General features: G+C 47.3%; 2 protein-coding genes and 1 pseudogene across 2 annotated transcripts; 2 read left to right on the forward strand and 1 right to left on the reverse strand.

Moving 5' to 3' along the window:
* Positions 1-11346: 11346 nt before the first annotated feature.
* On the reverse strand, positions 11347-33084 carry LOC135561393 (E3 ubiquitin/ISG15 ligase TRIM25-like; annotated as a pseudogene).
* A 2214-nt stretch (positions 33085-35298) lies between these two features.
* Positions 35299-36261, forward strand: LOC135561309 (proline-rich protein HaeIII subfamily 1-like). The gene is made up of 2 exons (XM_065002751.1): positions 35299-35352; positions 35653-36261. Exons 1-2 carry the CDS (start codon positions 35299-35301, stop codon positions 36259-36261), a joined length of 663 nt encoding a protein of 220 aa, XP_064858823.1.
* An 8825-nt stretch (positions 36262-45086) lies between these two features.
* LOC115125183 (E3 ubiquitin/ISG15 ligase TRIM25-like) lies at positions 45087-48233 on the forward strand. Its single transcript, XM_065002887.1, has 2 exons — positions 45087-45751; positions 47134-48233. Exons 1-2 carry the CDS (start codon positions 45170-45172, stop codon positions 47374-47376), a joined length of 825 nt encoding a protein of 274 aa, XP_064858959.1. The 5' UTR covers positions 45087-45169; the 3' UTR covers positions 47377-48233.
* The last annotated feature ends 23856 nt before the right edge of the window (positions 48234-72089 follow it).

Raw genomic sequence — 72089 nt, forward strand, 5'->3', positions numbered from 1 at the left:
AGGCGGTGGCCCGTTCTTGTAGGTTCATGCTCTACAACATCCGCAGAGTACGACCCTGCCTCACACAGGAAGCAGCGCAGGTCCTAATCCAGGCACTTGTCATCTCCCGTCTGGATTACTGCAACTCGCTGTTGGCTGGGCTCCCTGCCTGTGCCATTAAACCCCTACAACTCATCCAGAACACCGCAGCCCGTCTGGTGTTCAACCTTCCCAAGTTCTCTCACGTCACCCCGCTCCTCCGCTCTCTCCACTGGCTTCCAGTTGAAGCTCGCATCCGCTACAAGACCATGGTGCTTGCCTACGGAGCTGTGAGGGGAACGGCACCTCAGTACCTCCAGGCTCTGTTCAGGCCCTACACCCAAACAAGGGCACTGCGTTCATCCACCTCTGGCCTGCTCGCCTCCCTACCACTGAGGAAGTACAGTTCCCGCGCAGCCCAGTCAAAACTGTTCGCTGCTCTGGCCCCCCAATGGTGGAACAAACTCCCTCACGACGCCAGGACAGCGGAGTCAATCACCACCTTCCGGAGACACCTGAAACCCCACCTCTTTCAGGAATACCTAGGATAGGATAAAGTAATCCTTCTCACCCCCTTAAAAGATTTAGATGCACTATTGTAAAGTGGCTGTTCCACTGGATGTCTTAAGGTGAATGCACCAATTTGTAAGTCGCTCTGGATAAGAGCGTCTGCTAAATGACTTAAATGTAAAATGTAAATGTAAACACTATAAACACACATTCAGTTCACCAATTACATATTACATTAAAAACACAAACATCTTGACTAAAAACAGCTGGCCTGAAAACAATAACACTCTTCTATGATATATACATCGATCAAGTGTTTAAACTCCACCAACGAAACTCAATCATCACATTTTAAAATGTTCAGGAGAGAATTCCACCAGGACCTGTTCTACTTCTTGGTTCTGTTAGAAGCAAATCAGAATGGGACCGTAATTTATATTTATTTACTGACCTGACAAAAAAATAACTATGGCATTTTACCCAAAATAAATCAGTGTTTAATCCTACAATATGGCCTTATATATCAGTGTTTAAACCTACAATATGGCCTTATAAATCAGTATATACCAGTGTTTAAACCTACGCAAGGTAGATGACGACCAGAACAAAACAAGCCTGATGCCAGTAATGTACATCATACCAGCTCCTTCCTGGCCTCCAGAGAAAATCAAGCCTTATGCCGATAATAAAAACATATTTTCAGCTTGAGCTTCCTGATCAAGTTCTCCACATGAACAGTGAAGCTCAGCTTGTTACCAACCCACTCACCCAAATAGTTGTACACTTTGACTTGCTATATAGTATGTCCAGCCATTGTAGCAATGACATGATTAGTAACATGCCTGGCATCTGAAATTCAGAACCAGCTTCAAATCATTCAGATTCAGTTTTATGATGTTAAATGCTCTTTGGGCATTTTCAAAAGCTAAAGATAAACTACTACCACTTGAATACAGAACAGTATCATCTGTATAAAAATGAACATCCGCTGTTTCACTAAGATCCCCAGTGTTGTTGATATACTGTACAGTGCTGTGTCCAGACCTAAAGCCTGACTGCATTATAGAAGTTGTTTTCTTGTAGGCCTTTAGCTACCTACTAACTAAGGACTCCAGGACCTTCTAACTAAGGACTCCAGGACTCCAGGACCTACTAACTAAGGACTCCAGGACCTTTGACAGAACAGACGGTTTTGATTTGGGACGATAGTTGTCAAGTAGCGAAGGATCTCCACCTTTCAGGAGAGGCAGTACAAAAGCAGATTTCCTTATCGTCTATAGGATACCCAACATTTACACAACTGCTACCGGGATGAATTGATTTGGATCATCCAACATTAGATGAGGAAACCAGGGTGCAAACAGATCCCGGTTCTTCTTTACGCAGCCCGTCACCATCACGCTATTTCTGATGTAAGTCCCAAAATAAAATGTAGAATAATATTTAGACAACTAAAACAAAAAGTGTGTACACTATTTAAAAAAGATACCCTTGTATTTACAGAGGAACCCCAACAAGAATACCTGAAGCATTATGGACTCTACCTCTGAACGAGGGGAATGAAACAGACGATATTCTACCGTTCTGTACGAACGTCTTTACCAGAACTCCAAACAACACAAGCAGCTTTAACACACAGACACACCCCCCTGGAACCTCCAGCCAATCAAACATAATCTAGCCCCTAAGACGCATCGCACTACTTTGGCACAAGTGCATCGCAGAATCAGCGAGGCCCAAGAGGGGCGCCTGGTATGAAAATGATTCAAGAACATGGATACGGTATGACCCCATTATACATTTGTTGATAGAATATGTTAAAACAATGTCAACTAATGTTTAATTTCAGACTCCAACAATATCTATACAAACAGAATCTCCAAAGCCAGAGGAGAAAGGGGCGCGGTATCCAGGACTCCTCAGAACAGCGTAAAAAACACAGCTCATTTAACTATATATTGTTTATATGATTTTTATACAATATATATTTTATTTTTAATACCCTATTTTGTATATATTTTTCTTTCAGAGTCCTCCCAGGCGTATACCAACACAGAAGGCCCAATACGTGGAGAGGACGTGGTCGAGGAGGAATTCGGCGCCCAGGACATACATAGTAAAATATGAGTAAATATTGAAGTCTGATTTCAAGGCTTTAGTAGATAACAATTCTGAGGTAGACAATTTGTTGATGTATGAGGTGGCCAAACAGCTTGAAACAGCCAATTCTGAGGTAGAAACAACAGATCCTAAAGTAGATCAAGAGGTTTCTCACAGCCTTTTACATGGCTCTAAAATCCAGAGAGGTTCGGCTTCACCAACGAATGGTTGGTTTTCTAATGTGTCAATAGTCTAGATCCTTCTGGCATAGAACAACGCCCCGCTTGTTAAACAACAATCTGATTCAAAAACACAAAAACAAGCTCTAAAAAACTGTATGTAACATGGATCCTTCCAGAATACCAAAATAACACATATCCTTAATTAACCAAATGAATGAGTCAGGGCCGACATCTCCACCTATAATTCAGACACTTGAAAACCTGTTATCACAGATACCGGCAGAACTCATATCCTTAATTAACCAAATGAATGAGTCAGGGCCGACATCTCCACCTATAATTCAGACACTTGAAAACCTGTTATCACAGATACCGGCAGAACTCATATCCTTAATTAACCAAATGAATGAGAGCACAACATCTTTAACACCCTCCCTGCCACACACACACCTCTTTAAACTCCCATGTCCGAGGAGTCTGAGAAACCACACAATGTTTTTGAGGAATTGGAAAATGGTGTAATAAATCAGTGTCGATGGTTGTGATAGAAGTGTTTGTGTTGTTTACAGAAATAAATACAGCAATACAGAGAGTCGGCTGTTTTTTAATTTCACAGGGATGAATCAGAACCTTGATGATGCTGTTTTTTAATTTCACAGGGATGAATCAGAACCTTGATTATGCTGTTTTTTAATTTCACAGGGATGAATCAGAACCTTGATTATGCTGTTTTTTATGTTATGATATTGGATACTCTGAGCGAACTTTTAGAAAGGGCTACAGATTTTGCAGAACCTCGTGATGTCTTACAACATGGAATTTGTGGAGATAGTATGCAAAACACTGTATCTCTTGTTTTACCCAACGGTGAAGCAGATCTTGAACAATTTATAGCCCTGCTGGAACGACTTGTTCAATCTAATTTATCCGTCACAGCTGATAGGACCCTAGAGCTCGTTGCACAAATTGTACGGCAACCCCTAGGGCGTCAGAGAAGGAAACTTGATAGTCTCATTCAATCAGAAATCATAAACAATAAAAGGGCACATCTCATAAATGTTCACAATCCTGGTAATCAGTTATGCTTTGCAATAGGCCTATCACATTTACTCAACCCTGGATGTACTGATCTAGAGGCTTTACAAAAGGCTAGGGAGCTCCAGAATGCAGTTGGTCTAGGTATACAGGAGGCTGTGGCTTTCTCTGACATTGTCACATTTGAAAACTTTCTGAACATCAAGATTGTTGTTTTGTACCACAGTAGAGCTAATTCAGCTCTCTTGAAATTACAACCTTAAAACAGACAGCCCTAAACCTCACGTGTGTGGAATCATACAATGCCCAATCTGTAAAGGACCTAAGAAAAGCAGAGACGCTGAAGTGGTTCAAGAAGTGCCACACGAGTGTTATATTCAGCCCTTGGCTGAAGATGAACATTCAGAGAAATATGTGTTTTATCATTTTGAAACGAATCAGCAATCAGGTGTTAATTTGCCTATTTTTGTATCTCCCGTGACTTTCAAGGATGAAAAGTGGTCAGCAGAAGGACCCAATTGTGCATTACTCTAAAACACTTTAGAAAACCCCAGTACAGAAACTTCACGTTTATCACAATTCTAGAGCCTATGATTCCTATGTTCTTCTGAACCCCTTGATACAACAAGGCGTGGCACCCAGGGTCATAGTTCAAGGTAGTAAAATCTAGTGTTTTTTAGACCCCGCCCTCAACCAGAGATACATTGACAGTTTAAGCTTCTTACCCATGAGATTGGCTCAAATGCTCAAATCATGAAAACCTATCGTACACACTATCTGCCTACATCCTCTATAGCAATCCCCTCACCTGACAACTACCGACGCCAATTCAAGAAACAGGTCTAGCAGGTCCATTCGATGGTTGGAGTACTTGACCCAGGATAAAAATAAAAAAAATTCAACATGCTTTGAATAGTGGGGAGAAGGCTGTTGGGCCGTATCACGTAGATGGATACACAGAGATTGACGGTGTTGAGACAGTGTTTGAGTACAACGGTTGTTTCTTCCACGGTTGTAAATGATGCTTTGTGCCCCAGGCCATGTGTGTCATAACCCAGAAGACTTTTGTGGAAATGTACCAGGAGTTCCAAGACAAATTTGAATCTTTACAGGTTACTTATGGTTTGAAAGGGAATGTGATGTGGAGCATGAGTGGACCGAACTCAAAAAGTCTGATCCTCATGTTCAAGCTTTCCTTTCCAGCTTTGACACACCAGAACCCGTGGAACCCCGACAGGCCTTGTATTGAGGCCGTACCAATGCTTTGACATTGAGGTATGTAGAGCAACCCGAAGAGACAATAGGATATGTAGAATTTACATCCCTTTATCCTCATGTAATGAGTTCCTTTTGCTATCCTGAAATTATTCACCGTGACTTTGACTTAGCACAAAATTATTTTGGTCTGATAAAAGCAACTGTTTACCCTCCCCGGGGTTTGTTTCTGCCCGTGTTGCCTTACAAGGGAGCTCAAGGAAAACTTTTCTTTGCCCTTTGTCATACCTGCAGTGAAAACAACAACCAGCCCTGCGATCATTCAGATCAGGAAAGAGCCCTGACAGGGGTTTGGGTCACAGTTGAATTCTCTGAGGTTCTAGAGAGGGGTATCGTGTGGCCAAAATCTTTGAAGTGGGGAACTTTTCCAGGAAATCAGACACTCTTTTAAAATAGTACATCAATAACTTTTTGAGATGCAAGCAAATGGCTTCAGGCTATCCAGCATCGGTCACAGATCAGGAGAGCAAAGACAAATGGCTTCAGGCTATCCTGCATCGGTCACATGTCAGGAGAGCAAAGACAAATGGCTTCAGGCTATCCTGCATCGGTCACAGATCAGGAGAGCAAAGACAAATGGCTTCAGGCTATCCTGCATCGGTCACAGATCAGGAGAGCAAAGACAAATGGCTTCAGGCTATCCTGCATCGGTCACAGATCAGGAGAGCAAAGACAAATACATTCAGGACTATCACGACAGAGAAGGTATACATCTTGACCCTGACAGAATAGAGGTCAACAAAACCAAAAGAAATCTGTAGAAATTGTATTTAAACTCGCTTTGGGGCAAACTTTCCCAGAGAAGCAATATGCTAACAGTGTCGATCAATAAAGATGCAAAGAATTTATAGGATATTTTGAACAGACACGGATTGAACCCCTATGAAAAGGTCCAAAAATACACAAACCTCTTGCAAAGATATTTGGCCTTGGTAAAACAAGGTGAGAGAGAGACCAACCATTAACCTCTTGGATCCGGAAGAATTGTTATCAACTACACTAATTAGCATAGCGCAACGGTCAAAAAATATTACTAGAAAATATTCATATTCATGAAATCAGAAGTGAAATATAGCGAAACACAGCTTAGCCTTTTGTTAATCACCCTGTCATCTCAGATTTTGAAATTATGCTTTACAGCCAAAGCAAGACAAGCGTTTGTGTAAATTTATCGATAGCCTAGCATAGCATTATGCTAACAGCAGGAAGCTTGGTCACGAAAATCAGAAAAGCAATCAAAGGTATCGTTTACCTTTGATGATCTTCGGATGTTTTCACTCACGAGACTCCCAGTTAGACAGCAAATGTTCCTTTTGTTCCTAAAGATTATTTTTATACCCAAAATACCTCCGTTTGTTGGTCACATTATGTTGAGAAATCCACCGGAAATAGCGGTCACGACAACGCCAAAAAAAATCAAAATTATATCCACAATATCGGCAGAAACATGGCAAACGTTTTTTATAATCAATCCTCAAGGTGTTTTTCAAATACGTAATATAAACTACGTCTAAAGGCTGTAGACACCTTATGGAATATGTAGAAAAAGGAATCTGGTTGATATCCCTTTCAATGGCCAATAGGGATACATAGGAGCACAACGGTTTCAAAATAAGAGGCACATCCTGATTGGATTTTCCTCAGGGTTTCGCCTGCAATATCAGTTCTGTTATACTCACAGACAATATTTTGACAGTTTTGGAAACTTTAGAGTGTTTCCTATCCTAAGCAGTCAATTATATGCATTCTAGCATCTGGTCCTGAGACATAGGCCGTTTACTTTGGGAACGTTATTTTTCCAAAAATAAAAATAGTGCCCCCTAGTTTCAAGAGGTTAAACGCTTTCCCTACAGGACCCTTTAAAATATGACGCGAGAGAACCAAGCCCCTGTAATGCCTGGACCGGCGGTCTTACCGGTTGAAGATCAAATGCATGTTGAAGATAATGTTATGCACGACATGTTGACACATGTTCCGGCACGTAACAGGAAAAATGTTAGATCCACATGAACAAGATAAAAGACTCAAAGGGGGCCGCTACTTGGAATGACAAAGGAGAGTTTATCTTTCAGGGGGATGTTCTCATATGATGGACTTGCTTAAAAGTACCACAGCATCCCACAAGGTTACTGATGACAGAAGACCTCCAGGGTGGCTTCAGTTTCTTAAGGGCCTGGCAATCCTTAACATTCTCCTCTCGGGTCTACCCAACTATAAGCTTCGTCAACATATTAACTGCCTTGTTCAGGGGAACAGAGGGTTAACTGCCTTGTTCAGGGGCAGAACAACAGATTTCTACCTTGTCGGCTCGGGATTCGATCAAACAACATTCTGGTTACTGGCCCAAAGCTCTAACCACTACGCTACCTGCCGCACGGCCCAACGCTCTAACCACTACGCTACCTGCCGCACGGCCCAATGCTCTAACCACTACGCTACCTGCCGCACGGCCCAACGCTCTAACCACTACGCTACCTGCCGCACGGCCCAACGCTCTAACCACTACGCTACCTGCCTCACGGCCCAACGCTCTAACCACTACGCTACCTGCCGCACGGCCCAACGCTCTAACCACTACGCTACCTGCCGCACGGCCCAACGCTCTAACCACTACGCTACCTGCCGCTCGGCCCAACGCTCTAACCACTACGCTACCTGCAGCACGGCCCAACGCTCTAACCACTACGCTACCTGCCTCACGGCCCAACGCTCTAACCACTACGCTACCTGCCGCACGGCCCAACGCTCTAACCACTACGCTACCTGCCGCACGGCCCAACGCTCTAACCACTACGCTACCTGCCGCACGGCCCAACGCTCTAACCACTACGCTACCTGCCGCACGGCCCAACGTTCTAACCACTACGCTACCTGCCGCACGGCCCAACGCTCTAACCACTACGCTACCTGCCGCACGGCCCAACGCTCTAACCACTACGCTACCTGCCACACGGCCCAACACTCTAATCACTACGCTACCTGCCACACGGCCCAACGCTCTAACCACTACGCTACCTGCCTCACGGCCCAACACTCTAACCACTACGCTACCTGCCGCACGGCCCAACGCTCTAACCACTACGCTACCTGCCGCACGGCCCAACGCTCTAACCACTATCGCTACCTGCCGCACGGCCCAACGCTCTAACCACTACGCTACCTGCCGCACGGCCCAACGCTCTAACCACTACGCTACCTGCCGCACGGCCCAACGCTCTAACCACTACGCTACCTGCCCACGGCCCAACGCTCTAACCACTACGCTACCAGCTGCACGGCCCAACGCTCTAACCACTATCGCTACCTGCCGCACGGCCCAACGCTCTAACCACTACGCTACCTGCCGCACGGCCCAACGCTCTAACCACTACGCTACCTGCCGCACGGCCCAACGCTCTAACCACTACGCTACCTGCCACACGGCCCAACGCTCTAACCACTATCGCTACCTGCAGCACGGCCCAACGCTCTAACCACTACGCTACCTGCCGCACGGCCCAACGCTCTAACCACTACGCTACCTGCCCACGGCCCAACGCTCTAACCACTACGCTACCAGCCGCACGGCCCAACGCTCTAACCACTATGCTACCTGCCACACGGCCCAACGCTCTAACCACTACGCTACCTGCCACACGGCCCAACGCTCTAACCACTACGCTACCTGCCGCACGGCCCAACGCTCTAACCACTACGCTACCAGCTGCACGGCCCAACGCTCTAACCACTACGCTACCTGCCGCACGGCCCAACGCTCTAACCACTACGCTACCTGCCGCACGGCCCAACGCTCTAACCACTACGCTACCTGCCCACGGCCCAACGCTCTAACCACTACGCTACCAGCCGCACGGCCCAACGCTCTAACCACTATCGCTACCTGCCGCACGGCCCAACGCTCTAACCACTACGCTACCTGCCGCACGGCCCAACGCTCTAACCACTACGCTACCTGCCGCACGGCCCAACGCTCTAACCACTACGCTACCTGCCCACGGCCCAACGCTCTAACCACTACGCTACCAGCCGCACGGCCCAACGCTCTAACCACTACGCTACCTGCCTCACGTCCCAACACTCTAACCACTACGCTACCTGCCGCACGGCCCAACGCTCTAACCACTACGCTACCTGCCACACGGCCCAACGCTCTAACCACTATCGCTACCTGCAGCACGGCCCAACGCTCTAACCACTACGCTACCTGCCGCACGGCCCAACGCTCTAACCACTACGCTACCTGCCCACGGCCCAACGCTCTAACCACTACGCTACCAGCCGCACGGCCCAACGCTCTAACCACTATGCTACCTGCCACACGGCCCAACGCTCTAACCACTACGCTACCTGCCACACGGCCCAACGCTCTAACCACTACGCTACCTGCCGCACGGCCCAACGCTCTAACCACTACGCTACCAGCTGCACGGCCCAACGCTCTAACCACTACGCTACCTGCCGCACGGCCCAACGCTCTAACCACTACGCTACCTGCCCACGGCCCAACGCTCTAACCACTACGCTACCAGCCGCACGGCCCAACGCTCTAACCACTACGCTACCTGCCGCACGGCCCAACGCTCTAACCACTATCGCTACCTGCCACCCCAATAATAATAAAATACTTGGCTGTTTCATCTGGTCGTTGTTTCTCAGAGGCACCAGGTAAATGTGTTTCATAGACACCTGGTGCCTCTTCAAAAGGCAGGAGATTGATGGTAGACTGATGGACGCCACGTTGGCAAAGGTGTCTTCGTTCTCCTCAATGGCTTTATTACAGACAGCCAGTATATCATTCCTGTCCCTCACCATTTCCTCCACTGTCCTCTCCTGCTGGTCAGTATATCATTCCTGTCCCTCACCATTTCCTCCACTGTCCTCTCCTGCTGGTCAGTATATCATTCCTGTCCCTCACCATTTCCTCCACTGTCCTCTCCTGCTGGTCAGTATATCATTCCTGTCCCTCACCATTTCCTCCACTGTCCACTCCTGCTGGTCAGTATATCATTCCTGTCCCTCACCATTTCCTCCAATGTCCTCTCCTGCTGCTCAGTATATCATTCCTGTCCCTCACCATTTCCTCACAAATGTAAAAGCATTGGATTGGTGTTGACGTGGAGTTTACATATATATATAGCTCACTCCATGGGGGAGTACAACCATTACCTCTCTCCTCTTTCACATCCCTCTATCATCACTCCATGGGGGAGTACAACCATTACCTCTCTCCTCTTTCACATCCCTCTATCATCACTCCAAGGGGGAGTACAACCATTAACTCTCTACTCTTTCACATCCCTCTATCATCACTCCATGGGGGAGTACAACCATTACCTCTCTCCTCTTTCACATCCCTCTATCATCACTCCATGGGGGAGTCCCAATAAACTCTCCTTCCTCCTGAAGTGGAACATTCCTTCTCTACTCCTCACAAATGTAAAAGCATTGGATTGGTGTTGACATGGGGTAGAGGGAGTTTACATAAACCAGTCATTTCCTTTAAATCCACGATGGGAAGTGGACAAGTTCACACTTAGAAAGGAGAGATGGAAGTGGGAGAGAACCAGATAAAGTTGTGGAGATAAAGGAATATGTGAGTATAAACCCTCCAGGTACAGATACTGTATGTAGAACCATAGTAAAGACCAGTATGGACTATCAATACAGGTACTGTATGTAGAACCATAGTAAAGCCCAGTATGGACTATCAATACAGATACTGTATGTAGAACCATTGTAAAGACCAGTATGGACTATCAATACAGGTACTGTATGTAGAACCATAGTAAAGACCAGTATGGACTATCAATACAAAGTGACCATTTAGAATGAGGCCCAGTTCAATGAGAGGAAGTCTTAACAGAACTGGGGGATGACAGACAGGAAGTGGGGGGTGGAGATCTAATATATTTTTGTGCCAAACACAAAGCATGATATTGTAATAAGTCTACACCCTATTCCCTACGTAAAACACTACTTTAGACCTGGTCAGAAGCACCGTAGTGTACTACGTAGGGAATAGGGAACCATTTGGAACAGAGACAGTAATTCCCCTGAACATCTTCCTCATCTGGTTTCTTCAACAGCCCTTCACTCCTCCCCTCTTCCTCCCCTCCTCCCTTTTCATTCTATTCTATCAGCCACACCACTAGCTCACCTCCACACAATACATTTACAAGTTAAAGACACACCTTGGAATAAATAACAAAGGAAAACTATTACTAGATGAAGTTGAGTGTTTTTTATTATTTCCCATCACCATAAATCATATTTAATCACTGAACAGTAGCAGACCTAACTTCATCTGTTCCTGACTCTGGATAGTGGATTAAAAAGACCATCAATCTCCAATGATATTAAAGTACTATTCTGAACATTCCTGATATACTGAGTGGCAAGTCAAGATATCTGTTGGTTTTATTGTTTGGTCAACAGCACCACCTGCTGGACAGGTTTAATGTTGCTGGACTGAGCAGTATGGGAGGATGAAAGATGGCACATTTAGGGCCGGTTTCCTGGACATCTACATTGAACATACTGTTTAGTCCAGGACTAGGATTAATCTGTCTCTGGGAAACCAGACCATATAGTTTAGTAGAAAGTAAGTGATACCAGCTTGTAGTGGGCTGACTAGTCCAGAATTGTCCTTTAGTTCCTGGACCATTTTCCATGCAGCTCCAGGTGACAGAGAACACATCAATTAGGACCGAGCCAACAAGCTGATCAATGACACTGAGGAGAATTACATAGAGACAGAGAACCAACTGAGAAAACATATCAATGGTTCTAATTGACAACCAATATACATCATGATTCATGGAAATGTACAAGTTTAAAACATTGTATTGCATTTTAATTAATAACAAATCAGTTTACAGTTTAACCAGCTCAGCAGTACCAGAGAGACAAAACCCAGGATAGAGGGGCTGAGTGAATGTGGTCTGGACTATGTGGAGGAGGGTCATTGTGTCAGAGACACTGTAGAAGGACAGAGTACCTGCCTTGTGATCCAGGTACACTCCTACTCTGGAGGACTGAGGGCCTGATACTTTAGTCACAACATTATTGTGTCTGAAACAATAACCACCTCTATAGCAATGTAAACTCCAGGACTTGTTATTGAGTCCAAATCCACTATCTGTCCCTGTTCTGCTGATGTCTTTATATGAGACTGCTGTAATAACAACCCCACTCCACTCCACCTCCCAGTAACAGCGTCCAGACAGACCTTCTCTACACAGAACCTGGTACCAGTTGGTGAATCTGTCTGGATGGTCAGGATATGGTTGGACTTGGCCTGTACGTTTCACCTTTCTGTTCCCTTCAGATAGAGAGAGGTGTGTGTAGGTCACCTTTCTGTTCCCTTCAGACAGAGAGAGGTGTGTGTCTGCTGTGTTTGGGTCCAGTGTGAGCTGACAGGAATCTGGGAGAAGAGCAGAGACCAATGAGGGGAGTGGGAACAATAAGTTAAGTCAGATACTGTATCTACCCTGTCTTTGATTAGAGCACAGCAGAGATCAAATCAGAGAAATATGAGGAGTCAGATAGATACCCAGTCTTTGATTAGATCTACTATTGCTATATATTTCTAGAGGGATTGTTAGGAGTGTCAGTAAAAAGAGACTGTTAGTTACTTCACAATAAAGAGACTCACATTGTAACAACTGTTCTCTGGTCTTGGGCTCTGGAGGCAGTACAACATCCACTATATTCACTACAGACACACAAACACATTGACAGAGAGAGGGAATGTTATCATCAGACCATATTCCACATGTATATGACTAGTAGGGAACTTTCAATGGTCTAAAGTTGATGTTCTTATTGTTTTCAACACACCTGTAGTGGAGATCTTGGTCCATTCTCCTTTAAGGAAGTCTTCTAGTTTCTCTCTCAGTTCAGACACAGACTTACTCACATCTCCAAAGTACTGAAGAGGACGGACAACGATGCTGGGTAAGTCTGAAGATACACTGATACTGGAGAGAGACTGATAACTCTGGAGAGAGAGAGAGAGAGACTGATACTCTGGAGAGAGAGAGAGAGAGAGATAGAGAGAGAGACTGATAACTATGGAGAGAGAGAGTGTGAGAGAGAGAGACACTGATAACTCTGGAGAGAGAGAGAGAGAGAGAGAGAGACTGATAACTCTGGAGAGAGAGAGAGAGACTGCTAACTCTGTAGAGAGAGAGAGAGAGAGAGAGACTGATAACTCTGGAGAGAGAGAGAGAGAGAGACTGATAACTCTGGAGAGAGAGAGAGAGAGAGAGAGAGACTGATAACTCTGGAGAGAGAGAGAGAGAGAGAGAGAGAGACTGATACCGGGAGAGAGAGAGAGAGAGAGAGAGAGATAGAGGGACGGACAGAGAGAGGGGACGGACAGAGAGAGAGAGAGAGAGACGAGAGAGAGAGATAACTCTGGAGGACGGACAGAGAGAGGGACGGACAGAGAGAGAGAGAGAGAGAGAGGGAGGACAGAGAGAGACTGATAACTCTGGAGTGAGATGGAGAGAGAGACAGAGAGAGAGAGGGACGGACAGAGAGAGAGAGGGGGACGGACAGAGAGAGACAGAGAGAGGGGACGGACAGAGAGAGACGGACAGAGAGAGAGAGAGAGAGAGGGACGGAGAGAGAGGACAGAGAGAGAGGACAGGGACGGACAGAGAGAGAGGGGGACAGAGAGAGAGAGGACAGAGAGGGACGGACAGAGAGAGAGGGACGGACAGAGATAGAGGGACGGACAGAGAGAGGGGGACGGACAGAGAGAGAGAGAGGGACGGACAGAGAGAGGGGAACAGAAAGAGAGAGGGGAACGGAGAGAGAGAGAGAGGGACGGACAGAGAGAGAGGAGCGGACAGAGAGAGAGGGACGGACAGAGAGAGAGGGACAGACAGAGAGAGAGAGAGGGACGGACAGAGAGAGAGAGAGAGAGGGACAGACAGAGAGAGAGAGAGAGAGAGAGAGAGAGAGAGAGAGAGACTGATAACTCTGGAGAGAGAGAGAGAGAGAGAGAGAGGGACGGACAGAGAGAGAGAGAGGGACGGACAGAGAGAGAGATAGAGGGACGGACAGAGAGAGACGGACAGAGAGAGAGAGAGAGGGACGGAGAGAGAGGGACAGAGAGAGAGAGGGACGGACAGAGAGAGAGAGAGGGACGGACAGAGAGAGAGGGGAACGGACAGAGAGAGGGGAACGGACAGAGAGAGGGGAACGGACAGAGAGAGGGGAACGGACAGAGAGAGAGGGACGGACAGAGAGAGAGAGGGACGGACAGAGAGAGAGGGACGGACAGAGAGAGGGGGACGGACAGAGAGAGAGGGGCGGACAGAGAGAGAGGGACGGACAGAGAGAGGGACGGACAGAGAGAGAGGACGGACAGAGAGGGACGGAGGAGAACGGACAGAGAGAGAGGGGGACGGACAGAGAGAGAGGGACAGGAGAGGGGACGGACAGAGAGAGAGAGAGAGAGGGGAGAGGGGGACGGACAGAGAGAGATGGACGGACAGAGAGAGAGAGAGAGAGAGAGAGGGACGGACAGAGAGAGAGGGACGGACAGAGAGAGAGGGACGGACAGAGAGAGAGGGTTGGACAGAGAGAGAGGGACGGACAGAGAGAGAGGGACGGACAGAGAGAGGGACGGACAGAGAGAGAGGGACGGACAGAGAGAGGGGAACGGACAGAGAGAGAGAGGGACGGACAGAGAGAGAGGGACGGACAGAGAGAGAGAGAGAGAGAGGGACGGACAGAGAGAGAGGGACGGACAGAGAGAGAGAGAGAGAGAGGGACGGACAGAGAGAGAGGGACGGACAGAGAGAGAGAGAGACAGAGAGGGACGGACAGAGAGAGAGGGACGGACAGAGAGAGAGGGTTGGACAGAGAGGGACGGACAGAGAGAGAGGGACGGACAGAGAAAGAGGGACGGACAGAGAGAGGGGAACGGACAGAGAGAGGGGAACGGACAGAGAGAGGGGAACAGAAAGAGAGAGGGGAACGGAGAGAGAGAGAGAGGGGACGGACAGAGAGAGAGAGGGACGGACAGAGAGAGGAGGGACGGACAGAGAGAGAGGAGACAGACACAGAGAGAGAGAGAGAGGGACGGACAGAGAGAGAGAGAGAGAGGGACAGACAGAGAGAGAGAGAGAGAGAGAGAGAGAGAGAGAGAGAGAGAGAGAGAGAGAGAGGGACGGACATAGAGACGGACAGAGAGAGAGAGACAGAGAGAGAGAGAGACAGAGAGAGAGACAGAGAGAGAGAGACAGAGAGAGAGAGACAGAGAGAGAGACAGAGAGAGAGAGGGACAGACAGACAGACAGAGACGGACGGACAGAGAGAGAGGGACGGACAGAGAGATAGGGACGGACAGAGAGAGAGAGAAGGACGGACAGAGAGAGAGAGACAGAGAGAGAGGGACGGACAGAGAGAGAGAGAGGGACGGACAGAGAGAGCGAGAGGGACGGACAGAGAGACATATCCCAGTTAATTTCATATCACATGTAACAAGACAGTTTAGTTACCTGGAGGAAATGGATGTGATCCTCTGTGTGTGAGAGCTGCTCCAGCTCAGTGCTTCTCTTCCTCTGCTCAGCTATCTCCTGCTTCAGTTGCTCCAGGAGTCCTTCAGCTTGACTCACTTGAGCCTTCTCTTGGGCTCTGATCAGCTCCTTCACCTCAGAGCTCCTTCTCTCAATGGAGCGGATCAGCTCAGTAAAAATCTGATCACTGTCCTCCACTGCTGACTGTGCAGAGCGCTGGAGAGAGAGAGAGAGAGAGAGAGAGAGAGAGAGAGAGAGAAAGAGAGAGAGAGAGAGAGAGAGAGACAGAGAGAGAGACAGAAAAAGACAGTAGGTTCAGTAGCCTCTCTGCACCTCATTGAGTCAGAACCCTGCTCTCCAGGTCCACCAGGCCTTGTCCTCCCTCCTGGACAGACAGGTACAGAACACTTCTTGGTCCTGCTCTACTCTCCTCCCTCCTGGACAGACAGGTACAGAACACCTCTTGGTCCTGCTCTACTCTCCTCCCTCCTGGACAGACAGGTACAGAACACCTCTTGGTCCTTCTCTACTCTCCTCCCTCCTGGACAGACAGGTACAGAACACCTCTTGGTCCTTCTCTACTCTCCTCCCTCCTGGACAGACAGGTACAGAACACTTCTTGGTCCTGCTCTACTCTCCTCCCTCCTGGACAGACAGGTACAGAACACCTCTTGGTCCTGCTCTACTCTCATCCCTCCTGGACAGACAGGTACAGAACACCTCTTGGTCCTGCTCTACTCTCCTCCCTCCTGAACAGACAGGTACCGAACACCTCTTGGTCCTGCTCTACTCTCCTCCCTCCTGGACAGACAATCAAAGAGGTCACAGGTCAAATAAAATAAAATCAATTGTATTTATATAGCTCTTCGTACATCAGCTGATATCTCAAAGTGCTGTACAGAAACCCAGCCTAAAACCCCAAACAGCAAGCAATGCAGGTGTAGAAGCACGGTGGCTAGGAAAAACTCCCTAGAAAGGCCAAAACCTAGGAAGAAACCTAGAGAGGAACCAGACTATGTGGGGTGGCCAGTCCTCTTCTATATATATATATATATATATATATATATATATATATCTATATCATATCATCATTCAGAACTTTAAGCATATCTTTGGGAGGACGTCCAGCCTGTTTGACAAAGACAAACAAAGATTTTTTCCAATTTTTGCTGACAAAATAATCAAATGTAATGTTTTTTACCAAAATCTTGACATGGAAAGCAGAAAGCTGTGATCAATTAAATACAATGTTAACTAGATATTATCTGTGTCATTTATAGCCTGGCACAGATAGTAAAACTACATTAAATACAACGTTAACTAGATATTATCTCTGTCATTTATAGCCTGGCACAGATAGTAAAACTACATTAAATACAACGTTAACTAGATATTATCTGTGTCATTTATAGCCTGGCACAGATAGTAAAACTACATTAAATACAACGTTAACTAGATATTATCTGTGTCATTTATAGCCTGGCACAAATAGTAAAACTACATTAAATACAACGTTAACTAGATATTATCTGTGTCATTTATAGCCTGGCACAGATAGTAAAATTACTGTAGCGACCCGCACAGAGAGCTGTGTGTTATGTGTTCGGCTAGTAGGTGGTTGTGTTGTACTTACCAGTAAAACTAGATAGTGTTATATAAATAATCTAAAGCTCTGGTTAAACCGGATGCCCTCAGTCAAGTCTAGAGCCTGTGTGCAATAACATAATTATCCTCGCACAAAACAGTTCAAGGGAAGGACACACAGCTGCCATCACGCAAATATTACTCCCCTGTAAAACTACAAAGAGCATCCTGCAACACTAACGAGCTTAGAAGTGCCAAGTTATCTCGCTGACATTGAACCCTGCATGCACTCCTGCAAAGACAGGAAACAGCTGAGCCTAAAGCAGACATTACCAATATACACGTTTCCTGGACACACATACATTTCATGAAGCACTGTACACACACACTCTACCCCCCCCCCCCCTACTGGTCGGGTGCCAAGAGCAAAGGACTTTGCTGTGCACCAATGGGGCCCGCTCTGGCTAGAGCAAGGCCCGCCTCCAACTCTTCAGGACCAGTCAGAAGACCAACACGACGAGACTCCACCTACATTATTCTGTGTATACATTCTGCTGTAAACTCTGGCTGAGCAGCCTAATTATTCTGACTCCTCACAGGAGTCACATTCCTTAGGTCCATGCACGATAAACGGCAGGACAAGATATCTTTGACCAATAAACGGCCTTTTTGATACACCTGATTCCACTCTGTCCAGCGTCGTTGATTTACATTCCCTCTCCAGTATGTAACACTAACAAAATGGTAGCAAGAGGATGGTTATTCCTGGATTCGATCTATGATAAATTAGTGTGAGAGGACGAAACAGATCAGCGGCTCAAAATCAGACGGAAGAGTGACCCACAGCTATTCGTCTTGCCTCAGGAAATCTGATCGGAGCGCTCTACTTGAAAGGTGAGCAGAGCCTGTTAAATCGAAATCTGCATATTGTATTATAGTCTAAACCAAATTTTGATCAGAAAGTACTGAGCGTGAGTATGAATCGTTGCCAATTTATTTTTTACATACATTTTTTACAGGCATTGATTAAGGATATCTTGTTTTGTATAAAGACAAAAGAAAAAGGAAAAAAAAATGATTACATTTTTTAATTTTTTATTAATTGGCCTATACTGAGTTATTTTAATAGGAATGAGTGAATTGTGATTGACCAATGTGTTAAATTCCTTCGGGACGCTGTTTGTTCTGAAATCTGCATAGAAAACTGTCCTAATTATATATATATTGGGTTGTGTATAGAGGTGAGGAAAAGCAGAGGCTGTGTTTTAACATGTAATGGACACAATTATGGATGTTGGAATTTCAATGTGAATTTCGTATGAATGAATGTAGTATTGAGAAAACATATGAACCAGAGTTGACGTTCCATGATTTTGAGACCGGGGAAATTAAATTGAGAGAAACGTTTGTCGCGGAGTAAACCGCTAGGTTGGGATACGTAACTGGGCTATTATGCACACGTGCTGATAGACAAAGCTACCTTAGTAGTCGAATGGCCGTGCAACTTTGATTGACAGCCGCCGGGCTAAAACACTGATTTTCGCTTTTTTCATTCCTGTTGATATTGCCTAAAGTTTCAAATTATTCTGACAATTGCTATAGAATCGCTCATATTTACTGATATAAGTTCTTAAAGGAAGTTACTTAATTATTTACAGAAAGTATTTAAATAATTTGCAGAACAATTTTTTGGGGGTTCTTCTATTTTTCGATATTTCCTAAGGAGATAGATTTATTCTGACAAATGTTATAGAACCGCTTGAATTTGCTAACATATTGTCCCAAGAGGGGATTGCTCAATCATTTCTAGAAAATACCTAAAATAAATCGCTGAACATTTTCAAATTACTAGCGGAGAAACACACGTAGCTGTCACCACACAATGATAAATCTTTTGTGTGCGGAGGTGGGTGCGCATGCGAGGAGTCTGAGCTAACACCACAATACGGGCTGGGTATACAAAGATAGAAATAAACACATATTACACAGGACGTAGTACAGGAATGATTGAAACCTAAAGGACACATTTCAGACATTACCAGATGAGCTAGAACAGGAATTAGGAAGCCATATAAGACCTTTTTCAGATAATCACTGCCTCAGTTATATCTTGCCTAACCGCGTTAATAATTATCTTAGCAGTTCACGTAATTATTTTGTGATAACATGCCTGGCTCAAATACACCCAAACTTAAGTTCAATGAATACTTACAACAGCGCATGACTAATAGAGCGGGAGGGAAAGACCAGTATAAAAAAATTAAAATAGTGTGGGAGGGGGTAAGACTGAAATGGATACAGACGGGTTACCTTAGAGGGGGACCTCCAGTAGACGAGGAACTCCAATCTATGCAAAGAGGGCTGGAAGAAGCCGTAAAGGGAGCAAAAGCAAGTGAGACAGAGGGGAACAAGACTCATTTGTTCAAGAACCACGGCACTAAAGAGAGAGAGCGAGCCGAAGCGGAGTTAAAAATAGGGACGTGGGCAATAGAAGAAAGTAGAAGAGTGCTGCCAAAAAACAAACTGGACATGTTGTGTGTGGCCTTAGCAGAGAAAAAAACTCCACTCGAGAGTTTACCCACAGTACCCCAAGTGGCCAACGCCAGCACGGCGTCTGCTCCTCCCTCACTATACCCAGAAATACCATTAGAGGTGGCCCAACCTCCACCATACTCAATGGGGCATAACCAACGTGGGCATTCTCACAACCCGTTCAAAGGTAACCCTTTCCTCACCGGGACCCAGCCCGCGATACAGGCCCCAGTGCTAAGCGTACAGGCGGGCCAGCTGAATGGGGCTATGAGCTTCGGAATAACAGGAGGGCAGATAGAGTGTGAGCCACTCCCCACCACCAGCAACTCCACATACAGGTCACACCCCCCAGAAGCGAGAGCACCAATGCAAGGAAGGAGCTTTCCCTGGAAACTCCGCCGCCCCCCTCCTGATAGATCTCGGAGGTGCTGTGGGCTCCTTCACAAGCCCAGGAAATAGAGCTGCAGATGAGCGTTTCCCCCTGGAGGCACAACGACCAAACCCCAACTACTTCCATCTAAAGGGTTCCCCACGAAGCCTCCAAGTCGAGGAAGGGTCCTATATCAGCCACGTGAGCCAGGCGACGGAAGATGATGAGGAAAAGCAACAGAAAGACACCCACCAGTTTAGAAATAGACTGTGAAATACAACACTTAAGGAGAGAATTAAGTGAATCAATAGCCCAAGCCAAGGGCCAGAGGAATAATGAAGGCAGAGGGATGAGTGAGTACCACATCGAAGGCATGATGAAGGGAAAGGTGACTGACGTAACCAACACCCAGGGGGCGACCGCAACCCGGAAGTCTGCCAGGGTGGCTGGACTAAGATCTCAAGGAGTGACCACGAGAGAGGACTGGGACCTGGAACCGGGTGGAGCCAGCATGTATCCTCTATTCCCAGCAGATGATCCACGCTACGTAGAGTACCAACCCTGCAAAATGACTGACTTGACCACACTGATGGAACAGATGCCCAGCCTACATGGAGGGGCCTCCGCATGGCTACACCAGCTGCAGACTCTGACCTCCGGTCTGGATCTCTGCCTAGGAGACATGAAAGCACTACTATCCAGAGCCACCAACCATGGCACCATGAACGGCATCATGACAGCAGCCGATCTCGGAGCCCAGCCAGCCACCCTGCCCCTAGATCGATTCAGGACCGTATTATGGGATGAACTGCGCAGAGCTTATCCTACTAAAAGGAACCATGCCACCCTGTCCTCCTTCATTATCAACCCAGGTGAGCATCCAGCAGAATATCTGGATAGAGCTAAATCCACCTGGAGATCAGTCCATGATGAACCATTTGACCATACAGTCACCACCCTCAACATGTGGAAAGAGATGGTGGTCACTGGCTGCCCAGGGGATGTAAAGATCAAACTGAGAGGAACGGTGGGACTGATCGCACTTACTTTGACCCAATTTAATGTTCATGTGCACCACCATGTGGGCCAACACAATAAAGACAGAGGGGGATCCGAGAACCAAGTCCAGTCCCTCCAGGTACAACTCCTGAAACTCCAATTGAAGGAAGCACAAAAAGGAGAAAAACCTAAGAAACAGATGGTGGTGGAAGAAACCCAGGAGTCAGCCACCAAAACAGACATCCCTCAAATAGTGGCCCAGACTGTGTCTCAGATGATTCAACAGCAGGCCGGTCCTCAACCAGCCAACCCGGGGCCTACTCCAGTGGGGCAACCTGGAGTTCCTCAGCCTTGGTATCCTCCGCAACCACAACTTGCATACCAGCCGCAATGGATACCAGGCCATCCCAGGGGAGGGGTTTGTTTCAACTGTAGAACTCCAGGGCACTACTCACGAGAGTGCCCATACCCACTCACACCACAACAACATCAGTGGAACTCTACGAGAGGTCCATATGGGAGGGGAAGGGGTGGAAATAGACCTCAACAGTACGAACATCAGCAACCAGGACCCATACCCATGCATCAGCAACCCGCATACAACCAACCGCAGTTCCAGGGAATGACTGGGGACACCATGCCCTGGCCATAAAAATGCCCACCACCCACGGCAGGAGAAGAGAGACAACACTTTCAACAGCACACTGAACCAACAATGATGTGCGAAGTTGAGGGTGTCCCCCATCAGTTCCTGGTAGACACAGGATGCACCTATTCTACTATCAAGTTCCCTCACATACTACTGAAAGTGGAGTGGAAGTATCCACCAACCCTCCCTCTTCAACACCTGATCGCCCAGCAAGAATTATGATGATGCCACTCCAGCCGACGCCCACGCTGTCTGAAACCCAAGAAGTATACTGGCTAAAATGCCTACCCACAGGGCCTACCACCCCTCACATCCAGTTGAACCTGTTAGAGCTACTAGTTCCCCTTTGGGAACTCCCCCCACCCCCCCTGAGCTGTAATGTGGCGCAGGGAACGCAATAAATAATCCTAAAAATATTTAACCTCCACAGAATCGCAAGAAAAATGGCTCAAATGAAAGATAAAGAAGTTATTTATCTACCCAGCAAGTCTTAATTGGTAGATAAATAACTTCTTTATCTTTCATTTGAGCCATTTTTCAAGCGATTCTGTGGGGGTTAAATATTTTTAGGATTATTTCTTGCGTTCCCTGCGCCACATTACAGCTCAGGGGGGGTGGGGCTTGATCCCAAAGGGGATCATGTGGCCCTGAAAGGTTAACATGTTATAAAGGTCTACAGCAATCGTGAGGGCGAACAGACACACACACGTTGTTCAATCCATCCTGAGGGAAAGAGAGAGAAATATCCCAGCGCGCATTGGGGAAACTTTTTTTTTGCGTCACCGAGACGTTTGGGCACGCTGAACGTCTCGTGAGCGCGCGATTCTCACAGTTACACGCCTCATCGAAAGCAGGCTTCACGCTGAAGACGTAGAAACTGTTTCCATGGTTATAACTGCTTGGGAAGTGTGTATACGATGACGTCGAAGTGGTGGCAACTTTTTTCATTACAAGAGAGACTTTGGGAGAATGCATGCCCTGAGCCTTCTGCTTTACATAGAGACAAAATTTAAACGGTTTTAGAAGCTTTAGAGTGTTTCCTATTCGATAATAATTTTTATATGCATATATTAGCAACTTTTGACAAAAATGTATCATGTTTTATATGGGTACCGAATTCCTCCAGAAGGGGCAGTATTCAGGGGTAGCCTTAACAGGTTTTAAGTTCAACCAACTGACAGCTCAAATCTACACTCTGCACCCATACAAGACTCCCCAAGCTGAGATCCATTGCACACTCAATGCAACAGAAACTGATGACTGCCCCTAAACTGAAGACTGGGACGAAGACATGATGCACCTGACCCCACCTATCAGGTGTTGTACCATTGTGTGTGGCCCTGAGGGGGTGGCAGCACCGGTCATCCTACGATCAAGGAACCTCCATGCACAACCTAAAGAAACCATATCAAAACACCAATGGGCTCATACCCATTACATAATGCATGTTTTCAGGATATTAGTATAGATTACACCGACATGGGCCCCGACAATGTATTCTAAAGATAAACGCTATCTCCTAGTTATGGTAGATAGGTTCTCCAAATGGGTAGAAGCAATACCAACAGCGAAGGAGGATGCTAGGTCAGTCGTTAAGTGGCTACAAACCAAACTAATACCCAGGTATGGCATCCCAAGACAAATCATATTTGACAAATGGCTCACAAGATTTGGCATAACACACAGATTTGGTTCTGTGTACTACTCCCAGTCCCAAAATCTGGTGGAACGTTAAACCAAAAGCTGAAAGCTAAGATAGCTAAAGTATGTGCAGGTACGAAGTTGACATGGGTTGAAGTCCTGCCTCTGGTGTTGATGGCAATGAGAGCATCACCAGGAGCAGGCACCCATCTCTCTCCTCATGAGATAATGACTGGTAGAGTCATGCCTGGTCCACCAAGGGAGGGAGGTCATATGCCCGCCCTTGATGTACAAAAAAATTGTAATGTCTAATTATGTGAAAAAACTGACGGTTCTCTCTGCAGCACTCTCTACCCAGGTTCACAAGGTCCAGGAGGAGGAGTCTGCCGGGGGACACGCCACCACTGAAGGTAAAGGTTGGTGACTGGGTGAGGGTTAAAGTCCACAAGAGAAAGTGGCTGGAACCCAGGTGGACTGGACCGTACGAAGTGAAGGAGGTTACTTCACACTCAGTCCAGGTCAAAGGTAAATCAGGCGCACCTTGGCACCACCTTACACATTGCACTCCAGCCCCAACTCCTTCCAGAACACTGACAGAGGTCAGAGCTGATTTGAACAGCCTAAATTTGATTCCAAATGAAGATATTCCTGACTCAGGTAATGGGGCATCAAACCCCTCTATCCCTGATAAAGGAACCTCGCCCAGTTAGAGGGACATTTCTCCCTCCCTGGGTGAGGCTAGGAATATCTGAACCACTGTTTGTGATATTCCTACTGATATTTGGGGTGTCCCTGGGCACTTTCACATGGTTAATAGAACAACAAACACATACTAAAGCATCAACCCCTCTCACCCCAACCCCTATCCCTGATACATTCCTAGCACCACTCCCTTCAATCTCACACACACAAAACGCAGCACTACACCTACAGACCCACCATGCACACCAGACAAGGTTAGAAGCACCACCTTATGTATACCGACGAATGCAACCGCCACCATTATGCTATAGTTTTCACGTCTTAAAAGACGTGAAGAGGGGGACTCAAAAATTTGGTTCCTACCAAATTGTTTGGTTGCTTCATATTTTATTTATATTGTTCACGTCTAATAAGATGTGAAGAGGGGGATTTGTTATATAAATAATCTAATATAAAGCGTTACTAGCAGACCAAAGCTCTGGTTAAACCGGATGCCCTCAGATAACTCTGGGCCCAGTGTCTTCAGCCTTCAGCCAAGTCTAGAGCCTGTGTGCAATAACATGATTATCCGAAGGACACACAGCTGCTATCACGCAAATATTACTCCCCTGTAAAACTACAAAGAACATCCTGCAACACTAACGGGCTTAGAAGTGCCAAGCTATCTCGCTGACATTGAACCCTGCATGCACTCCTGCAAAGACAGGAAACACCTGAGCCTAAAGCAGACATTACCAATATCCACGTTTCCTGGACACACATACATTTCATGAAGCACTGTACACACACACTCTACCCCCCCTACTGGTCGGGTGCCAAGAGCAAAGGACTTTGCTGTGCACCAATGGGGCCCGCTCTGGCTAGAGCAAGGCCCGCCTCCAACTCTTCAGGACCAGTCAGAAGACCAACACGACGAGACTCCACCTAAATTATTCTGTGTATACATTCTGCTGTAAACTCTGGCTGAGCAGCCTAATTATTCTGACTCCTCACAGCAGTCACATTCCTTAGGTCCATGCACGATAAACGGCAGGACAAGATATCTTTGACCAATAAACGGCCTTTTTGATACACCTGATTCCACTCTGTCCAGCGTCGTTGATTTGCATTCCCTCTCCAGTATGTAACACTAACAATAGTAAAACTACATTAAATACAACGTTAACTAGATATTATCTGTGTCATTTATAGCCTGGCACAGATAGTAAAACTACTGTAGCGACCCGCACAGACAGCTGTGTGTTATGTGTTCGGCTAGTAGGTGGTTGTGTTGTACTTACCAGTTCCCAGTGTTCGCGGGGTCCGACATGGCAATCAACCTGCTATCTGCCAATCACAGGAATGCCTGGGATGTTCTTATGCCGGGCATCCTGGTGGTTGGCGGAGTGGCGTGGAGGGGGCGGGGCATTGGAAGTTAAGGTTCAGCCTTTGTTCCCTCTCTTACGTCTGGGCTTCACAAGAGAAGGTCCCGATTGGCTTGTGGGGTATCTTTCATTTATTTGGCGTGAGCTAAGGCCAAACAGTAGCCTGTGTAAAGTTGCTAATAAACCGTCAATTCGTAACTCAATTCTCTGTCTGGACAATTGTTCCTTTATGATCTAGTCAGGTCATTACACTACATTAAATACAACGTTAACTAGATATCATCGCCACATAACTTATGTTGGATTTAAAAGACACCGTTACCGTTAGTAACGTCTGTTACACTGTAACTTACAGGCAGCCTCACATAAAAACCTATTGGTTAACAAAGCTTTGATTATGACCAAAGTCTATAGTAGTGAAAACTCTCTCTCTCTATTCTAACTTACCACACATTCACATCACTGCCTCGACATGAATGTGTCCTGTCAGAGCCGTTTCCTATCCGTTAACTGTTAACAGTCTCGAGCCACAGCTTAACCAATGAGCTACAAGGAGGACTGACAGTCACGAGCGGTGCAGCAGCCTCTGCAGCAGCAGCCTCCCCCGGGTCCTAGTTAGTGCCCGCCCGGTAAGACGGTTAAGATGCGATGGAACGGAGAGAAAATAAATCACAGAGAAAATATATTGACTGATGTATTGAATTGTTTAGGGAAGCTTTAGCTTTGGCTTTAATACATTCTGAAAATGCTTGAAAACCAAAAGAGAAAAGAATAGTAGCCCTCCTCAGGAACAACAAAACCCACACAGACCAACTTCTTCTTCTATGATATAATGGAGGTCCTCAAACCAACGTTAAATGTGCATGGCGCCACCTACTGTTCTGGAGTGTGTTCAATCACGGTTTACACCACTCTAAATCCTCCTACCTAACTCAGTACTTCTGAGAAAATAAAAGAGTCCTACTAACTTCTAATAGACCCTCCCCCAAACCCCAAATCCCTTCCAAGTGTAATGTTTACTGTTAATTTCTGATTGTTTAATTCACTTTTGTTTATTGTCTATTTCACTTGTTTTGGCAATGTTAACATATTTCCATGCCAATAAAGCCCTATGAATTTAATTCAATTGAGAGAAATACAGTTCCATTTTAATGTATAGGGGACATGAGTCGTCATGGTTACTCATGGTTATGTGATGAGGCAGGCCAGTTGGTTACATGAACCAGTCTATTCTCTGAAAGGGGTCCAGACAGCCTGTTCCCAACAGTGGGGTCAGTGGGATTGGATTGGGACCCCTCTCTCTCTCTCTCTCTCTGACTGGAGGAGAGAAGTGAAATGGTGTGTCTACTCTGGTCAACAATACTCACCTTGAGAGACTCCACAGCCTGTTGGAGCTCCTTCAGCCTCTTCTCTCTCTCCTGGAATCTCTGCTGGACCTTCTGCTGACTCATCCCCAGCTGCCTCTGTGGAGAATCACTCTTCAATGAGCTATCAAGCTTTATTAGTCCAGTAGATCAATAGTATAGTAATGTGACATAGGACCCATAGAGAGGAAGGTCTACAATCCTGAGGAAGTCCCTTTACAATATTATATTATGTTGCTATGTGAATGATTATAGTTTTTATGGTAGGCCTACATGTATCAAGGGGTTGAGACTGAACGTTGGACTAATAAAAGGCCATTCAGAATGATAACAGTGTTTGACTTTAGAAAATGGTGATACATTTGATAATAATCCAAGATGGCGTAGTCGTATCGTCTCTCTGTAAATATCGTCTCTTTTTCATATTGTTTTAGATATTTTTCTTCGCATATCTTTAAAAACATTTTGCTAAATCTAAGCTTCCAAATACTCTCCTGCAACCCGCCTCACCCAATGTAGCTACTTTTCCTAAAGTATTTATATTTACTTCGGAACCGGAACCCCTCAACTGAAGCTAACCACCAGCTATGCTAGCGGTCTTCAGCTAACCGGTCATCAGCTAACCTTTAGCTCGGAAAGCTCTCGCCAGTTCGAACAACGCGACGCTAACCAGAGCATAACGGACCTATTTATTTTTTTATCCCCGGATTCCCACCGTACACGGAACATTTTTCAGCTGGATCTTCACAACTAGCTATCGAGCTAAACCGCAACCCTGGTTGATTACTCCTGGCTAGCGTTTCCACCCACGTAGCTTGAAGCTAACCCGGCCAGACCTCCTGTGCTCCTAGCATACTCCTGGGCTACAATACCCGGACTCACGACCGGTCTATCGATGTCACTGCATTAAGAGGAATAAACAGACTCACCCCACCGCGACGTCCTCCAAAGGCTAACTCTCTAGCCCTCGCTATCTCCTTGCTTGCTAATTCGGCATGCTAACTGCTAGCTTGTTTAACCCAGGTCCGCTAACTACTACCTTTTTTCCCCCGGCCTGCTAATCTGTTAGCTTGTTAGCACAGGCCTCCTAACCGTCTGCATCGCCGCGTCCCAAACACGCAGTGGCCCATATGTACTTTCTATCTCTTCCCGATTTTTAAAAATTTGTTTATACCTTCCGGAAACCTGCCTCACCCAATGTGATACGGAATCGCTATTATTTTTAATTTTTAGAAGACACTCAAGAACCTCCAGAAGCTAACCAGCTAACTAGCTACAAGCTATTTAGTCATTGTTAGTTTCTTAACCTGGATAACACTCGCCAGTCCAGCCCCCCTGCCCCATCCACCGCTGCCCCTGGACTCTGATCACTTGGCTACATAGCTGATGCACGCTGGACTGTCCATTAATCACGGTACTCCATTCTGCTTGTTTGTTTTATCTGTCGGCCCCGTTGCCTAGTCAATGCCATTTTACCTGCTGTTGTTATGCTAGCTGATTAGCTGTTGTCTCACCCACTGTTTTAGCTAGCTTTCCGAATTCTACACCTGTGATTACTGTATGCCTCGCTGTATGTCTCTCTCAAATGTCAATATGCCTTGTATACTGTTGCTCAGGTTAGTTATCATTGTTTTAGTTCACAATGGAGCCCCTAGTCCCACTCCTCATACCCCTGATACCTCCTTTGTCCCACCTCCCACATATGCGGTGACCTCACCCATTACAACCAGCATGTCCAGAGATAAAACCTCTCTCATCATCACCCAGTGCCTGGGCTTACCTCCGCCATACACGCACCCCACCATACCCCTGTCTGCGCATTATGCCCTGAATATATTCTACCATGCCCAGAAACCTGCTCCTCTTATTCTCTGTCCCCAACGCTCTAGGCGACCAGTTTTGATAGCCTTTAGCCGCACCCTCATACTACTCCTTCTCTGTTCCGCGGGTGATGTGGAGGTAAACCCAGGCCCTGCATGTCCCCAGGCACCCTCATTTGTTGACTTCTGTGATCGAAAAAGCCTTGGTTTCATGCATGTCAACATCAGAAGCCTCCTCCCTAAGTTTGTTTTACTCACTGCTTTAGCACACTCTGCTAACCCTGATGTCCTTGCCGTGTCTGAATCCTGGCTCAGGAAGGCCACCAAAAATTCAGAGATTTCTATACCCAACTATAACATCTTCCGTCAAGATAGAACTGCCAAAGGGGGAGGAGTTGCAGTCTACTGCAGAGATAGCCTGCAAAGTAATGTCATACTTTCCAGGTCAAACAGTTCGAAGTACTAATTCTGAAAATTACTCTCTCCAGAAATAAGTCTCTCACTGTTGCCGCCTGCTACCGACCCCCCTCAGCTCCCAGCTGTGCCCTGGACACCATTTGTGAACTGATTGCCCCCCATCTAGCTTCAGAGTTTGTTCTGTTAGGTGACCTAAACTGGGATATGCTTAACACCCCGGCAGTCCTACAATCTAAGCTAGATGCCCTCAATCTCACACAAATCATCAAGGAAGCCACCAGGTACAACCCTAACTCTGTAAGCAAGGGCACCCTCATAGACGTCATCCTGACCAACTGGCCCTCCAAATACACCTCCGCTGTCTTCAACCAGGATCTCAGCGACCACTGCCTCATTCCCTGTATCCGCTACGGTGCCGCAGTCAAACGACCACCCCTCATCACTGTCAAACTCTCCCTAAAACACTTCTGTGAACAGGCCTTTCTAATCGACCTGGCCCGGGTATCCTGGAAGGACATTGACCTCATCCCGTCAGTTGAGGATGCCTGGTCATTCTTTAAGAGTAACTTCCTCACCATTTTAGATAAGCATGCTCCGTTCAAAAAATGCAGAACTAAGAACAGATACAGCCCTTGGTTCACTCCAGACCTGACTGCCCTCGACCAGCACAAATACATCCTGTGGCGGACTGCAATAGCATCGAACAGTCCCCGCGATATGCAACTGTTCAGGGAAGTCAGGAACCAATACACACAGTCAGTCAGGAAAGCTAAGGCCAGCTTCTTCAGGCAGAAGTTTGCATCCTGTAGCTCCAACTCCAAAAAGTTCTGGGACACTGTGAAGTCCATGGAGAACAAGAGCACCTCCTCCCAGCTGCCCACTGCACTGAGGCTAGGGAACACGGTCACCACTGACAAATCCATGATTATCGAAAACTTCAACAAGCATTTCTCAACGGCTGGCCATGCCTTCCGCCTGGCTACTCCTACCTCGGCCAACAGCTCCGGCCCCCCCCGCAGCTCCTCGCCCAAGCCTCTCCAGGTTCTCCTTTACCCAAATCCAGATAGCAAATGTTCTGAAAGAGCTGCAAAACCTGAACCCGTATAAATCAGCCTGGCTTGACAATCTGGTCCCTCTATTTCTGAAACTATCCGCCGCCATTGTCGCAACCCCTATTACCAGCCTGTTCAACCTCTCTTTCATATCGTCTGAGATCCCCAAGGATTGGAAAGCTGCCGCAGTCATCCCCCTCTTCAAAGGGGGAGACACCCTGGACCCAAACTGTTACAGACCTATATCCATTCTGCCCTGCCTATCTAAGGTCTTCGAAAGCCAAGTCAACAAACAGGTTACTGACCATCTCGAATCCCACCGTACCTTCTCCGCTATGCAATCTGGTTTCCGAGCCGGTCACGGGTGCACCTCAGCCACACTCAAGGTACTAAACGATATCATAACCGCCATCGATAAAAGACAGTACTGTGCAGCCGTCTTCATCGACCTTGCCAAGGCTTTCGACTCTGTCAATCACCATATTCTTATCGGCAGACTCAGTAGCCTCGGTTTTTCGGATGACTGCCTTGCCTGGTTCACCAATTACTTTGCAGACAGAGTTCAGTGTGTCAAATCGGAGGGCATGCTGTCCGGTCCTCTGGCAGTCTCTATGGGGGTGCCACAGGGTTCAATTCTCGGGCCGACTCTTTTCTCTGTATATATCAATGATGTTGCTCTTGCTGCGGGCGATTCCCTGATCCACCTCTACGCAGATGACACCATTCTATATACTTTCGGCCCGTCATTGGACACTGTGCTATCTAACCTCCAAACGAGCTTCAATGCCATACAACACTCCTTCCATGGCCTCCAACTGCTCTTAAACGCTAGTAAAACCAAATGCATGCTTTTCAACCGATCGCTGCCTGCACCCGCATGCCCGACTAGCATCACCACACTGGATGGTTCCGACCTTGAATATGGGGACACCTATAAGTACCTAGGTGTCTGGCTAGACTGCAAACTCTCCTTCCAGACCCATATCAAACATCTCCAATCGAAAATCAAATCAAGAGTCGGCTTTCTATTCCGCAACAAAGCCTCCGTCACTCACGCTGCCAAGCTTACCCTAGTAAAACTGACTATCCTACCGATCCTCGACTTCGGCGATGTCATCTACAAAATTGCTTCCAACACTCTACTCAGCAAACTGGATGCAGTTTATCACAGTGCCATCCGTTTTGTCACTAAAGCACCTTATACTACCCACCACTGCGAGTATGCTCTAGTCGGCTGGCCCTCGCTACATATTCGTCGCCAGACCCACTGGCTCCAGGTCATCTACAAGGCCATGCTAGGTAAAGCTCCGCCTTATTTCAGTTCACTGGTCACGATGGCAACACCCATCCGTAGCACGCGCTCCAGCAGGTGTATCTCACTGATCATCCCTAAAGCCAACACCTCATTCGGCCGCCTTACTCTGCTGCCTGTGACTGGAACGACTTGCAAAAATCGCTGAAGTTGGAGACTTTTATCTCCCTCACCAACTTCAAACAGCTGCTATCTGAGCAGCTAACCGATCGCTGCAGCTGTACATAATCTATTGGTAAACAGCCCACCCATTTTCACCTACCTCATCCCCACAGTTTTTATTTATTTACTTTTCTGCTCTTTTGCACACAAATATCTCTACCTGTACATGACCATCTGATCATTTATCACTCCAGTGTTAATCTGCAATATTGTAATTATTCGCCTACCTCCTCATGCCTTTTGCACACATTGTATATAGACTCCCCCTTTTTTTCTACTGTGTTATTGACTTGTTAATTGTTTACTCCATGTGTAACTCTGTGTTGTCTGTTCACACTGCTATGCTTTATCTTGGCCAGGTCGCAGTTGCAAATGAGAACTTGTTCTCAACTAGCCTACCTGGTCAAATAAAGGTGAAATAAATAAATAAAATAAAATAAAATTTGTAACAAACTCAATATACTCAAGGTTTGTGTTCATATGTGTGGATCCATTTAATTTCATATTGTATATAATATAATGATCTCATATTCAAACAGTCTTAGTTCCTACTGTATATTTAATTCCTTGTTTATCAGACAGTCACCAACATGTTGTTCTGGTCTTACCTGTTTCTCAGTCCTCTCTGCTGCAGCTGACACTGTATCATGGCCTTTATGTTCTTCCATCACACACTGATAACATATACACTGCTGATCGGTACGACAGTAAACCTCCAGCAGTTTGTCATGATGAGAGCAGATCTTCTCCTGTAGTTGTGCCGTGGCTTTGACCAGCTTGTGCTTCTTCAAAGCAAGAGATTCATAGTGAGGTTGGAGGTGAGTCTCACAGTAAGAGGCCAGACATACCAGACAGGACATGAGGGCTTTCTGCTTTCTGGTCCCAGTGCAGACATCACACGCCACATCTCCAGGTCCAGCATAGCACAGAGCAGGAGGGGGAGCAGCCTGGAGTCCTGTCTTCCTCAGTTTCTCCACCAGCTCAGCCAACATGTTATTTTTCCTCAGATTAGGCCTTGGAGTGAAGGTCTCTGCACTGAGGACAGCTATAGACCCCTTTCAGGACATCCTGATCCCAGCAACCCTCAATACAGCTCCTACAGTAACTGTGTCCACAGGCAGTAGTGACCGGCTCCTTCAGTAGATCCAGACAGACAGAACAACAGAACTGGTCCTGGTCCAGCAGAACTCCCTGTTGAGCCATTTGGACGGTTGTTCACACGCACACAGACAGACGACACAGAGGCTCAGATCAGTTTCGTTTCCACAGAAGAGAGTTTGTGGGAGGTATGGACTTTCTGGTTCTGCCAGATATGTGAGTTTAGAGGGAAGGAAGGAGGGAGGGAGAGAGAACTGCAGGCAACGTTGAGAAGGAGACAAATATACAGTTTCTATGAAGTACATATCTATAATTATTTTAATGATCTTTATAATGCCTTATAACTCACTTATGTGTTATAACACTGATTATAAGTGTCTATAATGATTAATACGTGGTTGTAATGAGGAGGGAACTTGATATTGATACAATGTACTATAGGTGAAATGAATACTGTATGTATTGACTGATCATTGAGAATGAGGTACTACTTTACATTACAGTGTGGTTATTACTGACAGGTCTAGGGTCAGGGTTAGAGGTACTACATTCAGCAGTAACCCTAGTCATATCTAGGACTAAAAAGAGAAGACGTTTTAAAGTCAGAGTTCTTTGTATCTCTTCTTAGTCATACAGATCCCCCACATCTTATAGGTGGACGGGGTTATGAACATATACAATACATTATTTCTGAAACCAGATGAAATGAAACTGTCTTTCAGCAAGAAATGCTTCTCTAATAATCCTAACCATGGCTGGGTGTCTTCAGAGACTGAGAGGTAGAGAGACACACTGTCAAGGTGACAGGTATCCTAGTGGTTTAGAGACTGAGAGGTATAGAGACACACTGTCAAGGTGGCAGGTATCCTAGTGGTTTAGAGACTGAGATGTATAGAGACACACTGTCAAGGTGACAGGTATCCTAGTGGTTTAGAGACTGAGATGTATAGAGACACACTGTCAAGGTGGCAGGTATCCTAGTGGTTTAGAGACTGAGATGTATAGAGACACACTGTCAAGGTGGCAGGTATCCTAGTGGTTTAGAGACTGAGATGTATAGAGACAAGTCAAAACATCTGTCTCTTTCATGTCCAAACTCTTATTCTATTCTAGTCATTATATGATATTGTATTATATAATATTATGATATATTACATCCATAGAATCCACTCAGTGTAATGATGATTGTGTGTTGTGTACATTGATTGAATGGTTAGGACTCTCTCTCTGTATTCACAGTTTAAATCCCTAGAGACCAGGAGACCTAAAGGAAGCATTCAACACTGCATCCCTTCATCCAGTCATAGTAAACTGTCTGTCTGTCTGTCTGTCTGTCTGTCTGTCTGTCTGTCTGTCTGTCTGTCTGTCTGTCTGTCTGTCTGTCTGTCTGTCTGTCTGTCTGTCTTGTCTGTCTGTCTGTCTGTCTGTCTGTCTGTCTGTCTGTCTGTCTGTCTGTCTGTCTGTCTGTCTGTCTGTCTGTCTGTCTGTCTACTGTGACAGATGTAAATACAACCAACTTCTCTGAGCTTCTCTCTCACGTCACCCCGCTCCTCCGCTCTCTCCACTGGCTTCCAGTTGAAGCTCGCATCCGCTACAAGACCATGGTGCTTGCCTACGGAGCTGTGAGGGGAACGGCACCTCAGTACCTCCAGGCTCTGATCAGGCCCTACACCCAAACAAGGGCACTGCGTTCATCCACCTCTGGCCTGCTCGCCTCCCTACCACTGAGGAAGTACAGTTCCCGCTCAGCCCAGTCAAAACTGTTCGCTGCTCTGGCCCCCCAATGGTGGAACAAACTCCCTCACGACGCCAGGACAGCGGAGTCAATCACCACCTTCCGGAGACACCTGAAACCCCACCTCTTTAAGGAATACCTAGGATAGGATAAAGTAATCCTTCCCCCCCCCCCCCCTTAAAAGACCTAGATGCACTATTGTAAAGTGGCTGTTCCACTGGATGTCATAAGGTGAAAGCACCAATTTGTAAGTCGCTCTGGATAAGAGCGTCTGCTAAATGACTTAAATGTAAATGTAAATGTTGTTGCTGTCTGTGCTGCACAGCTAATTTCAGTTCTCTCCAGAGATGGTAGATCAGGTTCAACTCTGGCTGGGCCAGTCAAAGACATTCAGAGACTTGTCCCAAAGCCACTCCTGAGTTGTCTTGGCTGTGTGCTTAGGGCTGTTGTACTGTTGGAAGGTGAACCTTCACCCCAGTCTGAGATCCTGAGCGCTCTGAAGCAGGTTTTGGATCTATCTGTACTTTGCTCTGTTCATCTTGCCCTCAATCCTGACTAGTCTCCCAGTCCGTGCCGCTGAAGAACATCCCCACAGCATGATGCTGCCACCCCATTGCTTCACCGTAGGGATGGTGCCAGGTTTTATCCAGATGTGATGCTTGGCATTCAGGCCATAGAGTTCAATCTTGGTTTCATCAGACCAGAGAATCTTATTTCTCATGGTCTGAGAGTTCGTTAGATGCCTTTTGGCAAACTCCAAGCGGGCTGTCATGTGCCTTTTACTGAGGAGTGGCTTCCGTCTGGCCACGCAAACATATAGGCCTGATTGTGGGAGTTCTGCAGAGATGGTTGTCCTTCTGGAAGGTTCTCCCATCTCCACAGAGGAACTCTGGAGCTCTGTTAGAGTGGCCATCAGGTTATTGGTCACCTACCTGACAAAGGCTCTTCTCTCCCGAATGCTCAGTTTTTCGGGTGGCCAGCTTGAAGGAAGAGTCTTGGTGATTCCAAATTTCTTCATTTAAGAATGATGGAGGCCACTGTGTTCTTGGGGACCTTCAATTCTGCAGAAATGTTTTGGTACCTTTCCCCAGATCTGTGCCTTAACACAATCCTGTCTCGGAGCTCTGCGGACAATTCCTTTTCCCTCATGGCTTGGTTTTTGCTCTGACATGCACTGTCAACTGCTGGACCTTATATAGACAGGTGTGTGGTCAGAGAAGCCACAACCTTCTGGCCTGCAGTCCTGTGAGCTGTCAGAGAAGCCACAACCTTCTGGCCTGCAGCCCTGTGTGCTGTCAGAGAACCCTCAACCTTCTGGCCTGCAGCCCTGTGTGCTGTCAGAGAAGCCTCAACCTTCTGGCCAGCAGTCCTGTGTGCTGTCAGAGAACCCACAACCTTCTGGCCTGCAGCCCTGTGTGCTGTCAGAGAAGCCTCAACCTTCTGGCCAGCAGTCCTGTGTGCTGTCAGAGAACCCACAACCTTCTGGCCTGCAGCCCTGTGTGCTGTCAGAGAACCCTCAAACTTCTGGCCTGCAGCCCTGTGTGCTGTCAGAGAAGCCTCAACCTTCTGGCCAGCAGTCCTGTGTGCTGTCAGAGAACCCACAACCTTCTGGCCTGCAGCCCAGTGTGCTGTCAGAGAACCCTCAACCTTCTGGCCTGCAGCCCTGTGTGCTATCAGAGAACCCTCAACCTTCTGGCCTGCAGCCCTGTGTGCTATCAGAGAACCCACAACCTTCTGGCCAGCAGTCCTGTGTGCTGTCAGAGAACCCACAACCTTCTGGCCAGCAGTCCTGTGTGCTGTCAGGATGAAGAACAGTTTGTTAAACTGCAGAGACCAATCACAGTCCCTGGTCTGTCCTAGAAGTAGCGGTAAACAGTTGTTTTCCACTTAATGTGTCTCTCTGCCTAGTAGGTCTATCAATGAATCATATCATCTCTAGTCGTTACGTTAAGCCTACTTTATTTTATTTTACCTTTATTTATCCAGGCAAGTCAGTTAAGAACAAATTCTTATTTTCAATGACGGCCTAGGAACAGTCGGTTAACTGTCTGTTCAGGGGCAGAACGACAGATTTGTACCTTGTCAGCTCTGGGGTTTGAACTTGCAACCTTCCGGTTACTAGTCCAACGCTCTAACCACTAGGTTACCTGCCGCCTCTACACTCTAACCACTAGGCTACCCTACCTCCTCTACACTCTAACCACTAGACTACCTGCCGCCTCTACACTCTAACCACTAGGCTACCTGCCGCCTCTACACTCTAACCACTAGACTACCTGCCGCCTCTACACTCTAACCACTAGGCTACCTGCTGCCTCTACACTCTAACCAATAGGCTACCCTGCCGCCCCTACTACTAACTTCAATGTCTATATTGTCATCCACCTGAACTCAACCCTGTTGATGCTGTCCTCTATTGCTGGTCTCTATTGAAGCTGGGTTGTGTTCACACACCATAATGTCTATATTGTCATCCACCTGAACTCAACCCTGATGATGCTGTCCTCTATTGCTGGTCTCTACTGAAGCTGGGTTGTGTTCATTTGAGCACAAATCATAACAAAATGTGTTGCAAAACTAAACAGTCATTTGATATTGAACAATTTCAGATAGTTTCACTGTCTCCTGTTTCACTGTGTTTTCTTCTGTATTGAGCTTCTAAACACGACCCTGTCCGTTATTGACTTCTTCTCTGTCCGTCTCTGTAGTGGTCTGTTGTTGTTGTTGTATTGACCATGTTGTCCTCTGTTCTTATTTCCCCCAGTGGTCTGTTGTTGTTGTTGTATTGACCATGTTGTCCTCTGTTCTTATTTCCCCCAGTGGTCTGTTGTTGTTGTTGTATTGACCATGTTGTCCTCTGTTCTTATTTCCTCCAGTGGTCTGTTGTTGCTGTTGTTGTTGTTGTTGTAATGACCATGTTGTCCTCTGTTCTTATTTCCCCCAGTGGTCTGTTGTTGTTGTTGTATTGACCATGTTGTCCTCTGTTCTTATTTCCCCCAGTGGTCTGTTGTTGTTGTTGTTGTATTGACCATGTTGTACTCTGTTCTTATTTCCACCAGTGGTCTGTTGTTGTTGTATTGACCATGTTGTCCTCTGTTCTTATTTCCCCCAGTGGTCTGTTGTTGTTGTTGTTGTTGTTGTTGTTGTTGTATTGACCATGTTGTCCCCTGTTCTTATTTCCCCCAGTGGTCTGTTGTTGTTGTTGTTGTTGTATTGACCATGTTGTCCCCTGTTCTTATTTCCCCCAGTGGTCTGTTGTTGTTGTTGTTGTTGTTGTAATGACCATGTTGTCCTCTGTTCTTATTTCCCCCAGTGGTCTGTTGTTGTTGTATTGACCATGTTGTCCTCTGTTGTTATTTCCCCCAGTGGTCTGTTGTTGTTGTTGTTGTTGTAATGACCATGTTGTCCTCTGTTCTTATTTCCCCCAGTGGTCTGTTGTTGTTGTTGTATTGACCATGTTGTCCTCTGTTCTTATTTCCCCCAGTGGTCTGTTGTTGTTGTTGTTGTTGTTGTTGTTGTATTGACCATGTTGTCCTCTGTTCTTATTTCCCCCAGTGGTCTGTTGTTGTTGTTGTATTGACCATGTTGTCCTCTGTTCTTATTTCCCCCAGTGGTCTGTTGTTGTTGTTGTTGTTGTATTGACCATGTTGTCCTCTGTTCTTATTTCCCCCAGTGGTCTGTTGTTGTTGTTGTATTGATCATGTTGTCCTCTGTTCTTATTTCTTAGTTAGTCAGATAAAGGGGGAGTGTGTCTACTCACACATATTCCTCACTGCTGCAGACCTTAGACTGAGTCCCAGTCTATTTAGGTGACATTGCCAACTCCTTGTCACTCATGGTGATGCAAAATGATTGGCTTGACAATGACAGTAATAGAGTTGGCGAGTACACAAATCTATGACCAGACTACAGACACACAGGATTATTCCTAAGGTTAACTCACACTGCACCACAAACACACACACTAACCCACTACCTGTAGGTCTCCTCTGTCTAGGATCAGTAACCCACACTAACCCACTACCTGTAGGTCTCCTCTGTCTAGGATCACTAACCCACTACTGTATGTCCCCTCTGTCTAGGATCAGTAACCCACACTAACCCACTACATGTATGTCTCCTCTGTCTAGGATCAGTAACCCACACTAACCCACTACCTGTATGTCTCCTCTGTCTAGGATCAGTAACCCACACTAACCCACTATCTGTAGGTCTCCTCTGTCAAGGATCAGTAACCCACTACCTGTAGACCCCCTCTGTCTAGGATCAGAAACCCACAATAACCCACTACCTGTATGTCCCCTCTGTATAGGAACAGTAACCCACACTAACCCACTACCTGTATGTCCCCTCTGTCTAGGATCAGTAACACACACTAACCCACTACCTGTATGTCCCCTCTGTCTAGGATCAGTAACCCACACAAACCCACTACCTGTAGGTCTCCTCTGTCTAGGATCAGTAACCCACTACCTGTATGTCTCCTCTGTCTAGGATCAGTAACCCACTACCTGTATGTCTCCTCTGTCTAGGATCAGTAACCCACTACCTGTATGTCTCCTCTGTCTAGGATCAGTAACCCACACTAACCCACTACCTGTAGGTCTCCTCTGTCTAGGATCACTAACCCACTACTGTATGTCCCCTCTGTCTAGGATCAGTAACCCACACTAACCCACTACCTGTAGGTCTCCTCTGTCTAGGATCAGTAACCCACACTAACCCACTACCTGTAGGTCTCCTCTGTCAAGGATCAGTAACCCACTACCTGTAGACCCCCTCTGTCTAGGATCAGAAACCCACAATAACCCACTACCTGTATGTCCCCTCTGTCTAGGATCAGTAACCCACTACCTGTATGTCCCCTCTGTCTAGGATCAGTAACCCACACTAACCCACTACCTGTATGTCTCCTCTGTCTAGGATCAGTAACCCACACTAACCCACTACCTGTATGTCCCCTCTGTCTAGGATCAGTAACCCACACTAACCCACTACCTGTAGGCCTCCTCTGTCTAGGATCACTAACCCACACTAACCCACTACCTGTATGTCCCCTCTGTCTAGGATCAGTAACCCACACTAACCCACTACCTGTAGGCCTCCTCTGTCTAGGATCAGTAACCCACTACCTGTATGTCTCCTCTATCTAGGATCAGTAACCCACTACATGTATGTCTCCTCTGTCTAGGATCAGTAACCCACACTAACCCACTACCTGTATGTCTCCTCTGTCTAGGATCACTAACCCACACTAACCCACTACCTGTCTCCTCTGTCTAGGATCAGTAACCCACATTAACCCAATTCCTGTATGTCCCCTCTGTCTAGGATCAGTAACCCACACTAACCCACTACCTGTATGTCTCCTCTGTCTAGGATCAGTAACCCACACTAACCCACTACCTGTAGGTCTCCTCTGTCTAGGATCACTAACCCACACTAACCCACTACCTGTCTCCTCTGTCTAGGATCAGTAACCCACACTAACCCAATTCCTGTATGTCCCCTCTGTCTAGGATCAGTAACCCACACTAACCCACTACCTGTATGTCTCCTCTGTCTAGGATCAGTAACCCACACTAACCCACTACCTGTAGGTCTCCTCTGTCTAGGATCACTAACCCACACTAACCCACTACCTGTCTCCTCTGTCTAGGATCAGTAACCCACACTAACCCAATTCCTGTATGTCCCCTCTGTCTAGGATCAGTAACCCACACTAACCCACTACCTGTAGGCCTCCTCTGTCTAGGATCACTAACCCACACTAACCCACTACCTGTATGTCCCCTCTGTCTAGGATCAGTAACCCACACTAACCCCACTACCTGTAGGCCTCCTCTGTCTAGGATCAGTAACCCACTACCTGTATGTCTCCTCTATCTAGGATCAGTAACCCACTACATGTATGTCTCCTCTGTCTAGGATCAGTAACCCACACTAACCCACTACCTGTATGTCTCCTCTGTCTAGGATCAGTAACCCACACTAACCCACTACCTGTAGGTCTCCTCTGTCTAGGATCACCAACCCACACTAACCCACTACCTGTCTCCTCTGTCTAGGATCAGTAACCCACACTAACCCAATTCCTGTATGTCCCCTCTGTCTAGGATCAGTAACCCACACTAACCCACTACCTGTATGTCTCCTCTGTCTAGGATCAGAAACCCACAATAACCCACTACCTGTATGTCTCCTCTGTCTAGGATCAGAAACCCACAATAACCCACTACCTGTATGTCTCCTCTGTCTAGGATCAGTAACCCACACTAACCCACTACCTGTAGGTCTCCTCTGTCTAGGATCAGTAACCCACTATCTGTAGGTCTCCTCTGTGTAGGATCAGTAACCCACACTAACCCACTACCTGTATGTCTCCTCTGTCTAGGATCAGTAACCCACTACCTGTATGTCTCCTCTGTCTAGGATCAGTAACCCACTACCTGTATGTCTCCTCTGTCTAGGATCAGTAACCCACTACCTGTATGTCTCCTCTGTCTAGGATCAGTAACCCACACTAACCCACTACCTGTATGTCTCCTCTGTCTAGGATCAGTAACCCACACTAACCCACTACCTGTATGTCTCCTCTGTCTAGGATCAGTAACCCACACTAACCCACTACCTGTATGTCTCCTCTGTCTAGGATCAATAACCCACTACCTGTATGTCCACTCTGTCTAGGATGAGTAACCCACACTAACCCACTACCTGTAGACCCCCTCTGTCTAGGATCAGTAACCCACTACCTGTAGACCCCCTCTGTCTAGGATCAGTAACCCACTACCTGTATGTCTCCTCTGTCTAGGATCAGTAACCCACACTAACCCACTACCTGTATGTCTCCTCTGTCTAGGATCAGTAACCCACTACCTGTAGACCCCCTCTGTCTAGGATCAGTAACCCACACTAACCCACTACCTGTCTCCTCTGTCTAGGATCAGTAACCCACACTAACCCAATTCCTGTATGTCCCCTCTGTCTAGGATCAGTAACCCACACTAACCCACTACCTGTATGTCTCCTCTGTCTAGGATCAGTAACCCACACTAACCCACTACCGGTATGTCTCCTCTGTCTAGGATCAGAAACCCACAATAACCCACTACCTGTATGTCTCCTCTGTCTAGGATCAGAAACCCACAATAACCCACTACCTGTATGTCTCCTCTGTCTAGGATCAGTAACCCACTATCTGTAGGTCTCCTCTGTGTAGGATCAGTAACCCACACTAACCCACTACCTGTATGTCTCCTCTGTCTAGGATCAGTAACCCACTACCTGTATGTCTCCTCTGTCTAGGATCAGTAACCCACTACCTGTATGTCTCCTCTGTCTAGGATCAGTAACCCAGTAACCCACTACCTGTATGTCTCCTCTGTCTAGGATCAGTAACCCACACTAACCCACTACCTGTATGTCTCCTCTGTCTAGGATCAGTAACCCACACTAACCCACTACCTGTATGTCTCCTCTGTCTAGGATCAGTAACCCACTAACCCACTACTGTCTAGGATGTCTCCTCTGTCCCCCTCTGTCTAGGATCAGTAACACACTACCTGTATGTCTCCTCTGTCTAGGATCAGTAACCCACACTAACCCACTACCTGTATGTCTCCTCTGTCTAGGATCAGTAACCCACTACCTGTAGACCCCCTCTGTCTAGGATCAGTAACCCACACTAACCCACTACCTGTATGTCTCCTCTGTCTAGGATCAGTAACCCACACTAACCCACTACCTGTAGGTCTCCTCTGTCTAGGATCAGTAACCCACTACCTGTAGACCCCCTCTGTCTAGGATCAGTAACCCACTACCTGTCTGTCTCCTCTGTCTAGGATCAGTAACCCACACTAACCCACTACCTGTATGTCTCCTCTGTCTAGGATCAGTAACCCACTACCTGTAGGTCTCCTCTGTCTAGGATCAGTAACCCACACTAACCCACTACCTGTAGATCCACTCTGTCTAGGATCAGTAACCCACACTAACCCACTACCTGTGTGTCTCCTCTGTCTAGGATCAGTAACCCACACTAACCCACTACCTGTCTGTCTCCTCTGTCTAGGATCAGTAACCCACACTAACCCACTACCTGTAGGTCTCCTCTGTCTAGGATCAGTAACCCACACTAACCCACTACCTGTAGGTCTCCTCTGTCTAGGATCAGTAACCCACTACTTGTATGGCTCCTCTGTCTAGGATCAGTAACCCACATTAACCCACTACCTGTCTCCTCTGTCTAGGATCAGTAACCCACTACCTGTGTGTCTCCTCTGTCTAGGATCAGTAACCCACACTAACCCACTACCTGTGTGTCCCCTTTGTCTAGGAACAGTAACCCACACTAACCCACTACCTGTATGTCTCCTCTGTCTAGGATCAGTAACCCACACTAACCCACTACCTGTCTCCTCTGTCTAGGATCAGTAACCCACTACCTGTGTGTCTCCTCTGTCTAGGATCAGTAACCCACACTAACCCACTACCTGTATGTCTCCTCTGTCTAGGATCAGTAACCCACACTAACCCACTACCTGTAGGTACCCTCTGTCTAGGATCAGTAACCCACACTAACCCACTACCTGTGTGTCTCCTCTGTCTAGGATCACTAACCCACTACCTGTATGTCTCCTCTGTCTAGGATCAGTAACCCACACTAACCCACTACCTGTGTGTCTCCTCTGGCTAGGATCAGTAACCCACACTAACCCACTACCTGTATGTCTCCTCTGTCTAGGATCAGTAACCCACACTAACCCACTACCTGTATGTCTCCTCTGTCTAGGATCAGTAACCCACTACCTGTATGTCTCCTCTGTCTAGGAACAGTAACCCACACTAACCCACTACCTGTATGTCTCCTCTGTCTAGGATCAGTAACCCACACTAACCCACTACCTGTCTCCTCTGTCTAGGATCAGTAACCCACTACCTGTGTGTCTCCTCTGTCTAGGATCAGTAACCCACACTAACCCACTACCTGTATGTCTCCTCTGTCTAGGATCAGTAACCCACACTAACCCACTACCTGTAGGTACCCTCTGTCTAGGATCAGTAACCCACACTAACCCACTACCTGTGTGTCTCCTCTGTCTAGGATCACTAACCCACTACCTGTATGTCTCCTCTCTCTAGGATCAGTAACCCACACTAACCCACTACCTGTGTGTCTCCTCTGGCTAGGATCAGTAACCCACACTAACCCACTACCTGTATGTCTCCTCTGTCTAGGATCAGTAACCCACACTAACCCACTACCTGTATGTCTCCTCTGTCAATCTGTTTTCTCCTCAGAGAATGATGCATAGTTATTGTATTGTACGTTTCTACTGAAACAAACAGTCTTTGTGTAACTCAGGAATGCAGCCAAGTGCTGTTTGGGTGTGACCACTGTAAGTGACATGTCCTGTTTTTTGGTATCTGCAAAGGACCCAGCTGGGTGGAGACCTGCCAGAGAACAGAAACTAGCTGGAGCAGCAGCATCTAAATATCATCAGAAAAGAGTCATGAAACTGGTGGTTATCACTGTCTGCACTCTATGCCTCCACCCATGTCTTCACACAGCTGCTACCTGCCATGTAGACAAAGAGGTTGTACTTTTCTAGAAAAGCTGAGACCCAACAGTGTTTGTTGAACTTTAAACTCTGCACTGTTGAGTGATGGTCAACTGATCCAGATTTGATAATCTGATAATAAAGTTGTTGTTTGAATAATCTTGTCTCTCTCCCTATTGGTTAGAATCTCCATGACAGGCCTCCCGAGTGGTCGGTGTCCTAAGGCACTGTATCTTACTGCTGTGCCACTAGAGATCCTGGTTTGAGTCCAAACTCTGTTGACCCGGTAGACCCATGGGGCGGTCCACATTTTGCCCAGCGTTGTCCGGGTTTGGGGAGGGTTTGGTCGGCAGGGATGTCCTTGTGCCAATGCGCACGAGCGACTCCTGTGGCGGGCCGGGCGCAGTGCACGCTGACACGGTCGCCGGGTGTACAGGGCACGCTGACACGGTCGCCGGGTGTACAGGGCACGCTGACACGGTCGCCGGGTGTACAGGGCACGCTGACACGGTCGCCGGGTGTACAGGGCACGCTGACACGGTCGCCGGGTGTACAGTGCACGCTGACACGGTCGCCGGGTGTACAGTGTTTCCTCCGACACATTGGTGCGTCTGGCTTCCGGTTTAAGAGGGCGTTGTGTCAAGAAGCAGTGCGGCTTGGTTGGGTTGCGTTTCGGGAGGACGCAAGGCTCTCGACCTTTGCCTCCCGAGTCCTTATGGGTGGTTCAGCGATGGGACGAGATTGTAACTACCAATTGGAAACTAGGAAAAAGGGTTAAAAAATACAAGTATTTCGGATTTGAAATAAAAAATACTGGAGTGCAGTTCAGACTAGTGTAATTCAAACGACAAAATACTCAGAAGTAATTAAAATATATACTTCAGATACATATAACATAAATACTGACCAGCTCTGTCTACCCCCCAACACACTGTCATACTTCCTTATTAAAGAAACCACACCCCCAGTCCAGGAGGAAGCCACTCCCCCTCTACATACAGAGAACACAGTCCAGTAGGAAGCCACTCCCCCTCTACATACAGAGAACCCAGTCCATTAGGAAGCCACTCCCCCTCCTCTGGTGTAGAGTTCCATGAAACAGAAAGTCATCTTTCACACTGCCATTGCTTAACCTACGGGAGAGAGCAACAAAATGACAGAGAATCAGGAACTGTTCTGTTGCTCCATCTGTCTGGATCTACTGAAGGATCCGGTGACTACTGCCTGTGGACACAGTTACTGTATGGGCTGTATTAAAGAAAGCTGGGATCAGGATGATCTGAAAGGTTTCTACAGCTGTCCACAGTGCAGACAGACCTTTATCCCAAGGCCTGTTCTGAAGAGAAACATTGTGCTGACTGAGATGGTGGAGAAACTGAAGAAGACAGGACTCCAGGCTGCTCCCCCTCCTGCTCTGTGCTATGCTGGACCTGGAGATGTGGTGTGTGATGTCTGCACTGGGACCAGAAAGCAGAAAGCCCTCATGTCCTGTCTGGTGTGTCTGGCCTCTTACTGTGAGACTCACCTCCAATCTCACTATGAATCTCCTGCTTTCAAGAAGCACAAGCTGCTCAAAGCCACGGCACAACTACAGGAGAAGATCTGCTCTCATCATGAAAAACTGCTGGAGTTTTACTGTCGTACCGATCAGCAGTGTATCTGTTATCTGTGTACAATGGATGAACATAAAGGCCATGATACAGTGTCAGCTGCAGCAGAGAGAACTGAGAAACAGGTAAGACCAGAACAACTTGTTGGTGGCTGTCTGATAAACAAAGAATTAAAGATACAGTAGGAACTAAGGCTGTTTGAATATGAGATCATTCAATTGAAATGGATCCACAAATATGAACACAAACCTTGACTATATAGATATGTTAACCCAGATTCTCCAAATGTATCACCATTTACTAAAGTCTGTTAGGTTCTGATCAGAGTAAAAACTCAAACCAAGTTTATTCACCCACTGGGTCATACAGCTGTAAAGACAATGTGTGATTATACAAGAACATATGTTTATAACCTCATACTAGGCAGGACCAACTACATACACATCTAGACAGCCAATACATCTCTGTAACTAGGCAGGACCAACTCCTTACACATCTAGACAGCCAACACATCTCTGTTACTAGGCAGGACCAACTCCTTACACATCTAGACAGCCAATACATCTCTGTTACTAGGCAGGACTACCTCCTTACACATTTAGACAGTCAATACATCTCTGTTACTAGGCAGGACCAACTCCTTACACATCTAGACAGCCAATACATCTCTGTTGCTAGGCAGGAACTGAATTGGTTCCTCTCACTGGTGTAGTCATGGCCCTGTTTGATGCTAGAACCTTAGTAGGCGTGGAAGTGTATGTGTGTGAGATAAGACTGTAGCAGGAGGGTTGATGTTGTGGCTTGACCTCGAGATGAATTCCTGGCTCCTCCCTAGTTCTGCAGCTGGCCTGCCTTATCAGACACGGAAACTAGACTGTTGAATTCATGGCTCCTCCCTAGTTCTGCAGCTGGCCGGCCTTATCAGAGACTAAATAGACTGTTGAATTCCTGGCTCCTCCCTAGTTCTGCAGCTGGCCTGCCTTATCAGAGACTAACTAGACTGTTGAATTCCTGGCTCCTCCCTAGTTCTGCAGCTGGCCGGCCTTATCAGAGACTAAATAGACTGTTGAATTCCTGGCTCCTCCCTAGTTCTGCAGCTGGCCTGCCTTATCAGAGACTAACTAGACTGTTGAATTCCTGGCTTCTCCCTAGTTCTGCAGCTGGCCTGCCTTATCAGAGACTAACTAGACTGTTGAATTCCGGGCTCCTCCCTAGTTCTGCAGCTGGCCTGCCTTATCAGAGACTGAAACTAGTTGCCCTTTGTCTCCCTCTTTAGGAACATTGATATTCAACATAACATGTTTGAACAGAATATTTCAAAATTTTACTGATTTGTCTACTGTTAAAACTATAATCATTCACATGACTACATAATGATATAATTTCAGACAGACACTTCCTCAACATTTGTATCCCTATCTTCTATGAGTCCTATGTCACATTACTATACTATTGATCTACTGGACTAATAAAGCTTGATAGCTCATTGAAGAGTGATTCTCCACAGAGGCAGCTGGGGATGAGTCAGCAGAAGGTCCAGCAGAGATTCCAGGAGAGAGAGAAGGAGCTGAAGGAGCTCCAACAGGCTATGGAGTCTCTCAAGGTGAGTATTGTTGACCAGAGGAGACACACCATTTCACTTCTCTCCTCCAGTCAGAGAGAGAGAGAGAGAGAGAGAGAGAGGGGCCCCTATCCAATCCCACTGACCCCACTGTTGGGAGCAGGCTGTCTGGGCCCCTTCAGAGAATAGACTGGTTCATGTAACCGACTGGGCTGCCTCATCACATAAGCATGAGTAACCATGACGACTCATGTCCCCTATACATTAACATGGAGCTCTCTCTCAATTCAATTAAATTCAAAGGGCTTTCTTGGCATGGGAAACATATGTTTACACATGAACAGAAATTAACAGTAAATATTACACTCACAAACGTTTAAAAGGAATAGAGACATTTCAAATGTTATAATTCTATTGGAAAACATAGTTTTTTTGTTGTTTCACAAAGGTGGGGACTTGATATTTGTGATATTTGTGATATTTGTCTGTGTTTCTTCTGACCAGAGAGAGTGGGCGCTCCGTGTCACGCAACTTTGGTCAAGATCTGTTTCTTGCTTTGCTCTCAGGAACAGGGGACCATTGAAAGGAGTTTCAGGTGCAACGTTTATGGTCATGTTAGGATGTATCAGTTATCCTGTTAGAGTCTTTGTGTTGAATCCACTGAGCTGTTTCAGGTGCAACGTTTATGGTCATGTTGCAGCAGTTTGTAGGAGGGAGATGATGTGGGAAGTGTGCAGGAGGTCAGGAAATAGAGGATTGTGTAGTTTTGTTGGATAAAGTTGTTTGTCAACTGTAGGGGTGTCCATGTTGCTGGGGATCAGAAGTGTCCAGTGAGAGAGAGGCAGGTTGAGGTGGATATAGTCAGAGTAGTGCAGAAGGTGTCGTATGCTGAGGCAGTGAAGAAAGTAGAGGAGGATGGGTCAAGGGTGAAGGATCCTGAGAGGATCCCTGTGAGTAGTAGATCTGTGCAGCACAGAGGGATGGGCCAGCGAGTGATAGATGTGAGTAGGAGATCTGTGCAGCACAGAGGGATGGGCCAGCGAGTGATAGATGTGAGTAGTAGATCTGTGCAGCACAGAGGGATGGGCCAGCGAGTGATAGATGTGAGTAGGAGATCTGTGCAGCACAGAGGGATGGGCCAGCGAGTGATAGATGTGAGTAGTAGATCTGTGCAGCACAGAGGGATGGGCCAGCGAGTGATAGATGTGAGTAGGAGATCTGTGCAGCACAGAGGGATGGGCCAGCGAGTGATAGATGTGAGTAGGAGATCTGTGCAGCACAGAGGGATGGGCCAGCGAGTGATAGATGTGAGTAGGAGATCTGTGCAGCACAGAGGGATGGGCCAGCGAGTGATATATGCTTCAGTAAGTTTTGCTTCTTAGCGTTCATTACAATGGTTATCAACTGTACCGCAGAAATGGAACGTAAATCACAGATGTTGTGGTGGCAGCTGCAGAGTAGTATTTGGTCATATTAGATTTGACTTCAGAAGAGTCCCAGGGGGTGTTGAGTGGTGGTGTCCCGTCCTCCCAGGTCGTTGTCATGGTGCAGGAGCAGATAGGGTCAAAGTAGTGGAATGGGGTAGTGGGTTTTTAATGAGTGTAGGGTTAGTTGTCATGGTGCAGGAGCAGATAGGGTCAAAGTAGTGGAATGGGGTAGTGGGTTTTTAATTAGTGTAGGGTTAGTTGGCATGGTGCAGGAGCAGATAGGGTCAAAGTAGTAGAATGGGGTACTGGGTTTTTAATGAGTGTAGGGTTAGTTGGCATGGTGCAGGAGCAGATAGGGTCAAAGTAGTAGAATGGGGTAGTGGGTTTTTAATGAGTGTAGGTTAGTTGTCATGGTGCAGGAGCAGATAGGGTCAAAGTAGTAGAATGGGGTAGTGGGTTTTTAATGAGTGTAGGGTTAGTTGGCATGGTGCAGGAGCAGATAGGGTCAAAGTAGTAGAATGGGGTAGTGGGTTTTTAATGAGTGTAGGTTAGTTGTCATGGTGCAGGAGCAGATAGGGTCAAAGTAGTGGAATGGGGTAGTGGGTTTTTAATGAGTGTAGGGTTAGTTGTCATGGTGCAGGAGCAGATAGGGTCAAAATGTTGTATCACAAAGTAAAATAGATGTATATTATTGTCCAGTTGGGGGCGGTAATATATGTATATTATTGTCCAGTTGGGGGAGGTAATAGATGTATATTATTGTCCAGTTGGGGGAGGTAATAGATGTATATTATTGTCCAGTTGGGGGAGGTAATAGATGTATATTATTGTCCAGTTGGGGGAGGTAATAGATGTATATTATTGTCCAGTTGGGGGCGGTAATAGATGTATATTATAGTCCAGTTGGGGGAGGTAATAGATGTATATTATTGTCCAGTTGGGGGCGGTAATAGTGGTATATTATTGTCCAGTTGGGGGCGGTAAATGCAACATATTGGATGCCAACCACCCTTAAACTCCAAAGAAGAAGAAACGTTATTATTGTGTCTACAGTGTTGTAATGATGTCTCTCTATGTACAGTGTTGTAATGATGTCTCTCTATGTACAGTGTTGTAATGATGTCTCTCTCTCTCATTCCATCACTACAGTGTCTACAGTGTTGTAGCGATGTCTTTCTCTCTCTCATTCCATCACTTTCATGGTAGTTGGTTGTGTGGTCTCTGGTTATGAATGGGATGCTGACAGACAATCTTTCATGGTAGTTGGTTGTGTGGTCTCTGGATATGAATGGGATGCTGACAGACAATCCTTCATGGTAGTTGGTTGTGTGGGTCTCTGGTTATGAATGGGATGCTGACAGACAATCTTTCATGGTAGTTGGTTGTGTGGTCTCTGGTTATGAATGGGATGCTGACAGACAATCTTTCATGGTAGTTGGTTGTGTGGTCTCTGGATATGAATGGGATGCTGACAGACAATCTTTCATGGTAGTTGGTTGTGTGGTCTCTGGATATGAATGGGATGCTGACAGACAATCTTTCATGGTAGTTGGTTGTGTGGTCTCTGGATATGAATGGGATGCTGACAGACAATCTTTCATGGTAGATGGTTGTGTGGTCTCTGGATATGAATGGGATGCTGACAGACAATCTTTCATGGTAGTTGGTTGTGTGGTCTCTGGATATGAATGGGATGCTGACAGACAATCTTTCATGGTAGTTGGTTGTGTGGTCTCTGGATATGAATGGGATGCTGACAGACAATCTTTCATGGTAGATGGTTGTGTGGTCTCTGGATATGAATGGGATGCTGACAGACAATCTTTCATGGTAGATGGTTGTGTGGTCTCTGGTTATGAATGGGATGCTGACAGACAATCTTTCATGGTAGTTGGTTGTGTGGGTCTCTGGTTATGAATGGGATGCTGACAGACAATCTTTCATGGTAGTTGGTTGTGTGGTCTCTGGATATGAATGGGATGCTGACAGACAATCTTTCATGGTAGTTGGTTGTGTGGTCTCTGGATATGAATGGGATGCTGACAGACAATCTTTCATGGTAGTTGGTTGTGTGGGTCTCTGGTTATGAATGGGATGCTGACAGACAATCTTTCATGGTAGTTGGTTGTGTGGTCTCTGGTTATGAATGGGATGCTGACAGACAATCTTTCATGGTAGTTGGTTGTGTGGGTCTCTGGATATGAATGGGATGCTGACAGACAATCTTTCATGGTAGTTGGTTGTGTGGTCTCTGGATATGAATGGGATGCTGACAGACAATCTTTCATGGTAGTTGGTTGTGTGGGTCTCTGGATATGAATGGGATGCTGACAGACAATCTTTCATGGTAGTTGGTTGTGTGGGTCTCTGGTTATGAATGGGATGCTGACAGACAATCTTTCATGGTAGTTGGTTGTGTGGTCTCTGGATATGAATGGGATGCTGACAGACAATCTTTCATGGTAGTTGGTTGTGTGGTCTCTGGATATGAATGGGATGCTGACAGACAATCTTTCATGGTAGTTGGTTGTGTGGTCTCTGGATATGAATGGGATGCTGACAGACAATCTTTCATGGTAGATGGTTGTGTGGTCTCTGGTTATGAATGGGATGCTGACAGACAATCTTTCATGGTAGTTGGTTGTGTGGTCTCTGGATATGAATGGGATGCTGACAGACAATCTTTCATGGTAGATGGTTGTGTGGTCTCTGGATATGAATGGGATGCTGACAGACAATCTTTCATGGTAGATGGTTGTGTGGTCTCTGGATATGAATGGGATGCTGACAGACAATCTTTCATGGTAGTTGGTTGTGTGGTCTCTGGATATGAATGGGATGCTGACAGACAATCTTTCATGGTAGTTGGTTGTGTGGGTCTCTGGTTATGAATGGGATGCTGACAGACAATCCTTCATGGTAGATGGTTGTGTGGTCTCTGGATATGAATGGGATGCTGACAGACAATCCTTCATGGTAGTTGGTTGTGTGGTCTCTGGATATGAATGGGATGCTGACAGACAATCTTTCATGGTAGTTGGTTGTGTGGGTCTCTGGTTATGAATGGGATGCTGACAGACAATCCTTCATGGTAGTTGGTTGTGTGGTCTCTGGATATGAATGGGATGCTGACAGACAATCCTTCATGGTAGTTGGTTGTGTGGTCTCTGGTTATGAATGGGATGCTGACAGACAATCCTTCATGGTAGATGGTTGTGTGGTCTCTGGATATGAATGGGATGAATGAGTTGCCGCCCCTCTCCTGATGCGCACCGCATGTTCGTTTACCTTCCTGGATTTGATGTGTAGATATGTAGAACCCAGATAGTGGAGCCCAGGAGCGTTTACCTTCCTGGATGTGATGTGTAGATATGTAGAACCCAGATAGTGGAGCCCAGGAGCAGGCGTTTACCTTCCTGGATGTGATGTGTAGATATGTAGAACCCAGATAGTGGAGCCCAGGAGCAGGCGTTTACCTTCCTGGATTTGATGTGTAGATATGTAGAACCCAGATAGTGGAGCCCAGGAGCAGGCGTTTACCTTCCTGGATTTGATGTGTAGATATGTAGAACCCAGATAGTGGAGCCCAGGAGCGTTTACCTTCCTGGATGTGATGTGTAGATATGTAGAACCCAGATAGTGGAGCCCAGGAGCGTTTACCTTCCTGGATGTGATGTGTAGATATGTAGAACCCAGATAGTGGAGCCCAGGAGCGTTTACCTTCCTGGATGTGATGTGTAGATATGTAGAACCCAGATAGTGGAGCCCAGGAGCGTTTACCTTCCTGGATTTGATGTGTAGATATGTAGAACCCAGATAGTGGAGCCCAGGAGCGTTTACCTTCCTGGATTTGATGTGTAGATATGTAGAACCCAGATAGTGGAGCCCAGGAGCGTTTACCTTCCTGGATTTGATGTGTAGATATGTAGAACCCAGATAGTGGAGCCCAGGAGCGTTTACCTTCCTGGATTTGATGTGTAGATATGTAGAACCCAGATAGTGGAGCCCAGGAGCAGGCGTTTACCTTCCTGGATGTGATGTGCAGATATGTAGAACCCAGATAGTGGAGCCCAGGAGCGTTTACCTTCCTGGATTTGATGTGTAGATATGTAGAACCCAGATAGTGGAGCCCAGGAGCGTTTACCTTCCTGGATGTGATGTGCAGATATGTAGAACCCAGATAGTGGAGCCCAGGAGCAGGCGTTTACCTTCCTGGATTTGATGTGCAGATATGTAGAACCCAGATAGTGGAGCCCAGGAGCAGGCGTTTACCTTCCTGGATTTGATGTGCAGATATGTAGAACCCAGATAGTGGAGCCCAGGAGCAGGCGTTTACCTTCCTGGATTTGATGTGTAGATATGTAGAACCCAGATAGTGGAGCACAGGAGCAGGCGTTTACCTTCCTGGATGTGATGTGCAGATATGTAGAACCCAGATAGTGGAGCCCAGGAGCAGGCGTTTACCTTCCTGGATTTGATGTGCAGATATGTAGAACCCAGATAGTGGAGCCCAGGAGCAGGCGTTTACCTTCCTGGATTTGATGTGCAGATATGTAGAACCCAGATAGTGGAGCACAGGAGCAGGCGTTTACCTTCCTGGATTTGATGTGCAGATATGTAGAACCCAGATAGTGGAGCCCAGGAGCAGGCGTTTACCTTCCTGGATTTGATGTGTAGATATGTAGAACCCAGATAGTGGAGCCCAGGAGCAGGCGTTTACCTTCCTGGATTTGATGTGTAGATATGTAGAACCCAGATAGTGGAGCCCAGGAGCAGGCGTTTACCTTCCTGGATGTGATGTGCAGATATGTAGAACCCAGATAGTGGAGCCCAGGAGCGTTTACCTTCCTGGATTTGATGTGTAGATATGTAGAACCCAGATAGTGGAGCCCAGGAGCGTTTACCTTCCTGGATGTGATGTGCAGATATGTAGAACCCAGATAGTGGAGCCCAGGAGCAGGCGTTTACCTTCCTGGATTTGATGTGTAGATATGTAGAACCCAGATAGTGGAGCACAGGAGCGTTTACCTTCCTGGATGTGATGTGCAGATATGTAGAACCCAGATAGTGGAGCCCAGGAGCAGGCGTTTACCTTCCTGGATTTGATGTGCAGATATGTAGAACCCAGATAGTGGAGCCCAGGAGCGTTTACCTTCCTGGATTTGATGTGTAGATATGTAGAACCCAGATAGTGGAGCCCAGGAGCGTTTACCTTCCTGGATTTGATGTGTAGATATGTAGAACCCAGATAGTGGAGCCCAGGAGCGTTTACCTTCCTGGATTTGATGTGTAGATATGTAGAACCCAGATAGTGGAGCCCAGGAGCAGGCGTTTACCTTCCTGGATGTGATGTGCAGATATGTAGAACCCAGATAGTGGAGCCCAGGAGCGTTTACCTTCCTGGATTTGATGTGTAGATATGTAGAACCCAGATAGTGGAGCCCAGGAGCGTTTACCTTCCTGGATGTGATGTGCAGATATGTAGAACCCAGATAGTGGAGCCCAGGAGCAGGCGTTTACCTTCCTGGATTTGATGTGCAGATATGTAGAACCCAGATAGTGGAGCCCAGGAGCAGGCGTTTACCTTCCTGGATTTGATGTGCAGATATGTAGAACCCAGATAGTGGAGCCCAGGAGCAGGCGTTTACCTTCCTGGATTTGATGTGTAGATATGTAGAACCCAGATAGTGGAGCACAGGAGCAGGCGTTTACCTTCCTGGATGTGATGTGCAGATATGTAGAACCCAGATAGTGGAGCCCAGGAGCAGGCGTTTACCTTCCTGGATTTGATGTGCAGATATGTAGAACCCAGATAGTGGAGCCCAGGAGCAGGCGTTTACCTTCCTGGATTTGATGTGCAGATATGTAGAACCCAGATAGTGGAGCACAGGAGCAGGCGTTTACCTTCCTGGATTTGATGTGCAGATATGTAGAACCCAGATAGTGGAGCCCAGGAGCAGGCGTTTACCTTCCTGGATTTGATGTGTAGATATGTAGAACCCAGATAGTGGAGCCCAGGAGCAGGCGTTTACCTTCCTGGATTTGATGTGTAGATATGTAGAACCCAGATAGTGGAGCCCAGGAGCAGGCGTTTACCTTCCTGGATGTGATGTGCAGATATGTAGAACCCAGATAGTGGAGCCCAGGAGCGTTTACCTTCCTGGATTTGATGTGTAGATATGTAGAACCCAGATAGTGGAGCCCAGGAGCGTTTACCTTCCTGGATGTGATGTGCAGATATGTAGAACCCAGATAGTGGAGCCCAGGAGCAGGCGTTTACCTTCCTGGATTTGATGTGTAGATATGTAGAACCCAGATAGTGGAGCACAGGAGCGTTTACCTTCCTGGATGTGATGTGCAGATATGTAGAACCCAGATAGTGGAGCCCAGGAGCAGGCGTTTACCTTCCTGGATTTGATGTGCAGATATGTAGAACCCAGATAGTGGAGCCCAGGAGCAGGCGTTTACCTTCCTGGATTTGATGTGTAGATATGTAGAACCCAGATAGTGGAGCACAGGAGCGTTTACCTTCCTGGATGTGATGTGCAGATATGTAGAACCCAGATAGTGGAGCCCAGGAGCAGGCGTTTACCTTCCTGGATTTGATGTGCAGATATGTAGAACCCAGATAGTGGAGCCCAGGAGCGTTTACCTTCCTGGATTTGATGTGTAGATATGTAGAACCCAGATAGTGGAGCCCAGGAGCGTTTACCTTCCTGGATTTGATGTGTAGATATGTAGAACCCAGATAGTGGAGCCCAGGAGCGTTTACCTTCCTGGATTTGATGTGTAGATATGTAGAACCCAGATAGTGGAGCCCAGGAGCAGGCGTTTACCTTCCTGGATGTGATGTGCAGATATGTAGAACCCAGATAGTGGAGCCCAGGAGCGTTTACCTTCCTGGATTTGATGTGTAGATATGTAGAACCCAGATAGTGGAGCCCAGGAGCGTTTACCTTCCTGGATGTGATGTGCAGATATGTAGAACCCAGATAGTGGAGCCCAGGAGCAGGCGTTTACCTTCCTGGATTTGATGTGTAGATATGTAGAACCCAGATAGTGGAGCACAGGAGCAGGCGTTTACCTTCCTGGATTTGATGTGTAGATATGTAGAACCCAGATAGTGGAGCACAGGAGCAGGCGTTTACCTTCCTGGATTTGATGTGTAGATATGTAGAACCCAGATAGTGGAGCCCAGGAGCAGGCGTTTACCTTCCTGGATTTGATGTGTAGATATGTAGAACCCAGATAGTGGAGCCCAGGAGCAGGCGTTTACCTTCCTGGATTTGATGTGTAGATATGTAGAACCCAGATAGTGGAGCCCAGGAGCAGGCGTTTACCTTCCTGGATTTGATGTGTAGATATGTAGAACCCAGATAGTGGAGCCCAGGAGCAGGCGTTTACCTTCCTGGATTTGATGTGTAGATATGTAGAACCCAGATAGTGGAGCCCAGGAGCAGGCGTTTACCTTCCTGGATTTGATGTGTAGATATGTAGAACCCAGATAGTGGAGCCCAGGAGCAGGCGTTTACCTTCCTGGATGTGATGTGTAGATATGTAGAACCCAGATAGTGGAGCCCAGGAGCAGGCGTTTACCTTCCTGGATGTGATGTGTAGATATGTAGAACCCAGATAGTGGAGCCCAGGAGCAGGCGTTTACCTTCCTGGATTTGATGTGTAGATATGTAGAACCCAGATAGTGGAGCCCAGGAGCAGGCGTTTACCTTCCTGGATGTGATGTGTAGATATGTAGAACCCAGATAGTGGAGCCCAGGAGCGTTTACCTTCCTGGATGTGATGTGTAGATATGTAGAACCCAGATAGTGGAGCCCAGGAGCAGGCGTTTACCTTCCTGGATGTGATGTGTAGATATGTAGAACCCAGATAGTGGAGCCCAGGAGCAGGCGTTTACCTTCCTGGATTTGATGTGTAGATATGTAGAACCCAGATAGTGGAGCCCAGGAGCAGGCGTTTACCTTCCTGGATTTGATGTGTAGATATGTAGAACCCAGATAGTGGAGCCCAGGAGCGTTTACCTTCCTGGATGTGATGTGTAGATATGTAGAACCCAGATAGTGGAGCCCAGGAGCGTTTACCTTCCTGGATGTGATGTGTAGATATGTAGAACCCAGATAGTGGAGCCCAGGAGCGTTTACCTTCCTGGATGTGATGTGTAGATATGTAGAACCCAGATAGTGGAGCCCAGGAGCGTTTACCTTCCTGGATTTGATGTGTAGATATGTAGAACCCAGATAGTGGAGCCCAGGAGCGTTTACCTTCCTGGATTTGATGTGTAGATATGTAGAACCCAGATAGTGGAGCCCAGGAGCGTTTACCTTCCTGGATTTGATGTGTAGATATGTAGAACCCAGATAGTGGAGCCCAGGAGCGTTTACCTTCCTGGATTTGATGTGTAGATATGTAGAACCCAGATAGTGGAGCCCAGGAGCAGGCGTTTACCTTCCTGGATGTGATGTGCAGATATGTAGAACCCAGATAGTGGAGCCCAGGAGCGTTTACCTTCCTGGATTTGATGTGTAGATATGTAGAACCCAGATAGTGGAGCCCAGGAGCGTTTACCTTCCTGGATGTGATGTGCAGATATGTAGAACCCAGATAGTGGAGCCCAGGAGCAGGCGTTTACCTTCCTGGATTTGATGTGCAGATATGTAGAACCCAGATAGTGGAGCCCAGGAGCAGGCGTTTACCTTCCTGGATTTGATGTGCAGATATGTAGAACCCAGATAGTGGAGCCCAGGAGCAGGCGTTTACCTTCCTGGATTTGATGTGTAGATATGTAGAACCCAGATAGTGGAGCACAGGAGCAGGCGTTTACCTTCCTGGATGTGATGTGCAGATATGTAGAACCCAGATAGTGGAGCCCAGGAGCAGGCGTTTACCATTCCTGGATTTGATGTGCAGATATGTAGAACCCAGATAGTGGAGCCCAGGAGCAGGCGTTTACCTTCCTGGATTTGATGTGCAGATATGTAGAACCCAGATAGTGGAGCACAGGAGCAGGCGTTTACCTTCCTGGATTTGATGTGCAGATATGTAGAACCCAGATAGTGGAGCCCAGGAGCAGGCGTTTACCTTCCTGGATTTGATGTGTAGATATGTAGAACCCAGATAGTGGAGCCCAGGAGCAGGCGTTTACCTTCCTGGATTTGATGTGTAGATATGTAGAACCCAGATAGTGGAGCCCAGGAGCAGGCGTTTACCTTCCTGGATGTGATGTGCAGATATGTAGAACCCAGATAGTGGAGCCCAGGAGCGTTTACCTTCCTGGATTTGATGTGTAGATATGTAGAACCCAGATAGTGGAGCCCAGGAGCGTTTACCTTCCTGGATGTGATGTGCAGATATGTAGAACCCAGATAGTGGAGCCCAGGAGCAGGCGTTTACCTTCCTGGATTTGATGTGTAGATATGTAGAACCCAGATAGTGGAGCACAGGAGCGTTTACCTTCCTGGATGTGATGTGCAGATATGTAGAACCCAGATAGTGGAGCCCAGGAGCAGGCGTTTACCTTCCTGGATTTGATGTGCAGATATGTAGAACCCAGATAGTGGAGCCCAGGAGCGTTTACCTTCCTGGATTTGATGTGTAGATATGTAGAACCCAGATAGTGGAGCCCAGGAGCGTTTACCTTCCTGGATTTGATGTGTAGATATGTAGAACCCAGATAGTGGAGCCCAGGAGCGTTTACCTTCCTGGATTTGATGTGTAGATATGTAGAACCCAGATAGTGGAGCCCAGGAGCAGGCGTTTACCTTCCTGGATGTGATGTGCAGATATGTAGAACCCAGATAGTGGAGCCCAGGAGCGTTTACCTTCCTGGATTTGATGTGTAGATATGTAGAACCCAGATAGTGGAGCCCAGGAGCGTTTACCTTCCTGGATGTGATGTGCAGATATGTAGAACCCAGATAGTGGAGCCCAGGAGCAGGCGTTTACCTTCCTGGATTTGATGTGCAGATATGTAGAACCCAGATAGTGGAGCCCAGGAGCAGGCGTTTACCTTCCTGGATTTGATGTGCAGATATGTAGAACCCAGATAGTGGAGCCCAGGAGCAGGCGTTTACCTTCCTGGATTTGATGTGTAGATATGTAGAACCCAGATAGTGGAGCACAGGAGCAGGCGTTTACCTTCCTGGATGTGATGTGCAGATATGTAGAACCCAGATAGTGGAGCCCAGGAGCAGGCGTTTACCTTCCTGGATTTGATGTGCAGATATGTAGAACCCAGATAGTGGAGCCCAGGAGCAGGCGTTTACCTTCCTGGATTTGATGTGCAGATATGTAGAACCCAGATAGTGGAGCACAGGAGCAGGCGTTTACCTTCCTGGATTTGATGTGCAGATATGTAGAACCCAGATAGTGGAGCCCAGGAGCAGGCGTTTACCTTCCTGGATTTGATGTGTAGATATGTAGAACCCAGATAGTGGAGCCCAGGAGCAGGCGTTTACCTTCCTGGATTTGATGTGTAGATATGTAGAACCCAGATAGTGGAGCCCAGGAGCAGGCGTTTACCTTCCTGGATGTGATGTGCAGATATGTAGAACCCAGATAGTGGAGCCCAGGAGCGTTTACCTTCCTGGATTTGATGTGTAGATATGTAGAACCCAGATAGTGGAGCCCAGGAGCGTTTACCTTCCTGGATGTGATGTGCAGATATGTAGAACCCAGATAGTGGAGCCCAGGAGCAGGCGTTTACCTTCCTGGATTTGATGTGTAGATATGTAGAACCCAGATAGTGGAGCACAGGAGCGTTTACCTTCCTGGATGTGATGTGCAGATATGTAGAACCCAGATAGTGGAGCCCAGGAGCAGGCGTTTACCTTCCTGGATTTGATGTGCAGATATGTAGAACCCAGATAGTGGAGCCCAGGAGCAGGCGTTTACCTTCCTGGATTTGATGTGTAGATATGTAGAACCCAGATAGTGGAGCACAGGAGCGTTTACCTTCCTGGATGTGATGTGCAGATATGTAGAACCCAGATAGTGGAGCCCAGGAGCAGGCGTTTACCTTCCTGGATTTGATGTGCAGATATGTAGAACCCAGATAGTGGAGCCCAGGAGCGTTTACCTTCCTGGATTTGATGTGTAGATATGTAGAACCCAGATAGTGGAGCCCAGGAGCGTTTACCTTCCTGGATTTGATGTGTAGATATGTAGAACCCAGATAGTGGAGCCCAGGAGCGTTTACCTTCCTGGATTTGATGTGTAGATATGTAGAACCCAGATAGTGGAGCCCAGGAGCAGGCGTTTACCTTCCTGGATGTGATGTGCAGATATGTAGAACCCAGATAGTGGAGCCCAGGAGCGTTTACCTTCCTGGATTTGATGTGTAGATATGTAGAACCCAGATAGTGGAGCCCAGGAGCGTTTACCTTCCTGGATGTGATGTGCAGATATGTAGAACCCAGATAGTGGAGCCCAGGAGCAGGCGTTTACCTTCCTGGATTTGATGTGTAGATATGTAGAACCCAGATAGTGGAGCACAGGAGCAGGCGTTTACCTTCCTGGATTTGATGTGTAGATATGTAGAACCCAGATAGTGGAGCACAGGAGCAGGCGTTTACCTTCCTGGATTTGATGTGTAGATATGTAGAACCCAGATAGTGGAGCCCAGGAGCAGGCGTTTACCTTCCTGGATTTGATGTGTAGATATGTAGAACCCAGATAGTGGAGCCCAGGAGCAGGCGTTTACCTTCCTGGATTTGATGTGTAGATATGTAGAACCCAGATAGTGGAGCCCAGGAGCAGGCGTTTACCTTCCTGGATTTGATGTGTAGATATGTAGAACCCAGATAGTGGAGCCCAGGAGCAGGCGTTTACCTTCCTGGATTTGATGTGTAGATATGTAGAACCCAGATAGTGGAGCCCAGGAGCAGGCGTTTACCTTCCTGGATTTGATGTGTAGATATGTAGAACCCAGATAGTGGAGCCCAGGAGCAGGCGTTTACCTTCCTGGATTTGATGTGTAGATATGTAGAACCCAGATAGTGGAGCACAGGAGCAGGCGTTTACCTTCCTGGATTTGATGTGTAGATATGTAGAACCCAGATAGTGGAGCACAGGAGCAGGCGTTTACCTTCCTGGATTTGATGTGTAGATATGTAGAACCCAGATAGTGGAGCCCAGGAGCAGGCGTTTACCTTCCTGGATTTGATGTGCAGATATGTAGAACCCAGATAGTGGAGCCCAGGAGCAGGCGTTTACCTTCCTGGATGTGATGTGCAGATATGTAGAACCCAGATAGTGGAGCCCAGGAGCAGGCGTTTACCTTCCTGGATGTGATGTGCAGATATGTAGAACCCAGATAGTGGAGCCCAGGAGCAGGCGTTTACCTTCCTGGATTTGATGTGTAGATATGTAGAACCCAGATAGTGGAGCCCAGGAGCAGGCGTTTACCTTCCTGGATTTGATGTGTAGATATGTAGAACCCAGATAGTGGAGCCCAGGAGCAGGCGTTTACCTTCCTGGATTTGATGTGTAGATATGTAGAACCCAGATAGTGGAGCCCAGGAGCAGGCGTTTACCTTCCTGGATGTGATGTGCAGATATGTAGAACCCAGATAGTGGAGCCCAGGAGCAGGCGTTTACCTTCCTGGATGTGATGTGTAGATATGTAGAACCCAGATAGTGGAGCCCAGGAGCAGGCGTTTACCTTCCTGGATTTGATGTGCAGATATGTAGAACCCAGATAGTGGAGCCCAGGAGCAGGCGTTTACCTTCCTGGATGTGATGTGCAGATATGTAGAACCCAGATAGTGGAGCCCAGGAGCAGGCGTTTACCTTCCTGGATGTGATGTGTAGATATGTAGAACCCAGATAGTGGAGCCCAGGAGCAGGCGTTTACCTTCCTGGATTTGATGTGTAGATATGTAGAACCCAGATAGTGGAGCCCAGGAGCAGGCGTTTACCTTCCTGGATTTGATGTGTAGATATGTAGAACCCAGATAGTGGAGCCCAGGAGCAGGCGTTTACCTTCCTGGATTTGATGTGTAGATATGTAGAACCCAGATAGTGGAGCCCAGGAGCAGGCGTTTACCTTCCTGGATTTGATGTGTAGATATGTAGAACCCAGATAGTGGAGCACAGGAGCAGGCGTTTACCTTCCTGGATTTGATGTGTAGATATGTAGAACCCAGATAGTGGAGCACAGGAGCAGGCGTTTACCTTCCTGGATTTGATGTGTAGATATGTAGAACCCAGATAGTGGAGCACAGGAGCAGGCGTTTACCTTCCTGGATGTGATGTGCAGATATGTAGAACCCAGATAGTGGAGCCCAGGAGCAGGCGTTTACCTTCCTGGATGTGATGTGCAGATATGTAGAACCCAGATAGTGGAGCCCAGGAGCAGGCGTTTACCTTCCTGGATTTGATGTGTAGATATGTAGAACCCAGATAGTGGAGCCCAGGAGCAGGCGTTTACCTTCCTGGATTTGATGTGTAGATATGTAGAACCCAGATAGTGGAGCCCAGGAGCAGGCGTTTACCTTCCTGGATTTGATGTGTAGATATGTAGAACCCAGATAGTGGAGCCCAGGAGCAGGCGTTTACCTTCCTGGATGTGATGTGCAGATATGTAGAACCCAGATAGTGGAGCCCAGGAGCAGGCGTTTACCTTCCTGGATGTGATGTGTAGATATGTAGAACCCAGATAGTGGAGCCCAGGAGCAGGCGTTTACCTTCCTGGATTTGATGTGCAGATATGTAGAACCCAGATAGTGGAGCCCAGGAGCAGGCGTTTACCTTCCTGGATGTGATGTGCAGATATGTAGAACCCAGATAGTGGAGCCCAGGAGCAGGCGTTTACCTTCCTGGATGTGATGTGTAGATATGTAGAACCCAGATAGTGGAGCCCAGGAGCAGGCGTTTACCTTCCTGGATGTGATGTGTAGATATGTAGAACCCAGATAGTGGAGCCCAGGAGCAGGCGTTTACCTTCCTGGATTTGATGTGTAGATATGTAGAACCCAGATAGTGGAGCCCAGGAGCAGGCGTTTACCTTCCTGGATTTGATGTGTAGATATGTAGAACCCAGATAGTGGAGCCCAGGAGCAGGCGTTTACCTTCCTGGATTTGATGTGTAGATATGTAGAACCCAGATAGTGGAGCCCAGGAGCAGGCGTTTACCTTCCTGGATTTGATGTGTAGATATGTAGAACCCAGATAGTGGAGCACAGGAGCAGGCGTTTACCTTCCTGGATTTGATGTGTAGATATGTAGAACCCAGATAGTGGAGCACAGGAGCAGGCGTTTACCTTCCTGGATTTGATGTGTAGATATGTAGAACCCAGATAGTGGAGCACAGGAGCAGGCGTTTACCTTCCTGGATGTGATGTGCAGATATGTAGAACCCAGATAGTGGAGCCCAGGAGCAGGCGTTTACCTTCCTGGATGTGATGTGCAGATATGTAGAACCCAGATAGTGGAGCCCAGGAGCAGGCGTTTACCTTCCTGGATTTGATGTGTAGATATGTAGAACCCAGATAGTGGAGCCCAGGAGCAGGCGTTTACCTTCCTGGATTTGATGTGTAGATATGTAGAACCCAGATAGTGGAGCCCAGGAGCAGGCGTTTACCTTCCTGGATTTGATGTGTAGATATGTAGAACCCAGATAGTGGAGCCCAGGAGCAGGCGTTTACCTTCCTGGATGTGATGTGCAGATATGTAGAACCCAGATAGTGGAGCCCAGGAGCAGGCGTTTACCTTCCTGGATGTGATGTGTAGATATGTAGAACCCAGATAGTGGAGCCCAGGAGCAGGCGTTTACCTTCCTGGATTTGATGTGCAGATATGTAGAACCCAGATAGTGGAGCCCAGGAGCAGGCGTTTACCTTCCTGGATGTGATGTGCAGATATGTAGAACCCAGATAGTGGAGCCCAGGAGCAGGCGTTTACCTTCCTGGATGTGATGTGTAGATATGTAGAACCCAGATAGTGGAGCCCAGGAGCAGGCGTTTACCTTCCTGGATTTGATGTGTAGATATGTAGAACCCAGATAGTGGAGCCCAGGAGCAGGCGTTTACCTTCCTGGATTTGATGTGTAGATATGTAGAACCCAGATAGTGGAGCCCAGGAGCAGGCGTTTACCTTCCTGGATTTGATGTGTAGATATGTAGAACCCAGATAGTGGAGCCCAGGAGCAGGCGTTTACCTTCCTGGATTTGATGTGTAGATATGTAGAACCCAGATAGTGGAGCACAGGAGCAGGCGTTTACCTTCCTGGATTTGATGTGTAGATATGTAGAACCCAGATAGTGGAGCACAGGAGCAGGCGTTTACCTTCCTGGATTTGATGTGTAGATATGTAGAACCCAGATAGTGGAGCACAGGAGCAGGCGTTTACCTTCCTGGATGTGATGTGCAGATATGTAGAACCCAGATAGTGGAGCCCAGGAGCAGGCGTTTACCTTCCTGGATGTGATGTGCAGATATGTAGAACCCAGATAGTGGAGCCCAGGAGCAGGCGTTTACCTTCCTGGATTTGATGTGTAGATATGTAGAACCCAGATAGTGGAGCCCAGGAGCAGGCGTTTACCTTCCTGGATTTGATGTGTAGATATGTAGAACCCAGATAGTGGAGCCCAGGAGCAGGCGTTTACCTTCCTGGATTTGATGTGTAGATATGTAGAACCCAGATAGTGGAGCCCAGGAGCAGGCGTTTACCTTCCTGGATGTGATGTGCAGATATGTAGAACCCAGATAGTGGAGCCCAGGAGCAGGCGTTTACCTTCCTGGATGTGATGTGTAGATATGTAGAACCCAGATAGTGGAGCCCAGGAGCAGGCGTTTACCTTCCTGGATTTGATGTGCAGATATGTAGAACCCAGATAGTGGAGCCCAGGAGCAGGCGTTTACCTTCCTGGATGTGATGTGCAGATATGTAGAACCCAGATAGTGGAGCCCAGGAGCAGGCGTTTACCTTCCTGGATGTGATGTGTAGATATGTAGAACCCAGATAGTGGAGCCCAGGAGCAGGCGTTTACCTTCCTGGATGTGATGTGTAGATATGTAGAACCCAGATAGTGGAGCCCAGGAGCAGGCGTTTACCTTCCTGGATTTGATGTGTAGATATGTAGAACCCAGATAGTGGAGCACAGGAGCAGGCGTTTACCTTCCTGGATTTGATGTGTAGATATGTAGAACCCAGATAGTGGAGCACAGGAGCAGGAGCGTTTACCTTCCTGGATTTGATGTGTAGATATGTAGAACCCAGATAGTGGAGCACAGGAGCAGGCGTTTACCTTCCTGGATGTGATGTGCAGATATGTAGAACCCAGATAGTGGAGCCCAGGAGCAGGCGTTTACCTTCCTGGATGTGATGTGCAGATATGTAGAACCCAGATAGTGGAGCCCAGGAGCAGGCGTTTACCTTCCTGGATTTGATGTGTAGATATGTAGAACCCAGATAGTGGAGCCCAGGAGCAGGCGTTTACCTTCCTGGATTTGATGTGTAGATATGTAGAACCCAGATAGTGGAGCCCAGGAGCAGGCCCTTCCTGGATTTGATGTGTAGATATGTAGAACCCAGATAGTGGAGCCCAGGAGCAGGCGTTTACCTTCCTGGATGTGATGTGCAGATATGTAGAACCCAGATAGTGGAGCCCAGGAGCAGGCGTTTACCTTCCTGGATGTGATGTGTAGATATGTAGAACCCAGATAGTGGAGCCCAGGAGCAGGCGTTTACCTTCCTGGATTTGATGTGCAGATATGTAGAACCCAGATAGTGGAGCCCAGGAGCAGGCGTTTACCTTCCTGGATGTGATGTGCAGATATGTAGAACCCAGATAGTGGAGCCCAGGAGCAGGCGTTTACCTTCCTGGATGTGATGTGTAGATATGTAGAACCCAGATAGTGGAGCCCAGGAGCAGGCGTTTACCTTCCTGGATGTGATGTGTAGATATGTAGAACCCAGATAGTGGAGCCCAGGAGCAGGCGTTTACCTTCCTGGATGTGATGTGTAGATATGTAGAACCCAGATAGTGGAGCCCAGGAGCAGGCGTTTACCTTCCTGGATGTGATGTGTAGATATGTAGAACCCAGATAGTGGAGCCCAGGAGCAGGCGTTTACCTTCCTGGATGTGATGTGCAGATATGTAGAACCCAGATAGTGGAGCCCAGGAGCAGGCGTTTACCTTCCTGGATGTGATGTGTAGATATGTAGAACCCAGATAGTGGAGCCCAGGAGCAGGCGTTTACCTTCCTGGATGTGATGTGCAGATATGTAGAACCCAGATAGTGGAGCCCAGGAGCAGGCGTTTACCTTCCTGGATGTGATGTGCAGATATGTAGAACCCAGATAGTGGAGCCCAGGAGCAGGCGTTTACCTTCCTGGATGTGATGTGCAGATATGTAGAACCCAGATAGTGGAGCCCAGGAGCAGGCGTTTACCTTCCTGGATGTGATGTGCAGATATGTAGAACCCAGATAGTGGAGCCCAGGAGCAGGCGTTTACCTTCCTGGATTTGATGTGTAGATATGTAGAACCCAGATAGTGGAGCCCAGGAGCAGTTTACCTTCCTGGATGTGATGTGCAGATATGTAGAACCCAGATAGTGGAGCCCAGGAGCAGGCGTTTACCTTCCTGGATGTGATGTGCAGATATGTAGAACCCAGATAGTGGAGCCCAGGAGCGTTTACCTTCCTGGATGTGATGTGCAGATATGTAGAACCCAGATAGTGGAGCCCAGGAGCAGGCGTTTACCTTCCTGGATGTGATGTGCAGATATGTAGAACCCAGATAGTGGAGCCCAGGAGCAGTTTACCTTCCTGGATGTGATGTGCAGATATGTAGAACCCAGATAGTGGAGCCCAGGAGCAGGCGTTTACCTTCCTGGATGTGATGTGTAGATATGTAGAACCCAGATAGTGGAGCCCAGGAGCGTTTACCTTCCTGGATGTGATGTGCAGATATGTAGAACCCAGATAGTGGAGCCCAGGAGCGTTTACCTTCCTGGATGTGATGTGTAGATATGTAGAACCCAGATAGTGGAGCCCAGGAGCAGGCGTTTACCTTCCTGGATTTGATGTGCAGATATGTAGAACCCAGATAGTGGAGCCCAGGAGCGTTTACCTTCCTGGATGTGATGTGTAGATATGTAGAACCCAGATAGTGGAGCCCAGGAGCGTTTACCTTCCTGGATGTGATGTGTAGATATGTAGAACCCAGATAGTGGAGCCCAGGAGCGTTTACCTTCCTGGATGTGATGTGTAGATATGTAGAACCCAGATAGTGGAGCCCAGGATGTTTACCTTCCTGGATGTGATGTGTAGATATGTAGAACCCAGATAGTGGAGCCCAGGAGCGTTTACCTTCCTGGATGTGATGTGTAGATATGTAGAACCCAGATAGTGGAGCCCAGGAGCGTTTACCTTCCTGGATGTGATGTGTAGATATGTAGAACCCAGATAGTGGAGCCCAGGAGCGTTTACCTTCCTGGATGTGATGTGTAGATATGTAGAACCCAGATAGTGGAGCCCAGGAGCGTTTACCTTCCTGGATGTGATGTGTAGATATGTAGAACCCAGATAGTGGAGCCCAGGAGCGTTTACCTTCCTGGATGTGATGTGTAGATATGTAGAACCCAGATAGTGGAGCCCAGGAGCGTTTACCTTCCTGGATGTGATGTGTAGATATGTAGAACCCAGATAGTGGAGCCCAGGAGCGTTTACCTTCCTGGATGTGATGTGTAGATATGTAGAACCCAGATAGTGGAGCCCAGGAGCAGGCGTTTACCTTCCTGGATGTGATGTGTAGATATGTAGAACCCAGATAGTGGAGCCCAGGAGCGTTTACCTTCCTGGATGTGATGTGTAGATATGTAGAACCCAGATAGTGGAGCCCAGGAGCGTTTACCTTCCTGGATTTGATGTGCAGATATGTAGAACCCAGATAGTGGAGCCCAGGAGCCCTTCCTGGATTGATGTGCAGATATGTAGAACCCAGATAGTGGAGCCCAGGAGCGTTTACCTTCCTGGATGTGATGTGTAGATATGTAGAACCCAGATAGTGGAGCCCAGGAGCGTTTACCTTCCTGGATGTGATGTGTAGATATGTAGAACCCAGATAGTGGAGCCCAGGAGCGTTTACCTTCCTGGATGTGATGTGTAGATATGTAGAACCCAGATAGTGGAGCCCAGGAGCGTTTACCTTCCTGGATGTGATGTGTAGATATGTAGAACCCAGATAGTGGAGCCCAGGAGCGTTTACCTTCCTGGATGTGATGTGTAGATATGTAGAACCCAGATAGTGGAGCCCAGGAGCGTTTACCTTCCTGGATGTGATGTGTAGATATGTAGAACCCAGATAGTGGAGCCCAGGAGCAGGCGTTTACCTTCCTGGATGTGATGTGTAGATATGTAGAACCCAGATAGTGGAGCCCAGGAGCGTTTACCTTCCTGGATGTGATGTGTAGATATGTAGAACCCAGATAGTGGAGCCCAGGAGCGTTTACCTTCCTGGATGTGATGTGCAGATATGTAGAACCCAGATAGTGGAGCCCAGGAGCAGGCGTTACCTTCCTGGATGTGATGTGCAGATATGTAGAACCCAGATAGTGGAGCCCAGGAGCAGGCGTTTACCTTCCTGGATGTGATGTGCAGATATGTAGAACCCAGATAGTGGAGCCCAGGAGCAGGCGTTTACCTTCCTGGATGTGATGTGCAGATATGTAGAACCCAGATAGTGGAGCCCAGGAGCAGGCGTTTACCTTCCTGGATGTGATGTGTAGATATGTAGAACCCAGATAGTGGAGCCCAGGAGCAGGCGTTTACCTTCCTGGATGTGATGTGTAGATATGTAGAACCCAGATAGTGGAGCCCAGGAGCAGGCGTTTACCTTCCTGGATTTGATGTGCAGATATGTAGAACCCAGATAGTGGAGCCCAGGAGCAGGCGTTTACCTTCCTGGATGTGATGTGCAGATATGTAGAACCCAGATAGTGGAGCCCAGGAGCAGGCGTTTACCTTCCTGGATGTGATGTGCAGATATGTAGAACCCAGATAGTGGAGCCCAGGAGCGTTTACCTTCCTGGATGTGATGTGTAGATATGTAGAACCCAGATAGTGGAGCACAGGAGCGTTTACCTTCCTGGATGTGATGTGCAGATATGTAGAACCCAGATAGTGGAGCCCAGGAGCAGGCGTTTACCTTCCTGGATGTGATGTGTAGATATGTAGAACCCAGATAGTGGAGCCCAGGAGCAGGTCTTTACCTTCCTGGATTTGATGTGCAGATATGTAGAACCCAGATAGTGGAGCCCAGGAGCAGGTCTTTACCTTCCTGGATTTGATGTGCAGATATGTAGAACCCAGATAGTGGAGCCCAGGAGCAGGTCTTTACCTTCCTGGATTTGATGTGCAGATATGTAGAACCCAGATAGTGGAGCCCAGGAGCAGGTCTTTACCTTCCTGGATGTGATGTGTAGATATGTAGAACCCAGATAGTGGAGCCCAGGAGCAGGTCTTTACCTTCCTGGATGTGATGTGTAGATATGTAGAACCCAGATAGTGGAGCCCAGGAGCAGGTCTTTACCTTCCTGGATTTGATGTGTAGATATGTAGAACCCAGATAGTGGAGCCCAGGAGCAGGCGTTTACCTTCCTGGATGTGATGTGCAGATATGTAGAACCCAGATAGTGGAGCCCAGGAGCAGGTCTTTACCTTCCTGGATTTGATGTGCAGATATGTAGAACCCAGATAGTGGAGCCCAGGAGCAGGCGTTTACCTTCCTGGATTTGATGTGCAGATATGTAGAACCCAGATAGTGGAGCCCAGGAGCAGGCGTTTACCTTCCTGGATTTGATGTGCAGATATGTAGAACCCAGATAGTGGAGCCCAGGAGCAGGCGTTTACCTTCCTGGATTTGATGTGCAGATATGTAGAACCCAGATAGTGGAGCACAGGAGCGTTTACCTTCCTGGATGTGATGTGCAGATATGTAGAACCCAGATAGTGGAGCCCAGGAGCAGGCGTTTACCTTCCTGGATTTGATGTGCAGATATGTAGAACCCAGATAGTGGAGCCCAGGAGCAGGCGTTTACCTTCCTGGATGTGATGTGCAGATATGTAGAACCCAGATAGTGGAGCCCAGGAGCAGGTCTTTACCTTCCTGGATTTGATGTGCAGATATGTAGAACCCAGATAGTGGAGCCCAGGAGCAGGCGTTTACCTTCCTGGATTTGATGTGCAGATATGTAGAACCCAGATAGTGGAGCCCAGGAGCAGGTCTTTACCTTCCTGGATTTGATGTGCAGATATGTAGAACCCAGATAGTGGAGCCCAGGAGCAGGCGTTTACCTTCCTGGATTTGATGTGCAGATATGTAGAACCCAGATAGTGGAGCCCAGGAGCAGGCGTTTACCTTCCTGGATGTGATGTGCAGATATGTAGAACCCAGATAGTGGAGCCCAGGAGCAGGCGTTTACCTTCCTGGATTTGATGTGCAGATATGTAGAACCCAGATAGTGGAGCCCAGGAGCGTTTACCTTCCTGGATGTGATGTGCAGATATGTAGAACCCAGATAGTGGAGCCCAGGAGCAGGCGTTTACCTTCCTGGATTTGATGTGCAGATATGTAGAACCCAGATAGTGGAGCCCAGGAGCAGTTTACCTTCCTGGATGTGATGTGCAGATATGTAGAACCCAGATAGTGGAGCCCAGGAGCGTTTACCTTCCTGGATTTGATGTGCAGATATGTAGAACCCAGATAGTGGAGCCCAGGAGCGTTTACCTTCCTGGATGTGATGTGCAGATATTACCTTCCTGGATGTGATGTGTAGATATGTAGAACCCAGATAGTGGAGCCCAGGAGCGTTTACCTTCCTGGATGTGATGTGCAGATATGTAGAACCCAGATAGTGGAGCCCAGGAGCGTTTACCTTCCTGGATGTGATGTGCAGATATGTAGAACCCAGATAGTGGAGCCCAGGAGCAGGCGTTTACCTTCCTGGATGTGATGTGCAGATATGTAGAACCCAGATAGTGGAGCCCAGGAGCGTTTACCTTCCTGGATGTGATGTGCAGATATGTAGAACCCAGATAGTGGAGCCCAGGAGCGTTTACCTTCCTGGATGTGATGTGCAGATATGTAGAACCCAGATAGTGGAGCCCAGGAGCAGGCGTTTACCTTCCTGGATGTGATGTGTGCAGATATGTAGAACCCAGATAGTGGAGCCCAGGAGCAGGCGTTTACCTTCCTGGATGTGATGTGCAGATATGTAGAACCCAGATAGTGGAGCCCAGGAGCAGGCGTTTACCTTCCTGGATGTGATGTGCAGATATGTAGAACCCAGATAGTGGAGCCCAGGAGCAGGCGTTTACCTTCCTGGATGTGATGTGCAGATATGTAGAACCCAGATAGTGGAGCCCAGGAGCAGGCGTTTACCTTCCTGGATGTGATGTGCAGATATGTAGAACCCAGATAGTGGAGCCCAGGAGCAGGCGTTTACCTTCCTGGATGTGATGTGCAGATATGTAGAACCCAGATAGTGGAGCCCAGGAGCAGGCGTTTACCTTCCTGGATGTGATGTGTAGATATGTAGAACCCAGATAGTGGAGCCCAGGAGCAGGCGTTTACCTTCCTGGATGTGATGTGTAGATATGTAGAACCCAGATAGTGGAGCCCAGGAGCAGGCGTTTACCTTCCTGGATGTGATGTGTAGATATGTAGAACCCAGATAGTGGAGCCCAGGAGCAGGCGTTTACCTTCCTGGATGTGATGTGTAGATATGTAGAACCCAGATAGTGGAGCCCAGGAGCAGGCGTTTACCTTCCTGGATTTGATGTGTAGATATGTAGAACCCAGATAGTGGAGCCCAGGAGCAGGCGTTTACCTTCCTGGATGTGATGTGTAGATATGTAGAACCCAGATAGTGGAGCCCAGGAGCAGGCGTTTACCTTCCTGGATGTGATGTGTAGATATGTAGAACCCAGATAGTGGAGCCCAGGAGCGTTTACCTTCCTGGATGTGATGTGTAGATATGTAGAACCCAGATAGTGGAGCCCAGGAGCGTTTACCTTCCTGGATTTGATGTGCAGATATGTAGAACCCAGATAGTGGAGCCCAGGAGCAGGCGTTTACCTTCCTGGATGTGATGTGTAGATATGTAGAACCCAGATAGTGGAGCCCAGGAGCAGGCGTTTACCTTCCTGGATTTGATGTGTAGATATGTAGAACCCAGATAGTGGAGCCCAGGAGCGTTTACCTTCCTGGATGTGATGTGTAGATATGTAGAACCCAGATAGTGGAGCCCAGGAGCAGGCGTTTACCTTCCTGGATGTGATGTGTAGATATGTAGAACCCAGATAGTGGAGCCCAGGAGCAGTTTACCTTCCTGGATGTGATGTGTAGATATGTAGAACCCAGATAGTGGAGCCCAGGAGCAGGCGTTTACCTTCCTGGATTTGATGTGTAGATATGTAGAACCCAGATAGTGGAGCCCAGGAGCAGGCGTTTACCTT

The sequence above is a fragment of the Oncorhynchus nerka genome, linkage group LG17 (assembly GCF_034236695.1).
Source record: "Oncorhynchus nerka isolate Pitt River linkage group LG17, Oner_Uvic_2.0, whole genome shotgun sequence".
NCBI classification, from domain to species: Eukaryota; Metazoa; Chordata; class Actinopteri; order Salmoniformes; family Salmonidae; genus Oncorhynchus; species Oncorhynchus nerka.

Bases quoted from the DNA above. Each gene is read 5' to 3' on its own strand.
- LOC135561309 (XM_065002751.1), top strand. From the start codon at position 35,299: ATGGTTGTCCTTCTGGAAGGTTCTCCCATCTCCACAGAGGAACTCTGG. The intron at 35,353-35,652 runs GTTAGAGTGGCC...GACCTTATATAG, and splicing joins CAGAGGAACTCTGGAGCTCT to ACAGGTGTGTGGTCAGAGAA.
- LOC115125183 (XM_065002887.1), top strand. From the start codon at position 45,170: ATGACAGAGAATCAGGAACTGTTCTGTTGCTCCATCTGTCTGGATCTA. The intron at 45,752-47,133 runs GTAAGACCAGAA...GATTCTCCACAG, and splicing joins CAGAGAGAACTGAGAAACAG to AGGCAGCTGGGGATGAGTCA.